At 43.2% G+C, this 54844-nt stretch overlaps 2 protein-coding genes and 1 pseudogene across 8 annotated transcripts; 2 read left to right on the top strand and 1 right to left on the bottom strand.

Moving 5' to 3' along the window:
• Positions 1–251: 251 nt before the first annotated feature.
• PFKM (phosphofructokinase, muscle) lies at positions 252–25392 on the top strand. 2 transcript variants are annotated; one of them, XM_082420957.1, is made up of 23 exons: positions 252–366; positions 3518–3610; positions 10925–10998; positions 11857–11934; positions 13565–13754; positions 13983–14148; positions 14915–14959; positions 15377–15485; positions 15599–15694; positions 15957–16049; positions 16635–16760; positions 17862–17926; positions 18441–18504; positions 19251–19400; positions 20190–20260; positions 20616–20703; positions 20794–20946; positions 21443–21607; positions 22598–22659; positions 22884–22995; positions 24320–24419; positions 24498–24603; positions 24845–25392. In XM_082420957.1, exons 2-23 carry the CDS (start codon positions 3526–3528, stop codon positions 24987–24989), a joined length of 2343 nt encoding a protein of 780 aa, XP_082277083.1. In that variant the 5' UTR covers positions 252–366; positions 3518–3525; the 3' UTR covers positions 24990–25392. The 2 variants fall into 2 exon arrangements, with proteins under 2 accessions (XP_082277083.1, XP_082277084.1); XM_082420958.1 differs by having other exon boundaries at positions 266–371.
• A 1408-nt stretch (positions 25393–26800) lies between these two features.
• ASB8 (ankyrin repeat and SOCS box containing 8) lies at positions 26801–35022 on the bottom strand. 5 transcript variants are annotated; one of them, XM_082420971.1, is made up of 4 exons: positions 34872–35022; positions 32127–32286; positions 30568–30672; positions 26801–28717 (listed from the first exon to the last, which is right to left on the bottom strand). In XM_082420971.1, the coding sequence occupies exons 2-4, from the start codon at positions 32253–32255 to the stop codon at positions 28085–28087; spliced, it is 867 nt and encodes a 288-aa protein (XP_082277097.1). In that variant the 5' UTR covers positions 32256–32286; positions 34872–35022; the 3' UTR covers positions 26801–28084. The 5 variants fall into 5 exon arrangements, with proteins under 5 accessions (XP_082277097.1, XP_082277098.1, XP_082277099.1 ...); XM_082420972.1 differs by having other exon boundaries at positions 32127–32290; positions 34872–35002; XM_082420973.1 differs by lacking the exon at positions 34872–35022 and adding an exon at positions 34523–34540 and having other exon boundaries at positions 32127–32290.
• Positions 35023–43933: 8911 nt separating this feature from the next.
• On the top strand, positions 43934–50463 carry LOC309641196 (ERO1-like protein alpha pseudogene; annotated as a pseudogene). The gene has a single exon. The product of its transcript is annotated as an ERO1-like protein alpha pseudogene (transcript).
• Positions 50464–54844: the final 4381 nt, after the last annotated feature.

The following is a 54844-nucleotide window of genomic DNA, read 5'->3' as shown; positions in this document are numbered from 1 at the left end:
CTCGGAAAAAAAGTGTCTCTGATGACAACAAGGGAAGCAACTAAATAATTCTGATTCCCACTGTACACAGGAGCTGATGGCTCCCGAGATAGATGCAGGGACTCCAGAACCCTCTGCGGAGTGAAGAGACTAAGCTGGTGTCACATTTGAGCTGTGTTCTTAGCGGGAGGGGGAAGAGGAGGAGAAAAGCTACCAGGAGGAGGCGGAGTCTCCGGGCCAGCATCAGCTTAGTGGAGGCTGGAAAGGCTCTCCTCTTTCCCCTCCCCTGTTGCCTCCACCTGGCTCCTCCCCGTGTTCGCCAAGCTCCCCTCCCCCCTTCCCCAAGGACAATCTGCAAGGAAGACCGGGCGGAGGAGAGCTAAGACTGTAAGGCAAGAGGGGCCCTTGGGTAAAGAGCGAGGGGAAAGCTGAGAGCGAGGTGGGAATGAACGTGCTGGGAGGAGGCGGTGGGGAGAACAGAAAGGAGCAGAAGGGAGAAAAAGAGGTGGCATGGCATCAGAAGCAGGAGCTGAGGCGGGGGATGGGTGAAGAATCCTAGCCCCTTCGCTCGGCTTGCACGCACTGCCCCTTTGCCTGGAAATCACGGATGGGTGGGTGGTGTTCGGACCTAGTGGCCCTCGGCTGCCCGACTCCTACCCTGGCACTCATCCAGCTCAAATCAGTGCACCTAGGATGCTGCCTCTCCAGTATTTCTCCCTCCCGCGTGCTTATCTCCGCACCTGTGATTTTATATATAGGTTTTAACATGTCTGTTTCTACGTGTGTGTCACTGTTGATCTGTTTATTCACTAATCTGCTTGCATATCTGTGACTGGTGCCTCTATAACAATTTTAGAGAAGCAGAAGAAGAATTTGAGCTGTATTTTGCCGGTCAGCACTCCTAACCTTCCCCGTTTATGATGAATTCTCTCCCTCACTGAAGCCTCTGTGGGTGGAAGATCCCTGTATGGGTTTCTGCCAGTGATGAGCTCCCAGAGTGACTGAGAAGAAAAAAACTCAGGGAAAAAGGGATCAGCAGAGTACTCATATGTTTTGTTCTTTTCTTTCCAAAATTTTGCCTTCCTATTTGCAACCACTTAGTCTTTCTTTTTTTTGAGAACTGCAGAAATTTGCACAGGAACACTCTGGTTAAATAGGAGAGTGTTTCTATCTCTGTGTGTTTGTATTCCTCTCACTGTCACTATCTGCTTTCTTAAGTCCTATTTGTATCTGTATGTGTTAGAAGTAGAGGGAATATAGAGGTACATCTGTATCCAAGCATATTTTTAAATTTTTCTATATTTGTGTGCATTTCCTGTTGTTTGTCAGTTCACTAATGCTTTTGATAAGACTTTATTGAACTCCTGTTGTTATGTGCATAGACTTCTTTAGACTTTGGTGGGCCATGGGAGAGTTTAAAAAATGAACATGATCCACCCCCCCGAGGAGTTTTCAGTCTAGTTGGGGAAATGACTTTAGCAATCATTAGTCCAGGTGTCTGCAGACTTTTTCTCTTAAAGGCCAGATAGTAAATGTTTTAGGCTTTGCAGGCTATCAGGTCTCTGTCACAATAATCTCTTCTGCACAAAAGCAGCCATAGATAATATGCAAAAGAATGTGAGTGGTATGAGCACTGAAATCTGGATTTCATATCATTTTCACATGTCATGGAATTGTTTTTTCAACCACTTAAAATGTAAAAACTTTTCTTAGAAAAATGTAAAAACTTTTCTTAGTTTGCTGCCATACAAAAACCGTTAGAAGGGCTTGATTTGGCCCGTGGGCTGTAGTTTGCTGACTCCTTATCTAGTCCAACCTTTTCAGTACGTAAGAAGCAATTAAACTATCACATAAAGTAGTAATTAAGTGCTAAGTGAATGATCTGGTTTCAGACAATATGTGATTAGAGGAGGTCCAGTAAGAAGCCCTCCTTGACCTGTGGTAATCAGTGAGGGCTTAATAGGTTTAACAGGGATGTGACTAGGACGGGCCGTAAATAATGGAGTAGGATATTGATCTGTGGAAAGAACCAGGGTGGCCTTCCAGACAAGTGATGCAGTGTGCACAGGCACAAAAGTGGGGAGGAACAAAGAAATGTTCAGGTGATCATGGAGCAGAGAATTCATGGGAGCAAAGGTTGAAACTCTAGGCAAGAGTTAGATCATGGAAGTTTGAATGCCAACCCAAAAAGTTTGGGTTTATCTGTCAGCACTGATTATATGTAGCATGTCTGTGAATCTGTGTTAACAGCACTATGTATGTTTCTGTTTGTTTTTCTTCATGAGTGTCTCATTGCATGTATTTGATTGGCATGTGTGTGGATCTGTATGTGGATGTGACCTATGTCTTTATCAGCAGCTACCCTGATTGCCCTGGGTTCACAGCAGAAACATGAGCTGTATTTAAAGGTCATCAGCTCCTGTTTGTGTGAATGAATCCTCCCTTCAGTGAGGCCTCAGGGGCCTATGACCTTCCCATGGAGGTTTATTCTGTGTCTCAAATAGAGTGGAGAAGGGAAGCACAAGCAGAGGGGGACCAGCTATTGTAGTAAGCAATTCAGGTGGAAAGAGGCAATGAGGACAGAAAGGAAGAGAAGGATAAGGGAAGGTAATAAGAAGGAAGAATAATAGGGTTTGGTAACCGTTTTGATTCTGAGAGTAAAGAGGAGATAAATTTAAAAGATAACAGATTTTAGCCTTATAACTGGGAGAGTGATGATTCCATTGGCATTTTTATGGATACAAAAGTATGTCCTTTGTTTTCCTTTGAGAGAGATAAGCCCTAAAGACAAAAATAGGAAGGTGTTCACATGTCATGTGTACATATCTGTGTATATGTGGCACTGATTTTGTGTTACTCTTCCCATTTGATAGTATTTAGTGTGAGGAGCAAGGCCTGAAGATAAAGGATCAAGAGACGCTCAGGAGGCAGAGACCCTGAGAGGGATGGGAAAAGCCAGAGAAAGTCCCTAACCATTCCTGAGCCTGAACCATTATTTTGCCCGAGCTCCAGTGTGCCTCTATAACCTCAAACTCCTGTTCTAACTTAGCCCAATTCCGTAACACCCAACCCTAATCTTCACCATAACCCAACGTACCCTTGCTTTTCTGCTTCCACTTTGCTAGTTTTCAGTGCCCCAAGCCTCATCTGATTCCTATCCTCGGCAACAGCCCTTCCCTTCATTAAAAGGGAGGAATCTTTGAGGCTAACTTAACTTTTTCCTTTCTCATTTCTGTTCAGTCACCCACCCTTCTCCTTGACCTTAGCTCATTCTCCAAATAGGCTCCAATTGGGATGGGAGGGATTAGAGAGGATTTTTGCAGTCTTGGGCTTGATTTCTGTGACATTTCAGCTTGTCACTCTGTGGGGTGTGGCTTTCTTCTGGAGGAAGTCCAAAGATCCCAGGCTGCAAAGCTCAGACTCAGTGTAGTGGGAGAGCCTGACTGAGGTGGCTCTAGCCAGTCTAACAGAGCCGTCCCCTGAGCTCATAGCACCTTGATCCAGCTGTGTCTTAACCGGCCATTCTCTTGAATTCTAGAGTGGATCATGACCCATGAAGAGCACCATGAAGCCAAAACCCTGGGGGTTGGCAAAGCCATCGCCGTGTTAACCTCCGGTGGCGATGCCCAAGGTAAGGAGGAGGGCCCAGCCTGGGGAGAGACAAAAGCCATGGCTTGGAGGCTGCCTTGAATTTTCTCACTTCCCTAGCCCGTAGAACAGAGCTATCCTCCTTAAGATCCTCCTGCTGTAGATTCACACTGGAATCTTGGGCTTCCCTAAAACTCTGTTAGGTCTAAGTCCACAAGTGCTTTTGGATTTCATTTGCTCTACTTATTCACTTAAGTCTCCATAAATCTTCTTTCCAAGTTTCTCTGAAGATTTGGGACCATTTGGTCCTTTGGTACCTGGAAAACTGGTGTTTTCTCAAGCAACATTGGAAAGAAATAGACTAAAGAGATAAAATTGTTGAGGGGGCAGTAGGTGGATTCACTTCAAGTATGTTGGAAATGATGGGGAAAGGAGGAGATTTGGCATTGGTATTTGGTGGGCCCTAGTGAATCTTCAGGTACCAGTTCTGATGTCTGCAGAGCTCCTGCACTGACCAGGGTCAGGTGCCTCACTCTTACAGCACAGTTCCTTCTACTAGGTGCACTTCTGCGTCATTCTGTCATTCTCTGGCCTCTCCTCCCCTTCCATTCCTTTAACCCTTGAACAAACGGGAACAGCAGCAGTTAATCACTACTTATCCAAGGGAGTGGGGCAGAAAGCAAAGCCAGAGAGAACCGGTCTCTGGGTTGAGTCCAAGAAACCTAGGAGTCAGAAATATCAGGTATATGGAAAGATGAAGTGGCAGATAGGGGATGTGGTGTTTTTTTCTTTTTTTTCAATTTATTATTTATTTATTTTTACTGTTTTCCCTCTTTGATGTACGTTCTTGTATATCGTAATTTGTGATATGTTGAAGAGAGGCAGAATTTCTTTGAAAGGGATACTAGGACATGGAGACTGTGATGAGGAAAAGAGAGAAAGAAGGGGATCTCAGCTAGCCTCCCCTTCCCTCTGCACCACCCTCCCTAGGCTTTCCTAGACTTTGTGTCAAGCACCCACTTTGTATAGTGCCCTGTCCTGTGTGTTGTGGAGAAGTTGATTTCCTTTGGGAACTTTAATGAGGAAAGATATCATACATTACTAGAATTCTTACGTAAGGCACATAAATAAAAATAATCACGTGTGTCTTAACCAAGTAGAATCCACTTACATAATGAAATGATAGGCGTTGGTTGGATTAACCAGGGAAAACTTCATGAAAAAGATAGATTTCAAGAAACTGAACTCTTCATTTAAGTAAAGTGCTTAGAATAGTGCATGATGCAATAAATGCATTACTAATTAAATAAAAAGTGAATTGTTGAGCATCTGCTGTGTGCCAAACAGGATGGTAGGCACTAAGGCTACATCAGTGGAAAAGTCACACATCATCTTTGCTCTTATGATCCTTCTTATTAGTATATTAGTTAAGCTAGACCTTAAGTATATTTTAAACTAATGTTTATAATTGTGATATGTATTATGACCAGGAGAACGCTATAATGAGGAAACAGAGGAAGGAGGGCACAGAGGCCTGAGTTTAGGAAGAGTAGCCAGATTAGGAATGCAGAGCCCTCCTTGAGGCTGTGGAGACTGCTGACTTGGTTTCTGTTGCTTCTCTCTCCTCTCCTGGAAAGAATCCCGTGCCAGTAATGAGTTCTTCAACAGGAACTCTGAATGTTGATCCTAAAACCTTGGTAGGATGGCCTGTGGAATTGGATTGTCAGATTAGGGGAAGTGAGAGCCTGCTAAAAAATCCGGATGAAGCACACAGAGTTATGCATTTATGAAAAAGTAGAGCTTCCTGGAGAGGGAAGGAGGTTAAAAAAAAAAAAAAAGGTCTAAGATTTAACGTGGGTCCAAGAGCAGCAGAGCCCTCCCAGCTTCTGATCCTGAGCAGAGAGACCCTCTTATTCTAGAGATGCCCATCACCCACTTTAAAGGAAGGATCATCTTCTGTGGAGGCAGGGGCTATTGATAAGCTCATTTCTGGAGGGCCCAACTGGACCAATGCCTATGGGATTCTGTGACAGGCACAGTGTACCCAGGGAAACACCCCACTGCGAATCCCCATAACATCACAGGTGCATGTCAGTAGGGACTGAGAGTTGTAGAGGATGGAATTCTAGGGAGGAAGGAAGCAAAACAGAAAACTCCAAGTAGAGCTGAGAGGTCCCAACTGAAAGAGCAGCTCAAATGCAGAAGTGACCTTCCCGGAGATAGGTTTGAGGGGCCCTAGTTCTCACAGGGAAAGGGCACAGAAAGGTTTTTCCCTAGAGGCTGTGGGCCACATGGGAAAGTGAGGTTGGGCTCTGTAAGATCAAGAGGGGCCTCAGCTCTGTCAGTCCCTGAACTTAGCAAGGCTAGTAACCTCTTAAAGTAGAACAGTGGCCAGGAATCAGACATCCTGAACTCAGAAACTGGGCTGATTAGATACCAAATCCTAACTCGCTTTCCAGCCCAGAAGTGGTCCCAGTCCTCTTAAAACCATGCGACATTTGGCCTTGTGAAATCGGCATATTCTGCTGGAGAGGACCTCAGTCATCTACTCTATCCCTCTGTCTTCAGACAGGCAGTCCATTCCAAATGCATGTTTATCCTATTTTTAAAGGTTCATAGGAACAGGATTCTATTCCCTCTCTGGATTGCTGTTGTAGGATTTACAATTTTTAATTGCATATCCATCAGAAAGTATAATTCACATCTAACAAACATTTGCTCCTCATGTCCTTTATTTCTTATTTAATGTTCAGTTAGGGTAGAAAGAAACTTTTCATCAAAAAGGTAGTGACCAAGTCATACATTGTTTCTTCTTCTATCTCATGTCATAGAGACCCATCACCCATAGTTCTCCCTAAAGCCTCTTCCCAACAGGCTGTAATTGGAGACTCCAAAATATGTGCTTCTGATGTTCTCCAGAGCCCCTCCTGGCTGTACCCAGAGTACCCCCCTGGATGGTGCCTGTAATCTTATCCTTCATCTTGCTTCTAATAAGTCAGACAGCTGCTCATAGAGGGTTATTTAGGGCAATATGGAGCAGCCAAGGACTGGCCTGGGACCAGAAGAGGCCAGTGATGAAGAGGCCAGTAGGAGAGCCCAAAGAATTGCTGGGACTTTTTAGTGTAAGCTATCTATACAGCCCAGTCTGTGATTTCTAGGGAACTAGGGGTTTGAGACACAGGCACAGAGGCACAAAAGGGGTCCTAAAACTCTATTTCTAGGGAAACACTCAGATATCCAATTCAGAGGCAGGAAGGAAGACCTCTGGAGGTTGATACGGTTGAAGTGAGAAGGCAGAGGGAGGAGAAAAGAGAATCTTCTTATGGGATTTTTCTTCTGCCCAATGGATTTGGATATTTCCTGTCCACCATCTGTTGTTTGCTTTACACTTAAAACCTTTTAAGTGATTTGTTTTCCTTAAATGTTTTCTCCCCTACCCTTGCTCACCTCTGGGAGCAGGAAACAGCATTCCAGCCTGTATGTTTCAGAAGGTTTTTTCCTTACTTCTTAAGATTACAGATTTATATTCCGGGACTCCAGGTATCCAAAAGAGAATCCCATAGGCCTTGTGAAAGTCTAGAAAATAAATAAACAAACAGTAGTTTCATATCTGTTCTGATCTTTTAAGTTGAGTTTATTCATCTTTCCTAAAGCACTGATGGCTTTGTGTTGACTCTAACCTTGTATTTTTTCATACACACAGGCTTTTCCTAAAGCTTCTGAGAAGCCCCCTTCCTTTACAGATTTTTGTTTTGATTCGTTTGATTCGTTTAAGTCCTTCAATTAGACTTCTAGACTTCATGGGGCTTTGCCTTAGTGATGTCATAAGTAAGTTTTTTTTTTTTTTTAAACATCTTTATTGGAGTATAATTGCTTTACAATGGTGTGTTAGTTTCTGCTTTATAACAAAGTGAATCAGCTATACATATACATATATCCCCATATCTCCTCCCTCTTGCGTCTCCCTCCCACCCTCCCTATCCCACCCCTCTAGGTGGTCACAAAGCACTGAGCTGATCTCCCTGTGCTATGCGGCTGCTTCCCACTAGCTATCTGTTTTACATTTGGTAGTGTATATATGTCCATGCCACTCTCTCACTTCATCCCAGCTAATCCTTCCCCCTCCCCGTGTCCTTAAGTCCATTCTCTACGTCTGTGTCTTTCGTCCTGTCCTGCCCCTAGGTTCTTCAGAACCTTTTTTTTTTCTTTTTTAAGATTCCATATATATGTGTTAGCATACGGTATCTGTTTTTCTCTTTCTGACTTACTTCACTCTGTAGGAGGTGAGTAAGTTTTGACATCAGTGCTCACCAATGACCTCCTGTTGGCAAGCCCAACCTTCTAGTCCTCACCTTAGATCAATTATCAGAAGCATTTGGCAATGTTCCCACTTCTTGAAACTGTCTCCTTTGGCTTCCAAGACATTGCTAAGTCCTGGTTCTCCTCTTGCCTTTCTTGCTAGTTAGTTTTCATCATGGAACCCCTGTTAGTTTTCATCATGTTAGTTTTAGTTTTAGTTTAGTGTTAGTTAGTGTTAGTGTTAGTTTTCATCATGGAACTCCTCTTTCTCTGCCCATTCCTTCAATGTTGGTTTTCCTCAGGGTTCCATTCCTTGCCCTTTTCCCTTCTAATTTTACATATTTTCTTGAAACAGTCTCTTCCAAGTCCACATCGATGTTCCACAAGAACTTCAAACTCAATAGATCCAAATATAAATATATCACCCCAACCCCTACCTTCCCGAACCAAAACCCGCCTCTGCTCAGTTAACTGCACCACCGTTTTCCCCGTGGCCTAAGCCAGTCACAGGACATCTCCTCCTTCCTCTCCAACACCTTGAAATCTAATCACATGGCCGATTAGATGGAAGTCCTGTTGCTTCTGTTTCCTAGGCGTCTCTTGTCCAGTATCTCTGTTTTGTCCTAAATGCCACTCTCCCAGTCTAGGCCCTCATCGTTTTTGTCTAGGCTGCCATCTAACCCTAGTGTCACTTCTTTCAGTCTGTCTTTCACGTTGCTGCCAGAGTGATGTTTCTGATACCTAAATCTCATCATGTCCCACCGCTCTCAAAGTTCTTCAAAGAGTCTCTGTTGCTTGCAACTTTTTTTTTAAGGTTACAGACCCCCTTAAGAATCAAGTGAGGGACTTCCCTGGTGGTCCAGTGGTTAAGACTCCAGGCTTCTACTGCAGGGGCTGCAGGTTTGATCCCAGGTCCGGCGGGGTACTAGGATCCCGCATGCCGTGCGGTGTGGCCAAAAGAAAAAAAAAAGAATCAAATGAAAGTTGTGGACCTTCTCCCAAAAGAAATGCCCGTGCCCACAAAGCTTTTCATATAGTTTCATGGGGTTCATGGATTCCCTGAAACTGTCACCCATGGATCCCCAGTCAAGCCCTGGCCTTCAGAATAAAAGCCAGACTTCCTCACTGGGCACACAGGTGCCTGCCCATCTGTGTAGCTTCATCTCGCCATCATTTTACATTTTATTCTTTATAATACTGAATTTCCTAAGGTTATTTCTTGACCCTCACCTTTATTTGTGCTATTTCTCCTGTCTATAACACTCCCCAAATTCATCCACCTAGCAAAAAGATTTGAAAGGAAATTATCCTTTAGGCCTCAGGACAAATGCTGTCTTTTCTGTATCACCTTCCCTGGCTTCCTCCTGGCAGCGTAGATGTTCCTTTTCCTTGTCCCCCCTGCACTTTGTACAAATCCCCTCCATATGGATCCAATTTAGAATAACACTATAATTCTTCCCAAGTCTTGAGGACCATTCCTGAGTCCTTTATCTTTGTATCCCCAGACTCTCTATCATTCCGTGATGCATCCCCAGTGCCTACATAGTGTCAGGAACATGAGAGGTATTTAATAAATATTTGTTCAGTAAGTGAATGAACCTTCAATTTAATTTGGAGCTTGTCGCCATGTAATACCAACCTTTGTCAGCCTGCAAACAAACAAACCCAATAGAATCTTTTTGATTCTATTCCATTCCAGATAGCTTTGGATAATGCAATAGTTTGTTATGGATTTTAGTCTGCTGCTGCAGATTTTTCCAGTTACTGACTTCTCTAGTGCTCACTGGTGTATGATGTTTCCCCAGGCAGGGTTAAGGACCATATGAATAGATCTGAGATTGAAACAAAAATGTGTAACGTATACAGGGGTGTCTGAGGGATGGTGATTAGAGTGGTTCACGAGAAGCTGACCCATCGCAGCATCACCTCCTCACGTTACAAGGTAAGACAGCGTTACCAGGATCAAGACCCAGGAATGTCTCACCAGTGAGGCTGTGCTGAGCACAGTCAGCAGCGGCATTGTCTCTGCTGCGGAGGTCTTCACAACCATGTGTTGTGTGTTGAGACAGGTCAGCTCCTTCCCATACTCTTGGGAGAGAGTTCTTGTCATTGAGTAGCTACTAGGAGAAGGATAGTACTCACATGGGAAAAGGAGGAAAGGCTCTCCTCTCTGTTTCAGCCCTAATTGTTTCTCCCAGTGGAAACAGAATAATTGGCAGCGTGATTTGTAAGTTCCTCATACACATGTTACACACAGGGTCACAGGAGAAGATCAGCGCGGGAGAAGGAGAGCATAGAGTCTCCACGAATTCTGTCTGCACACTTGGTCACAACCTCTTCTGGTAGTTTGGGAGCCAGAGAATCTCAGTGTGTGGTGCACACTGGAACATACACCAACTCAATGACACTAAAAAGCTGTGTGTGTGTGTAGACTGCGAGAATCCGCCAGCCAGTAATTGTTGTGCTCAAGAACAGCTTGTGAATGGTCAGGTCACTGAGCCCCAGAGAGCCATGTCTTTGTCCTGAAAAGCCTATACAAGCTGGAGACCTAGATTCAATGCAGAAGGCAAGGAAAAGCCTCGTACAGCCATTGGGATTAGCATGGAGGTCAGCAGTGTTGGTTTAGACATTTAGGATTTGGATTAAAAGCTGAGCTCGTCCTAGTTCTGTGACCTCGACCTCTTTGAACTTCAGTTTCCAAATCTGTAAAATGGAGGCAACTCCAGAGCTGTGGATAGGATTAAATGAGTTGGCAGTCGACAAGCATCTAGCAGCATCTAACCCCACAATAAGCATTCAAGATTATTAGTCCCCAGATTGCCCTGGCAAGGAAAGGTCTTAGGAAAGATGGGGTTTTGGGGCGAGGGGAGAGGAATGGAGGTAACTTGTGCTATATTAACATTGAATGAAGTAATTCAGTGTTAGTGGGGAGGCCAGAAGAATTGGATGAGAGGATTCTAGATTCAGAGAAAAGCCTTAGAAAAGGACTGTCTCAGATCTTAGAGTCCAGGGCCACTTTTCTTAGGATAACCTCTCTCTGACTCTTTCCTCCTTGCAGGTATGAATGCTGCTGTCAGGGCTGTGGTTCGAGTTGGCATCTATACTGGTGCCCGTGTCTTCTTTGTCCATGAGGTTGGTTCTCTGCTCTGCTCCCCATTATTCTTTCTCTGGTTTCTGCTCCCCCTCCCCACTCTCTTTCCTTACCTCCCAGTTACGTTGCTGTGTCTGGTTAGTCTTGGTTCCCTGTCTTCACAAGTCACCCCTCCCCACTCGGGGCTCCAATAATGACGGTGGGTCCCAGGGATCTGCAGGCTGGGTCCTCGTGTTGCCTGTTCGATTTAAAGTAAGAAGTAGCTCTGTCTTCCCTTTACCTCCCCCAAGAGAAGAGAAGGTGAAATGAGTTAGTATGTCATAGCAAATTCAATACATCCAGAGACAGAGCCCTAGGAGGGACAGAGCCCTAGAGTCCCACTGTGTTTCTGCAGTTTGCCTTACTTTCTGAGGTTCTAAGTCCTCTTTGGTTCCCTCCTCTCCTTTTCCTCTCATCCTTTGTCCACTCTTCTTTCCATAAGGTCTGTCTGCCTTTCTTCTCTCAAACGTTATAGTCTCTTATCTTTTCAAGTCACATTTATCTCCCTTCCTCCTTCCAACATACCCTTCTTTTTTTCCTCCATTGTTGGTTATCAAAACCATCTGTCATCTAGTTCCCCTGGGAGGAAATGGGATGAACCAAAAATAAGAGGAATCAAGATCAAATATTAGGAAGGGCATTCTGATGTTTAGAGAATGAGAGAAACTAGAAGAGGGTATTGAAAAAGCTGACGTCTCCTTCCTTGGACTGTGTTATTCTCAGGAGCACCCAGGCGTCAGTAATGGGAGGCGGGATGGGTGACTTGATTCTCAGAGAACCTCTTCCCAGGGACTCTGTCTTAATCCTGGGAGTTTGGGGGAAGCCTAGCAGAGGCTGAATGGGTGTAATGTACCCCACAGGGTTATCAAGGCCTGGTGGATGGTGGAGATAACATCAGGGAAGCCACCTGGGAGAGTGTTTCGATGATGCTTCAGCTGGTATGTTCCAGAGGATTCCTGTCCCGTGTTTGTCCTGTCCTTGTCTCACCCCCACTTGGATTGGGGCTCATGGTTTCCTGAATTCCCTGCCATGTGGTTTGATGAGAAGGGATTCTGTGACCAGAGAGGGGCTATGTTTGTCCTTTACTCTTTACATTTGAAAACATCACCCTGGTTTCTTGGGGCGGGATGGAGGATTGGGTGTGTGATCACAGGACACTTTGCTTTTTATAGAAAGGTCATAGGCAAGACTTGAGGAACTGGCACGTAACAGGTCCTGCTCTGGGGTCACAGGGAAGGTCAGGCCCTGAAAATAACCTCACCAGAGGACTGGAGCCAGAGCCAGAGTAGAGCTGAAGTTTGCCAGTCCTCATGTGATGACGATGGGGTGACCTGATACCAGACCTTTTAAGGAAGGAAGGAACCGGGAGAGCGTTTTAGAGTTTAAAGAAAAATCTAAGATGATTTCGATTGTATCCACAGCCCTTTTTGCTACTTTCTCTACGTCATTCTATACTCATCTTCTGATTTACTGAAAAATCTGCACATTACATTTGTATCCTCATTCTTTACCTCAATGCCCTAAAAAAAAAATCCCTGGGAAGAAATGTAATGAGCAGCACTTTGTGAAGGTTTTATACAGGCAATGGCGCCTCCATAAATTGGTCTGAGAATGAGCCATAATTTTCCATCAATATCCCCGAAGTCATGGGTGCCGGGAGTGCATATGATTTGTGAAAACCCTAAGTGTACTTTCCTGTCTTGGGGTATCTACAAGCTCCTGGGGATTTAGGGCTCTCCATATTCAGAGCTGTTTTTCCTGTGAATGCCTGGGTCTTGTGGCTCCTCCCACTAGCACACAGATCCCCAGGCGCAAAGGGGAAAGGATTAGCGGTGCCTTGTCCCTGTTGAAGTCACTGCTGCTGCTTCTTACACGTCTAAGATGAGAAAGATGGAGATTATTTCAGATGCCTACAGATATGTGTGTATTCCTAGTTCTCTTTAGGACAGTCACAGTGACAAAGCCTTCAGTGGAATGGGCCCATCTTAGCAGTCTTCTAAGAAGTGTAGCAGAACATGGGAATGACCCTGTGATACCTCAGCCAGCACCATCTCGCCTTCCTTTAGAAGGGGCCAGAAACAAAACAAAACAAAACAAAAACCAACTCAGTGAACTACAAGGAGGTTAAAAACAGGGAAAGCTATGGGTAGGCCCATGCAAATCAAGCTGAAAATTAAGATAAAGTGAACAATCTTGAATGCAGTCAAAGGATTTAGGCAAATGAAATAGAAACGTGTCTAAGGCAATCAAGACTCGCATGTCTTCTATTAATGGCTAAGCTTGTATAATTATGTACCCTCTGACAACAGAGTTAAACATCAGTATTCGTGACTCTGGAATTTGAAACTCATGTGAACTTCATTAATCCTTTTCATGAAGAATAAAACTTTAAAACCACACACACACACAAAAGAAGGGGCCAGTGACTCTTCAGGATGTCAGGGAACTTCCTAGGGAGCCACGTGGTGATGCCAGCCCATCACAGTGTTGGGATAGGGCAATCTTACCATGTTGAGCCCAAATTTGGCCATGTCACCTGGGGAGCTGACTCCCACCTCTTCCCCAAAGGGAGGCACGGTGATTGGAAGCGCCCGGTGCAAGGACTTTCGGGAACGAGAGGGCCGGCTCCGAGCTGCCCACAACCTGGTGAAGCGCGGGATCACCAACCTGTGCGTCATTGGGGGTGACGGCAGCCTCACCGGGGCTGACACCTTCCGCTCTGAGTGGAGTGACTTGTTGAGCGACCTCCAGAAATCAGGTGAGACGTTGCTCTCGTGAGTGTGGTTTCTGTGTATGTGCACACACACCCGCCTTTCCCTCCCATGGAAGAAAACTGTTGCCCAGACACAGAGGGCCGTCTTTGCCCTCTTTTGTCTGCCATTGTCAACAACTGCCATTGGCTGCAGCCCCTTCCCTCTCCAGTCACCTGCTCCCTAGCATGCCAGGGACCTCACCCAGTGCCTCCTGCTTTGCTTCCCCTTGTCAGGTAAGATCACAGTGGAGGAGGCTGCCAAGTCCAGGTACCTGAACATTGTCGGTCTGGTTGGATCAATTGACAACGACTTTTGCGGCACTGACATGACCATCGGCACTGACTCTGCCCTGCACCGGATCATAGAGATTGTAGATGCCATCACCACTACCGCTCAGAGGTGAGGGCCCAGTGGGAGGAGGCGTGGGAGGACGGCGCTGGGACAGACCAACCAGCTGGGGACTAGAGAAGATGAAAGTGCTTGAGCTATGGTGACTACAGTGACCAGTTTTCTGGGACTAGAACATTGTTTTTAACTAAAAATTATCCCTAGAGCACTGAATTGCACTGCTCTATAAATGCCATAAGACTTGCCTCTGGCCGCTATCTACCCACTGTCCAAATGTGTCGCCCTGAGGTCTTTAATACCTGTGGGGTCTCCTAAATGATTAAAAATGATTGGTCTAAATGATTTGTCTACAGACTGAGACAAATCCAGGGAGCCCCAAACCTCTCCAACCGTGTCCTAGAGATTGTAGCGGCCATTACGCCACTGCTCAGAAGGGCAGGGACTCGGGAAGCAGTGCAGGAGAATGGGAGGGTAGGGGCGGGTGACAGTCTCCTGCAGGTTGATCCTGGAGGATTCGAGGTTAGTGGAATCCTCCCTCCGCTTCTTTTCCCTTCGCTCCTTCCCTTCCCAGGCCCCCTCCTTCCCAGGCACAGAGCCTCAGTACTGACACCTTTTTCTGTGGTGTTTTCTCAGGCCTGGGACACCCTGTGGCTAAAGTGTTTCCCCTGGGTCTTCCAGGTGTCTCAGGAGACCTGCTGGAAAGCCCACAGCATAAATGCATCTCGCCGAGCGCTTCCTTGGCCTCAGTGTGGGTGGGGGCTTGGTCCTGGCCATAGGGCCACTTGGACTGTGTAAGCCCTATATCTGTCTCTTACAGCCACCAGAGGACATTTGTGTTAGAAGTGATGGGCCGGCACTGCGGGTAAGATCCCCCACCTTGCCTCGTTTATGCCTTGGACCAGGCAGTAGCCCTTTCCTCTTCCCCGGGGAGTCCGAGGAGGCCTCCCAGCGGTGGCACCTTGGAGGTGTACACACTTGGGGTGGCTGCCTTTCCCCGTCTCCAGCCAACCTCCCTTACATCCCACACGTGCACGGGTGAAAGAGCAGACGGTGCTCTGAGATGGGGAGCCGCTGTGGCAGGTGAGCGTGGATAGAAGGGGCTCTTCAGGGACAGAATCTCGCTGATTGGCTGAACCAGTGGGGCTTGTCCCCTCGCCCCAAGAATGAAACGGCGGCTCCTCAGACCTTTCACCGGCTGCGGGACTAGGGGTTGTCAGGAACGGGAGAGGCCGTTTGTGGAGTGTAGCTCCTGGCGTGACGCTTCTGGCTCTCGTCTCAGATACCTGGCCCTTGTCACCTCTCTCTCCTGTGGGGCCGACTGGGTTTTTATTCCTGAGTGTCCGCCAGATGATGACTGGGAGGAGCACCTCTGCCGCCGGCTCAGCGAGGTACCGGCGCTTTACTTCGCCCTTTGAAAATCCCTCGCCCTGTTCTGCTGCTGGCCCCTTTCCTGTCCCTCAGTTTCATAACACTGACCATGTTTTCCTTTGTTCTTGACCAGACAAGGAACCGTGGTTCTCGTCTCAACATCATCATTGTGGCTGAGGGTGCGATTGACAGGAATGGGAAACCAATCAGCTCAGAAGACATCAGGAATGTTCGTATGAATGGAGCCAGAGAGGCCTTGACACCTTACCCACCCTGGCCCCATTCCCTGGTGGTTTCTGAGTCTCCCCTTAGTCCTGCACATCTCTCCCCAGGTTTCCTGCCCCCTGGTTTCCTCCCACCTAGGAATCATTACAAGATAAGAGGCTAAGTCATCCTTGGTTTATCTAGGTCCCTGCTTGTTTAGGGACCTTGAGTTTAAGTCTAGGTCCTTGACTCTGTATCTCTCTCTGTCCCTCTCTTGATCCCTTCAGCTGGTGGTCAAGCGTCTGGGATATGACACCCGGGTCACCGTCTTGGGGCATGTGCAGCGGGGTGGGACACCGTCGGCCTTTGACAGAATCCTGGTAAGTCATGGGGCTCTGGGGCCCTCACACCGTGGAACCCTCAACCTGCTGTCCTTTCCCAGCAGGACAGTGCTTCACCAGCACAGGGGCTTCAACTGTTGCTCATGCCACCCTGCCACCAGACTCTGGACTGCAGTGGCCCTTGACCCATTCCCATGTGCTCAAGAGTTCTCTTTTATTGCAGAAAATGATGGGAAACGATATGCTCCCCTAAGGTCTGATATCTTAGAGCTTTGAGCATGAATGAAAGTATTAAGATCTAACCTCAGATACTCAGTTTGTACCCTCTTATCCTACTTTCATCAGGAAGGGAATATTATTCAGCCCCAGTAATCCCCTTGATTACTGTAGTGGATATGTTTCTCTGGAACCAGGTAGAATCCTTGGGGTTCTGGTGGCAAAAGGATGAAGAGTCATCAAGCTTTAGACAACATCTGGGTCGGGAGGTAAAGCCCAGTGAGTTCTTGGCCACAGTCCTTAAATGCGGAACTCAACTCGTGATTTGGAAAGGGCCTTGAATGCCCAGGTTCTCCAGGCCAAGACTAGATGGGGAGGCTTGAACCAGACTGTCTCTGCTCCCTGCAGGGCAGCAGGATGGGTGTGGAGGCAGTGATGGCTCTGTTGGAGGGGACCCCGGACACCCCAGCCTGTGTGGTGAGCCTCTCTGGTAACCAGGCTGTGCGCCTGCCCCTCATGGAGTGTGTCCAGGTGGTGAGTACTGACCCCAGCCTGCCTTCCTGCCAGCCCCAAACCCGTCTCTGAGCTCGAGCTAATGGGGGAAGAGAGCAGCTTCTGAGGCTACCAGGGCGGGAGCAGGCGGAGAGGTGGCGCAGCACAGGAAGGGACGCGTGGGGAAGGCACACGATGGGCTTTGTGCAGGAGCTGTCACCTCTCTAACTAAGCCTCAGTTTTCCCATCCGCCAGATGTTGCTAAAGAAGATGCGAAGCTCTACATCCTACCTAGTAATGAGACCCATGCAATCTCTCTCCAAACTTATTAAAAGCAGGGGAATACTATTAAGGTCTGGCTGGGTAGCTTATCCCTCTCTCTGATTTCTCCCTTGAACATGTTTCTCTGAACCAACATGAGGTTACTAAGAAACGCTCACCTCGAGGGTGAGTATAAGGACTGGAGAGAAGACATGTAAATGGTCTGGAAGATGCTGAGTGCTCAGGGAGTGGTGGCTCTAGTTATGGAGGAATCGCTCCTCTGATACCACAGGGCAGACGCTGAGGCTGGGAGCTCAGGTGTCCAGTTGATTCTCAGGGCTGGCTCTCCGTCTCCTGGCTGCTTCTCTCTGAGACCTGGGAGTCCTGATGACCTACAGCCCAGACAAGCTCCAGCCTTGCCTGGAACCGTATCTCTAAAAGCTCCAAGCTGAAGCCCTGGCTCGCAGAGCAGAAAGCAATAGTTGGGAAGCACATGGCAGGGATCAGCCTTTCCTCCTAACTGGTCACCTGCAGGATCGGCTTCATTTAGTCATTAGTTTAGAGGCTCCTCTGAGGCTGGGGCCCTGGCTGTGGAATGGAGGAGGGTGCTATCTTATCTGGGTGTCCTCCTCCCCTCTGCCCGTCTTTGAATAAATAGAGCATAGAATCAGCCCTGTTCTTTTGCTGCTCATTACTCAGAAAATTAAGGAAAAACAAAGATACCTCTTCTATGAAAGTTTGGGGGGCACAGAAAAGGTGGGGTACAGGATGGGCAGGATCCAATCACAAGCCCAGAGATGGGCAGGGTCTCAGTGTGGGATGGGAATCCAGCGCTGCAGAACCCTGCCCTGGAGTCTGACTGTTGCCGTGCTCCTCCCTCAGACCAAAGACGTGACCAAGGCCATGGATGAGAGGAGATTTGATGAAGCCTTGAAGCTGAGAGGCCGGTGAGGAAATGACCAGGAGCTCACTAGCTACAGAAATCAGATGCCAGAATGAAGCCAAAAATCGACGTAGCTCCAGACCCAAAATAGGAGCTTCTGCTTTTTCCTCTTCTTATTGTCTCTGCAACAGTTTCTTCTGAGAATTAGTTGTGAGGTGACCAGGTGTCTCAGTTCACCCCAGGGATTCTCTCCCTGGCCTTAGCCTTTCATAGTCTGTTATTTCTATATGTGGACCCAGCTAGATCATAAGTTTCTCTAGGCGAGGGGGGAAGAGTGCTCAGGGAGTGTTTGGTGAGTTAGTGGCCTCTTTGCAGCCCCGCCCAGTCCCTGCTTGGGGCCCAGTTATGTCCTTAGAGGTTTGCCCTGTGGAACTTCACGCTGGGAGCAAAACTTCAGACCAGATCCCCTTGGCTGCTGGCCTCGGGGAATGGCCTGGAGACACCGCCCCTCTCTCCCTCCCTCCCTCCCTCCCTCCCTCTCTCTCTCTCTCTCTCTCTCTCTCTCTGTACTTTTTTAGGAGCTTCATGAACAACTGGGAGGTATACAAGCTTCTGGCTCATGTCAGACCCCCAGTATCTAAGGTACTGGCAAGTTGCTCTCTCCCCTTATTCTCCCATTATGAAGTGCTACCCTCAATCCACACAACCTACTTCTTTGCCTGCCTGTAATCTTCAGTGCTGAGTCCTAGACCCCACTAAGATAATTTTCTCTCAGTCACCCCAGATATAAGCCCATGTTCTTAGAGTGCCCTGAAGGTCTCTAAGCCAAGACCCACATCCAGTTTAGGGCTGACAAGATAGCATGCAAGGAATGGGAAAGAAGGCTCATGTATTATTTTCTCTGGGCAACTCTGGAATAATCACATCTAAGTGTATTTGAGCCACCTCTTCCATTGGCGTAGTGGTTCTTAATATTTACCATATACCAGAATTACCTGGGTTGCTTATTAAACATGCATATTCCCCTCCCTCAGAGGGGATTCAGATCGGGGGTAGGGTCAGGAATATGCAGATTTAACAAGCTCCCTGGGTGGATCTGATACAGCAGGTGGTCCAAGGATCCCACATTGGGAAACACTGCTCTGGAGGGTCTCCGATTCATTTTGCAGTGATACCTGGGATCAGGGAGCACAGCTTTATTTATTGATCTGTGATGAAGACATCTGCTTCCCTCCTATGGGGGAGGGGACAGGCTGTGCTGGCGTTCCCTGGGGGAGGGGTGTGCTGTCAGGACCATAAGGGACTCAGAGTGTAGCTCCCCTTACTGACCTGTCCCCCTCCCCCTGCTGTCCCCTCTTTCCCCTTTCCCCCTCTGCTTCCTTCTCCAGAGTGCCTCTTACACAGTGGCCGTGATGAATGTGGGGGCCCCGGCCGCAGGCATGAATGCCGCTGTCCGCTCCACCGTGAGAATCGGTCTCATCCAGGGCAACCGAGTGCTGGTTGTACACGACGGCTTCGAGGGCCTGGCCAAGGGTCAGGTACAGGGATACAAGGAAGGAGGGCACTTACTTTGGGGCCAAGGAGCAGTGCAGTGAGAGCACCGAGTCCTAACCACTGGACCGCCAGGGAAGTCCCCAGAACTTTTCAGTAGCAAATACTGCAGTACTATATGATCCGGGGTTGGTTGGATCCACGAATGCAGAGCGGTGGATGTGAGAGCTGACTGTCAAGTTACACATGTACTTTTGACTGCGCAGAGGGTTGGCACCCGACCTCCATGCTGTTCGGGGTCAGCTGTATACTATGTTGTTTTTTCTGTACTAACGGGCGGGTGGCGTATACATCGTGGACACACCGGGCAAAGGGATGACCCACGTCTTGGGTGGGATGGTGCAAGATTTCATCACGCCACTCAGAAGAGCATGCAATTTAAAAGCTGTGAATTGTTTATTTCTGGAATTTTCCATTTAATATTTTTGGACTGAGATTGACCGCAGGTAACTGAAAGCTTGGAAAGTGGAATCACAGATAAAGGGGGACTACTGTATTTAATTTTAGGGCAGTGGGAACAGGCAGGAGCCACTGAAAGGAACCCTTTGCAAACAACGTGTCTGATTTAATTCTCTGTCCCAGAGTTCAGCACAGGGCCTGGCGTAATCTAAGGCGCTTAAGATTTGTGAACGAGCAGAAAGGGGAGGAAGTTGAGTGAGGTGGGAAAAGCTGGTGCCTGGCGTTCCTCTGTCCGGGCAGGTGGGTGTTGGGGCGGGGTCAGAGCTGACGGAGTTGTGTCAGGCCACGAGGCGGACCTGTGCGACCTTTCCCTGCAGATCGAGGAGGCTGGCTGGAGCTATGTTGGGGGCTGGACTGGCCAAGGTGGTTCTAAACTTGGAACTAAAAGGTCAGTGCATTACAGGAGCACTTCCTCCTAGTTGCCCTGAAAGGTGGGCCTTGGCACGCGGGCGTCAGTTCATCCGGTCAGGGTCTGCCTGACCAGTGCTGTCTCTGGGTCCGCTCCCCCCAGGCTCACAGTTGCCTCATGAGGGCAGACGTGCCAATCCAGACATCTCTTAGCAGCTCTGGCAACTTAGAGCCCCAGCGTGTATCCTCAGACGGGGATGAGAAAGTGGGGTAGGGAAGGGGGCACAAGTTAAGAAACTATAAACAAAGTGCCTTCTAACTCTAGCGTTTCTCTCCTTCAATTTTGCTGTCTCTTCCCCAAATCCTATTCCCCTCCCCCTGCCCCAATCAACTAGAACTCTACCCAAGAAGAGCTTCGAACAGATCAGTGCCAACATCACCAAGTTCAACATTCAGGGCCTTGTCCTCATCGGGGGCTTTGAGGTGAGTGCCCCCCCCTTTCTTCCTACCACCCCCCCCGCCCCCGCCTTCCCTCTCCCCTCATTCCCGCCCCCGCTGCTCTCGTCTTCTCAGGCTTACACGGGGGGCCTAGAGCTGATGGAGGGCAGGAAGCACTATGACGAGCTCTGCATCCCGTTTGTGGTCATCCCTGCCACGGTCTCCAACAACGTGCCCGGCTCGGACTTCAGCGTGGGGACCGACACGGCTCTCAACACCATCTGCATGGTGAGGGCCACCACTGCTTCCCAGCCTCTGGCCAGGACTGTAATCCCTGGACCGAGTCTGGGCGTAGAAAGTGAGCCACTTGTTTTGTACCAACCAAGTGGCAGTGTTAGAAGAATGCTTCTTCAAGCCCCGGCATTTATACACACTGCCTTTAACTGTACATATGGTGTCCATCCTCCACGCCTTGTGAGTCCTCTCACCTAGAAAGGCGTCTGTACTCTGCATATCAAATGATTTTTCCTTTCTGAGGTCCTACAGCCTAGTTCCCCTACTCCGAGCAACAGGAGGGGTAGGGACAGCTTCCTTCCAGAGGAGGAGCTCCACACTCTGCTTAGCAGACGTGCCTGCCGTCCCGGAAGGCAAGCGCTCGATGAGGCGTAGGGGCCCCGCTGGCCTGGGGAGGATGTCGCTCCAGAGTTGGGTGACGGCAGGGGCCAGCGAAGTGACAAGAATCACACCCCTGACCGTGTCTTTCTATGACCTGTTGCCTTTGCAGACCTGTGACCGCATCAAGCAGTCAGCGGCAGGCACCAAGCGCCGGGTGTTTATCATTGAAACTATGGGTGGCTATTGCGGGTACCTGGCCACCATGGCGGGCCTGGCAGCCGGGGCCGATGCTGCCTATATTTTTGAGGAGCCCTTCACCATTCGAGACCTGCAGGTAGACGGCTACTGAGAGCCCCTCTCCCCGCCCCAGTCTCTCCCCACTGTCCCCACAGCGACCTAAGCTGTGAGAGCCCAAGGCGAGGACAGAGCTGATGTGTGGTCTGTGTGCGGAGTCCTAGAAGGAGCACCGGGCGGGCATTCTCTGGTGTAACCTCCTGTACGTGGCCGCCGCTCCTGTTGCTGGAGCATTTGTTTGAAGGGTGGTATGCAGCTAAGCACTTTACGTGCGGTTTTGCATTTTATTTTCATAACAGACATGCAAGGGAGCTATTATCTCCATATTACAGATCAGAAAGGTTTAGTGAGGTTACAAAACCTTTCTAAACTTTGAGTAGGCGGTTTAACTGATTGAGAAAGTCACACGCCCACCCCCCTACCCCCCACCAGCTTTCCCTTGCTACCAAACCGGGGTCCTCTTTCCATTTTTTGAGGGCATACCTTTATGATCCTCGTTTTCCAAGATCCCCGTTCACTGGAGGGAAAAAGAGCCACAAAGTGGAGGGCCGCAGGCTGAGGGAACTCCCTAATCCAAGGGCCCAGCCAACCCCTGCCTGCAGTGGAGGGTGACCTTTTCCCTCCTTCACCCCCAACTCAAAGCCCAATGAAGGGACTGCTTCTGGGTGAATCACTGCTGTACACGGACGGATGCAACCCGGACGCAACCCGTTTAGAGACCTACACGGAGAGCAGGGTCAGCCCTCGAGGGAGGGAGAACTGGAAACCCCTGAAGGGGCCGAAAACTGACAGTTGCCACACTTTGTCCAACTTTCCCTCTGCCTGTTCTGCCTGTCGCATCTGGAGTCTTAATTTCAGTCTGCACTGACCTTCTTAAAGGGCTTAGGCACGGTTCAGGCCCTGGGCTGTAAATAGCCCTCTTCATGTCCCTCTCCCTCCTGCAGACGCCTGGCGGGGAAGAAGGGATCTATGAGCCTGCCCAGCCGGATCCACTCTCAGCCGGGCTTTGGATTTTCTGTTTCATTTTCAGCTGAACGTGGAACATCTGGTACATAAGATGAAAACAACTGTGAAGAGGGGACTGGTGTTAAGGTACCTCATCCCCGGTTTGCTCCTAAGTGAAGAGAAGCAATAGTCAGGCTTTGGCCCTAGTCAGACTGCATCCGTGGCTGGGACACCCTGAGGAGTCTGGATACAAATGGAGAGCGCCTGGACCGCGGGGGGAGATGGAACCGGGAGGGGCAAAGCTGACCAAGGCAGAAGGCGAGTGGAGGGAGGGGGACAATGCCCGGCACAGGCTTCGGTCTCTCCTGCAGGAATGAGAAGTGCAATGAGAACTATACCACTGAATTCATCTTCAACTTGTACTCTGAGGAGGGGAAGGGCATCTTCGACAGCAGGAAGAATGTGCTTGGCCACATGCAGCAGGTGCGGAAGACACGCCATGCCCGTCACCAGACAGCCATAAATAACCCCCAACAGTCACTGAATCTCCCAGTAGCCTCCGACCCGCTGGAGGCTACTGGGGCTGCCACAGAGCGTGGGCCTGCAGGCTTTTACAGCCACAGAATCAGAAATCTTTACCTTGGAAATGGCCTTAGACATTCTGTGGTTCATCCTCTTTATTTAGGGCAGGGTTTCTCAACCGTGGCACTCTTGCCATTTTGAGCTGGAGAATTCTTTGTGGTGGTTCTGTGTGGTGTAGGATTGCTTACTTAGCGGCATCCCTCTGCTCTTACTCACTAGATGCCAGTAGCACAGCCTCCCCACTTGTACGACTGAAAAAATGTCTCTAGACATTACCATATGTCCCCTGGGGGGCCGAATCGTCTCCAGTTGAGAACCACTGCTTCAGATGAAGAAAATGAGGCTCACAGAGGAGAAATGCTTTTTCCAGGGCCACTAGTCAAGCTAGAATGAGGTCAAAATGAGCTGGTCCAGTGCTTTCGCCACCACAGCGTGCTGCCTTTTGTGGGGAACCTGTGAGACGAGTACAGGCACCTTGCTAGGGTTGGGCTCCGTCTCTACTAACTGGAGTTTCAAGGAGAAAGGAATCCCTTTCTATCACCCACATTCAATCCCCACCCAAGGCAGGCCTCACTCACAGATGATACTAGTGGTCTGAGGCCTATCCCATCCCAAATGTCCCCGCAGATGCCTCTTAAGCATTGACCTTTGACCTTTCTGTATCCACAGATGAATTCACATTATCTCAGTTTGAATGGGCTTAGCAGCTCCTGCAGGAATGGGGTACTATTGCATAAAGTATGAAGACCTATTTTCTGTTTTTCCTTCCTTCCCATTTTCCCACTTCTGCTTTGTTCAGAGAAACTGTGCACCATGTTTTATATTATTCTGAGGTGCTACCAAGAGCATCCAAATTGGGTCACAAGGAACACGTGTCATTGATGATGGTGACTGACAGAAGCTGCTAAGCTAATGAGGGGCAGGGAATTGACTGAATGGCCAGTAAGACTAGACGGAAATGAACAGGGTCATGCAGCTATGGAGCTGGAAGAGGCGACTGTGAGACCAGTCATCCGCCTGTACTAATTAGTTACTCTGAAGTCTGATAAACGGCCAAATACACTAGGCCAGCTTGCCCTGGTTCCCGGCCCTGTTTCAGGATTTCCTTTCATAGATAGACTTCTGGATTCCTATTTCTGGTTATAAACTTTTCTCTGTGTATTCCCATATCTTTGCCACTTCATTAGAGCCCTTCCCCGTGTAATTTTTATGATTCTTTTTCCAGGGTGGGAGCCCAACTCCATTTGACAGGAATTTTGCCACTAAGATGGGTGCAAAGGCTATGAACTGGATGTCTGGGAAAATCAAAGAGAGTTACCGTAATGGTAGGTGGGGTAACAGGGTTGCCCTCTTCCTAGAAGCTGGTTCCCAGTATAGAAGCTGACTGACCATCCCTGTTGCAGGGCGGATCTTTGCCAATACCCCAGACTCGGGCTGTGTTCTGGGGATGCGTAAGAGGGCCCTGGTCTTTCAACCCGTGACTGAGCTGAAGGAACAGACAGATTTTGAGTGAGTACCTCTACTTCCTGCGGTGGTTCCCTCCCCGGTAATTTCGAGATCTACCCTTCCCAAGCTGCTCACTCTCCTCAGTCCTTTTCTTTTACGAGTAACACCTGTAGTCGTACCTACTTCAGATCTGATGCTCAGGCCCCAAATCCAGCCTCTTCTGCTCAACTTCTTCCCATAGCCTTTGACAGAAGTTGATTGGGATGCTAAAGATTAAATCATCATCTACCTCGTTCCTCTGTAGGCACCGCATCCCCAAGGAACAGTGGTGGCTGAAGCTGAGGCCCATCCTCAAAATCCTAGCCAAGTATGAGATTGACTTGGATACCTCAGAGCACGCCCACTTTGAGCACGTCAGTCGGAAGCGGTCCGGGGAAGCTAACGTCTAAACCTCTTTGCAGTGAGAGGAACGGATCGTCTGATCATGGTCAGCTCACCCTGATAGATCCAAGTCCATGCATTCTCAAGTGTTTCAGCTCAGCTCATTTTCAATTAGGTTTCCTTTTATTCTGTAACTGCAGCCATGGTCAGCTCTGGCCAGGGAGCTGGGGCAGGGGGCAGTAAGCGTAAGCTCCTTGTAGGTAGAATTTATCCTGACTTCTGCCCCGGCTTCATGTGTCACACGAGGCTGGGCTCCTCTAGTGCTACTGCTCGATTTCAGTTACTCGGTTAGAATTTTCCTAAAAATAAGCTTTATTTATTTCTTTGTGATAACAAAGTCTTGGTTCCTCTACTACATTTACGACAGTGACAAACCATAACTACACTAATAAATGCCAACTGGTCACTGTGCTTTTGGTTCTCCTGTTATCATCTTCACAAATGCATTCCTATCAGCCTCAAGCACCAGACTCTGCCCAGCGGACACCTAGGAAAATGCAGCCCATGCACTAACCCCATGTACTTCTCTGTGTTCTTGGACATCTCTTGACTCTGTACACAGGGTCCTACAACATAGGACACTGTCCTTATCCTCATCCCGCAACTTGTCCTCCTGCATCCTCTGCAGCCAACAGGATGCTCCCATCTTCCTTAAGCATGAAGTTGTGTTTCACCTCTTGATCATCTACCCATTACCCAGCGTTGCTATTTTCCAGCCATCCCCCAATCTCTACTCTTCCTCTGACAATCCAGGGTTCTTCCTTCTCAACTTTTCCCCTGTGCTCCTTCCTCGATGAAAGCCAGACACCATCGGTGGGGAGACATGTACATCTTGAATGCCTGGGAAATAGAGACACCCAGTCCCGGACCTAGTTTGGTGGACTGGTTGAAATACTGCTTAGGAAAATTGTCAGTTCTTATTCAGCTCAATTTGTTTTCTGTCCCATACTTCCTCATTAGCAAGTATCCATGTAATACAGTTGGTTCTTAGGATTGGGACTACAGACTGTTCCCCCAGTTGATAGGATGCTGCCCTGTCAATGCCAGGCTTGAGATTAGTCTCCAATAATCAGATCCTGGCTCTTGGCACAAGCATACATATTCCTCCCAACCTACACAGTTTCCTCGCTTGCTTGCTGAAGCAGGAAGGAGGTTTGAGGTTTTACAAGGGATGGAGGAAAGGATTATCTGTAGTACTTCACTTTTGCTGGCTGTCCAAAGTATAACTGCTATACACTAAAAACAGTTCTAAAAAATGACCGAGGGCTTCCCTGGTGGCGCAGTGGTTTAGAACCCGCCTGCCAATGCAGGGGACATGGGTTCGAGCCCTGGGCCAGGAAGATCCCATATGCCACGGAGCAACTAAGCCCGTGGGCCACAACTACTGAGCCCGCGTGCCACAACTACTAAAGCCCGCGTGCCTAGAGCCCGTGCTCCACAACAAGAGAAACTACCGCAATGAGAAGCCTGCACACCGCAACGAAGAGTAGCCCCCGCTCGCCACAACTAGAGAAAGCCCGCGCGCAGCAACAAGGACCCAACGCAGCGAAAAATAAATAAAATAAAATAAATAAATTTATAAAACAAAAAAAAAATGACCGAGAAGTCTCGTCAGAGCCCAGCATTAAAGCAGCCAAATGCTCTTTGTACAATTCTTTAAGGGGAAGAAAAATTAATAAATATCAAGCACTGTTATCACTGATTCTTCAGAACAGCCAATGCAGGTGGTGGTGACAGACCCATTTCAGAGATGAGGACACTGGGGCTCATGGTAATTAAATAATGTACAGAAAAGTAGGAACAGTAGAAATTGCCAAACTTGCTTTTAGAACTGTTTATTTCTTTTTTTTTTTTAAGTGAGCAAAAAACACCAACAGCAAAAGGACAAGAGCAGACAAACTTTCAAATTAGCTGTGTCAGCAGATTCTGTTCAATTTTATTTATAGTTCCCAATCAGTTAAAAAAAAAAGTTTTTCACATTTGCATAAGGTCATCTAGGATCAATAACAACTTGATCTAGTTTAGGAACATGAAAAGGGAGAGTACTGTAAACTAAGTATTGTTCACTAAAACAGATCTTTTTTGGGTAGGTGGGTCATCTCAGAGGAAGCTCTTATAATGCTCCTCCCCCACTCCTCAACTCTCCACCCCCTCCACCAATGTCTAGCATAGATCAGTAAAAAGTAAAGTTTCCAAAACACCTGAAAACAAAACAAAACAAATTCCAAACTCTTAGCAGAGTGAATGAAGAAGACCAGAGAGAAAAGGCAGCCCAGCCCATGTCCTCCTGTGCTCGAGCAAACACCTTTGCCTACGGTGCGGCAAGTGCCTGTCAAGCCCACTAGAGCAAACTGGCTGTCAGGAGGAGAAAGAACTGCATTAGAAGAAAAGTTCTGAGGACTGTTAGTTCTTAGGACTGCTTAGAACCTCCTACCCCTTCTACTGTATGGAAAGCAGCAAGACAGTCTTTCTAAAATAATATTGCTGAACCACTGTAACCCTTGGGCACACCCATGGAAAAGGAGCAAAGGCTGCCCTTCCCTTCGATGGTGAGAAAGGGGGCCAGTCCCTTCTGAATGCCCCAGGATGATTCTAGGGATATCATCCAGCCCAATTCTGAACCTGCACACCATTTGAGGCTGTAGTATCTTCATTTTGGGGCTGCAATTGTTAGCTGGAATTTTCTTAAACTTCTTCACAGATCAATTAAAATGTTGCTAAGAGGGATTCTTCTGAAAACGTTAATCAGGTCCCCAAAGGAAAACCAAACACATGTTCTATAAATACGCTTCATCTTCCGAGAGAAATTTAGTCTCACTGTTGACTTTTTCCCTAAAGGGAGGGTCGGGGAGACCTCTTCCTTTCCAGGGTGCAATATGAAAGGCCAGGTAAGCAAGAAACAGAAACAAAAGTGAGGGACGTTTTGGTTGCTTGGTTCGGGGAGGGGAGGTGATGTGGACGTTACTGCTGTGACATGTTGCCTCGAAACAGAAACCACAGAGCAGGAGCAACTGCTTCTCCTGTTTTCCAAGACAGAGACGGTGCTGCGGGGCAAAACCTCACCCAGGGCTGCCTGCCTGACGGCGCACTCGTCTCCTCTGGGCTATTCTACGAGTAACACGTATTCCTTCAGAGAAGCTGGCAGCGGAAGGCCCTTCACCGCATCCGGCAGATACTGGAGTCCCAGGCTCCGGCGCACAGCATAGCGAGAGAGGGTTTTGAGGGTCCCTGGGGCTGAGCACAGAACAGTCAGTTTTTCACATAGCTGCTGGTCTTTGGCCACTTCTCGTGGCATGGTGCCATTTTTCCTTAATTCAAAGTGTCCCACAGCTCTGTGGAGGAGCTCAAAGCAAGAGTCCTCTTTCTCTGTTCCAAGTCCCCTGACTAGCAGAGCCACCAGGCGGGAGATGGGCGTCTGGCCTTTTAGGTTGATGACTCTGACCTCTGCACCATAATCAAGAAGGATGCTGACGCTCTCAAGATTTCCCTTCATGGCAGCCCAGCTGAGCGGGGTGTCATTGTTGTAATCCAGGGCGTTGACAGAGGCCCCGCTCTCTAGGAGGGCCCGCACACACTCGGCATTGTTCTTAAAGGCTGCCCAGTGAAGTGGGGTGTCTCGATTGCCGTCCAGTGCATTGGGGTTTGCACCATATTCCAACAGGACCTCCACACAAGCCTCATCTTTCTCGGCTGCATAGTGGAGGGCTGTTCGGTTATAACCATCCAGGGCATTCACCTGTAAAGGGGAAGCAACTACATTACAGTGTACAGACGACTGAGAGGACGACAGGCGGGCAAAGACGCTTGCATGTGTCTATCCACTACCTTTGCTATGTAACGTTCTGAACATGAGGGTCAACAAGCAATTCCCAGGGAGTCATGGTGATCAGGATGGAGCTATGACAGGAGCTGAGGAGCAAATAGGAAAACAACTGTCCCCAGACAACCGACACTATTATGTCCGCTGATTAGCTGGCCTGCATTATCTAGGATTTTGCTTCCACATTCTTATTTACTATTCACTAGGACCTCTACCACAGAGTAAGGGGAAGGAAAGAGAAGATGAAGTCTAAGTCCTCGTAACTACTCTGAAAGACGTTTATTGGAAAGCGGTTTGAATATACTGGCCAGAGAAAAGGTTTTGGATTATTTTACTTATCCTGACTCACTCTGTATCCTGTGGCTAACGGCAACCAGACTGAAAAGTAATGAGGTCAAGATTCTGCCCATGTAGCTCTGCTGTGTTCTTTAACCATACGGAGAAGCTCAGATTGTTCATCCAAGTCAGCCCCCTGCAAACATATGCTGTGAGTTCACAAGAGAGCCTGGAGGAAAGCATGTGGAGGAAAGAACACAGATCTTCCAGTGCTGGAAGAGCAGCTGGCTTGCTAAAACTCAGCATCACCTATAATTTTTGAAGGCTACGAAGACTTCAGATCCCAGGTTTAAATAGCAAATTATCTTCTCCCATGAAAGGCACTAAAAAAAAAAACCCCTGCGATATTTAACTGAGTTCAACCTTCTACTTAGCTAAAAACTGCCTCCCCCACTGCCCCCCGGGGTAGTTTCACTTTTATCATTGACACTAATCCCTGGCTTTCACTTCAGGGTCACTCATAATAGTTACGGGATAGTTAATGACAAGTAGAGAACAACATGGCGGTGTGGAGGTGAGGACGCTGGGGGCTGCAGCAGGCTTACCGAGCAGTGTGTCTGGGGCCCGCACACCAGCTTCATGGCGTGTCCGATTCAAATGAGTGCCGCAGCGTGTGCACCTTGAAGATGCCTCAAAAGCTGTCGAAACTGCTGATTGATTTATTTGATAGGCACTTACTTAGTAATTACTACATGCCAGTGCTCTAAACAGTTTACAACCTTATGAAGAAGACACCACTATCATCCTCATTTTACAGATGGGGAAACTGAGGCAAAGAAAGGTTAAGTAACTTGTTCAAGGTCACACAGCTGAAAGTGACAGAGCTGGAATTCAAATTCATGAAGTATGGCTCCAGACTCTGTTCTTTTAATCATTCATTATACTATGCTGCTTCTTGCTACTGCCAATAAAAAGTAATCTATGTTTTTTTATGTTAAGATACATTTGAAAGAAAATAGGAACAAGATATGCTAAGACAGAAAAAAATCAGTGGGCAGAAAGAGCACAGGTAGCTCAATCCTGGGGAAGGGACTGCCTAGTGATCTGTTCTCCAGTGACAGAGGTATTAGAAGTGTACATCCAGTAGCAGGTCTCAAGTGGTTTACATTGAATCAGGGTTGAGGGGCCTGGAGAGTCAACAGGCAATGAGAGGATTAAATGGAAATATAAACAACCCTAGAAGGAAGGCTGAGAGATTAAGGGGAGATAAAAATTCCCTCTTCCTGGAGTCATGGACAGTGTAAGAAAGAAAGGCAAAGGAATGAAATACTTCGGATGATTTACCATTACATTTTGTTTTAATATTGGCCACGCCAGTGTTACCAGGAGCTAGAAGGTGGGAAGAAATGGGAGAAGAGACAAGAAATTTTAAGAAAGTGTGACGCTCAAGTTTTAGTGAATCACTGATGTGACAGTGTTAAAAACGTTACCTCAGCTCCCTTCTCCAGCAGTAACTCCACGCAGTCCGCATCGGACACCATGCAGGCACAGTGCAGGGGCTTCAGCGTGCCATGGGTACAGTTCACATCTGCTCCCTATGGGCAGAAGGAAACTTCAATCAGTGTGCTCAGCTCTGGCTCACCACGCAGGACAAGACTCAGAACAAGGGCCGGGGGGAAAAGGGTTCTAACTCTGTACTGTAAACATACTACCAGCCCCAGTTTCTATTCCTATTCATTAAATGATATTATAATGCCAATATCCAAACCAAGAGAATACACTGAAGATGAACGAAAGGAACTGTCAATTCCTTAGATCAAGGCATTAAGTTTCTCCACAAGCTAGACTGCCAGATGGTCACTTGCACATCACTGAGGACATAACCTTATATGTAAAAGCAGTGGAATCTTATCATCAGGCAAGAAGGGTGGAAAAGCAATCAACTTTCTATGGCTACCACGCTCTGAAAAAGTCAGGAAAGGGAGTCTTTCAGACTGAAGCCAGGAGAACTGGCATGCTCTTTTGCCACCTGACAGATGACCATCACTAATATTAAGGTCATCTTAATGTTGTCTCTTTGGTTATAAACATCTTCAAAGTAGCCTATTAGTATCAGCATTCTCTGCCACCTAGTGCCCACTGGTACTTCTATTTCAAATCTGGTAAAGAAGATGGAGATAGCACAGCAGACCAAAGTCACAGAATGACTCAGCAGCAGAGCTAGAATTAGAACGTGACAAACTTTCTACTGCTGAGTCTTCTGATACCACTTTTGCTGAGAACAAGCTAATGCTGTATGACTTTTTCTTCTCACAGCTGTGCCACACAACTCTGAAGCAGCTACAGGGCTCTAGACTGTAAATAAGGACACTAAAGTTGTTAAAAAGAATGTACAGAAGTAACCATCTAGATGCATTCTCTAGTGACCAGAAAAATTACCCTGTAACTTCTCTTCAACAGGAATAATACACAGACAAAGGCATCAAAGCCTTTCTAGGATACTAGTCATTCAGCAGAATTACTGAATAGTAGTGGCTAGACATCAGATAGTTAAGGAGTTTTCTTAAGTCAAAAATTACCATGCATTTTAGGGGTTGATCTTCTCTGTGGAACTGTAAGTGGTGGCTGTTGGTAAGACAGAAGGCCAATGATATCACTCCATGTAATTATTACAAAACACAAGGATTTGAAAGCCGCTTATGCTTTGCTTGCCTCCTTCCTCCCTTAGTACAGCATGTGTTGAAGACTTTGAGCTTGCTGGGTCCCATATGCACCATATGCAGACGGAGATTTTATAGAGAACAAGGGACTAGGTTTATCTAGAACATAATTCCTGAAGAAAAATATCATAGGCGCAAAGTGAAAGGCAGAAGGGAAGAGAAGCAAAACATAGGCTAAATATATTTTAATGGTCAAGTTAATACATTTTAGACGACTCCCTGTGATCTTGTGCTGAGTCAGAGCTGCAAATCTGTCATCCATTAGGATTCCCCGGGAGCTTTCCCACTTCACCTCCCCAAGGACTCTTGCATCAACACAGCACACTCACCCCTCTGATGAGGTCCTCTACATTGTCATGTGGGAAGGAACGAATGGCAGCGATTGTTCGGATTAAGCGCTCTGAGAGAGAGTATTTGCTCTGAATGCTCTGCATAATATACCACATACTGGAACTCATCAAGGCTCAGAGTACGTTCACATGCTCCAAACTGCCTGAAACAAAGATGTTTTAGGCATACACAGTCTCACTGAGCACACCTGTCCTTAGGGTTAGAGGTTCTCTGAGGCCTTCCCACTACTAAAACCAGATTTCAAATAGATCAATGATTCATTCATTAATATCATTTTTTCTTAATCATAAGAAATAGATTGTAATAGTTGCTGAAGGAGCTGGGTAAACCTGGATGCAAATGTTCTGACCCTTGAAACCTCAGTTCTACTCTCTGACCTAGTCTAGCACAAGATTTCCCCAAGAGGCTCCAAGCTCCCCATGGAGCTCTGCGTGGTTTAAAAAAGACTAGGCAAGGAAGGAGATTCTTCTAAAGGCTAAAGATGCCATAAAACATTCTTTTCCTCCTCTGAATTACGTGGTCTTTATTATCAGCACCCCCTTTAGGTTACTTGTTACATTTGGCCTTGCAGTATAGTTACGGTCATATTGTCTTTCCATCTAAACTGTAATCAATTGGAAGGCAAGGTCCTTGTCTTCTACTTTTTCGGCCCATATAAGGCCAGCCACAGAGTCTTACAAAAAGTAGGTATTTAATAAATACTGGTTGATTGACTGACTAAAGGGTATGGGAGTGATTGCTACTTGTGAGAAGAGATGGAACAAATACAAATGACAAGGCATCTGTGAAACAGTTGAAAATGTCTTCAGCAAAGAAAAAAATAGGAAGTTTTTGAGGTAATATTCTAAAATAAGGAAGGAACGCCAAAGTATAATTACTCTGGGGTCATCTATATAAAATTAGAAAAAAAATTCTAAGTTCACACCAATGACATATGCTTGCAGTTGTATGAAAACAAGCATAGTGAAAAATGAATTTAAAAATTTAAAAATTGGCCATTTGTGACAACTGAGAAGCAGACTTGAATTCGGCGTTGGAAGAAGAAAATAATGCAATATACTTAAATTCAACTATGATAAGTTTTGGCTGTATAAGAGCCATGTATCAGTTGGGGAACATTTAAGATTACAGCAAAGAATGTGGAGTATTTCTATGAAAAAGCATATATCAAACTGTAGAGATAACATGGTATGCTGTACGGCTCTCTAGGTATAACTGTTTAGGAATCCATGTTCTTATCAAACTATAAGCTCCTTGGTGGTAAATATAGTGTTATTTTTAATAGTGCCTGGCACATGGCAGGTTCTCAATAAATATCTGTTGAACCAGTGTAAAGCTTATTACTTTGGATCCTAAAAAAATCCAAGACTTGCAGTAATTAAACATCTTATGCATATGATGACTACTAAGGGAAAAATCCAAAAATTATTTTGGTCATTTCATACTATGTAATTTTTGCCTTTTGTGAAGGACTATCCCCTTATACATTATGTAATATACTATAAACTCTAATAGTTTCCATTTTGCTACTCAGTAGCCATTTATCTGTTTAAAATACATACAGTACTAATTAATGGAATGCAAGTTCAAAATATTCAATTCATAGGTATCAATGATTCAAATTGGGTATTCTCCCCTACTTTATTAAGAATAAGTAAGCTTACACACTTGTTTATATGCCTCCCTGAAATTTTCTAGATAGTTTAGACTTGGCATACGTTTTAATCTCTCCAACAGCCACGAAACTCCTCAGAGACAAAGGGTCTGTATCTTACACTTCTTTGTTGCAAGGAAAAAGGGGAAAAAGGGGAAAAAGGGGAAAAAGGGGAAAAAGGCATAGCTGCATTTGAGTCATTGATTTCAAGAACGGGGGCAGAAAACAGAGCGTCCAAAGTGGAAGGCTTACACCGAAGTGGTTCTGTTAACCATTTCTGGGTCGTGATAATCTGAAAAAACTAGACCCTGCAATCATTTTCGGAGCGCCCTTGGGCTCCACGCTAAGATCTCCTAACTCAGAATATGACCACTGGTCCTCTGCTGCTGCCGCCTCGAAGCTCGTGCTGAAGAGTGAAACTTCGGGGCACACAGACAACACTGTCACTGTCACGGAGGGTCAACGAAATCTAAACTCGACGTATCCCCGGGCAGCAGCCTATACACGGTTTGACCCCAAGTCTCCCCTTTCCTCTCCTGGTGCTGAAAGTCCTCTCTCTCCCGTTTTCTTTCACTTCGGATCCAGAGACAACCCCAAGGTTTTTGTTTTTTGTTTTTATTGCGAAGCTAGAAGCAAAGTAGGAGAGAGGTGACGTTCCAGAGCTCTGGTGCTAGTGAGGCCAGGCTTCCGCCCACCAAGGCGGGCCCCGCCCCACCGCACCTGCTTGGGGGAGGACTCGCGGCAGCTTGGTCTCGCCGAATCTAGGGGGGCGGTGGACAACTGCACGAAATGCGAAGACACGTGGTGTCACTTTCCGCACGGGCTCCTCAGAGACCGCAGCAATTCCAGCAGGTCTCCCGGGGCCGGTATTGAAACGGGGTCGCGAAATCTGGCAGGGGAGCCCCTGAGGCGGACCAACCCCTGCCCCGTTCTCCGCAAGGCCCGGAACGAGGTCCCAGCCTCGAGGGCTGGCGGACCCCGAGCTGGGAGTGGAGGAAGCGTTACTGGGCGTGCTGCCCCGGATTAGGGAAGCAGGCTGCAGACATTTCTGCAGCGGGGCAACACTCACCGAACTGCGGGGCTGACCTGGGTGGTGAAAGCCGCTGTCAAGACGTGACCCGGAAGCAGAAGTTGTCTCCCGGGGGCCCCTCTGTTTACAGGATGGGTGACTAGAATGGGCGCCTGCGCAGCGACCGGTGTCCGAAGGCGGAACGCGCCTGCGCAGACTTGTGAGGCCGCCTTGGTCCAACCAAGGCTTAGTTAACCGCTTTGCTATCTAGCCCCGCCACAGGGTTTGCGCAGGCGCAATGTGGCGCTATCGGTTGCTGGCCCGGCGCTAGGTCCGTGGCGGTGGTGGGCAAAGAGCTCACTCCCCGCTGGCTGTTCGACCAACTCCGTGGGGCTGTGCCTGCGTGAAGCAATGAGTTCATCCGAGCCCTCCGCTGCCTCCCACTGTCTCCATCTGATACCGGACCTGAACAGCCAATTCCCAGATTATTCCCAAACTCGCGACACTGATGCGGTTAGTTGGGAGAATAAACTGTTAGTAAGAAGTGTCTTTGGCAAATAAAAGAGACTTCCAGCATTTTTCATAACATTGGAACGCATCGATGCTCCTCGGAACCCTTCTGGATATTGTCCACCCTCCCTCAAAGGAACCTTGATATATCAAAGATAAACAAGCACTCACGAGGAGTACTAGCCCAAATGTTGAGGGCTGAAAAAATATGTACATGCTGACATTAACCTTTCCCAACCAGAGAGATGCTGACACCTGGGAGTGATGATTTTTCCATGCAAAGCATAAACATTTCAAAGCCAGCAGCACGTAGTGGTGCATGCAAAGAGTAAAGCAGCCCACACAGGCAGACTGTTAAGAGCCGTGATCTACCCCGCACGCAGCCCGTTTAACCAAGAGTTTCCCAGCACCCCCTCCGCAAAGCTTGCTCTGAGCAACAGAATTTAACCAGTCTGAGAGTAAAGCAGGGCCCAGACAGTTCTTGTATGTCGGTGAGGGAATGGCGAACTGGAAAAGTTCACTGAGCCTCCTCCCAGCATCTTGTAAATTAAGGATGCTTAGTACATTTCCTTATTATTAAGGATTGGGAGACAGATTTGCAGTCAATTGCAGTTAAAGATCACTATTTCAACAAAATTTTACTGTACAAAGCTGATGTTGAAGAACAGTTCTACTTCATGGTGAGATCAAGAGAGTGTAGAGAGAGAGGGTCTGTGAAGAGGTTTCTTGTGGAGAAATGTGTTTTGTTGAGATCCCGCTCCCTTCCCACCCAGAGGGAGAGGCAGTGCTGGTGCTGCATCCTTCTCAAGCCTAAAGAGGGGCTCTGTGGGACCAGAGGGCTTGGAAATTTTTTCCCATAGTTGTAAAACACAGAGGATTGCACTGACTCTTGCATATAAATAAAAGAAGGCAGTGACCATAAAGCAGAGGTGGCTGCACTGGGATCCACCAGCACACCCAGATTCGGTAGGGATGACAAATGTGAAACGTTTTCCTGGACCCAACGTGGGCCACGTAGAGGACAGTCAGCATGAGGTTGCTTTTGGTCTATTCAAAAGACTTGTCTAGAGGTGTAGAGGGACCCAGTGACCAGAAGCTAGAGATGAACGCAGGAATCCTAGATCCCACAGAGGCTGTTGCAGGCAACCACCTGTGTCTGTCTAGGCCAAAGGGACTCAAGTGAGAGGTCTCTGATGATGGGAATCTCCAAAGAACCTCTAAAAGCACCTTACAAGAAAAAGAGTAACCATCTACCAGACCCAGGTAGTACGGACCCATCCTATCAAAACAGAACCGTCCTATCCCCTTGGCTGTCCTGCCTCCTCCCACTTTTACACAGCAGATCAAACAGCAGTTAGCTAGTGGTAAGCCGAGGAGAAAGCTGAAGGCAGCAGCCACCAGCCACAGGAGGCAGCTACCAACCCTCCCCTTGTGGGGGAGGGGAGGAGAGGGCTTAGACTGGCACCTTAGAATGAAGCCTGAAGTATTTGATTACCATCTTGGACTGGAAACATTCTAATTACTAAATCAAGACTCTTTTTTTGACTTAAAATGACTGTTACTTAAAATACTGTCCATTATCAAAGAATAAACCAAAAAGTCAGAGAATCTGCCCAATTTTCCATTCAGGGGCATGAATTATCCCCTCTTAATAAATATTTTTAAAAGACGGTAAAAGCCAAAAAGTAAAGTGGTATTTTGATCATATCCCATGAATCTTCCATTCAACATCCCAACACCATCTCTATATATTTCAGCTTATTTATGATCTTCATGCTTTGATTACAAGTTATTCCCTGAGTTTGACTTTTTTTTTTAATATGTTGTGTCTCTCATAAGACTTTTATTTTTTCTTCTCTCCCTTGCCAGTTCTAGTTCTGTTTTGAAGAACTGTTCATGAGATGGTGTTGATTGACAGTACAACTAGTGTTCTTATTTTCACACCTTGGCATAAACTGGAACTAGAAATTTGATAATAATGTTTTGCTTGTAATGAACGCTACTATCACTGTTCAACATATATCAGTATCCAGTCTCCATGGATAGATGCCAGCGAGCTGTCCCAGTTTACAGATCTGGGTGTCTTTCTTCTTGAGCGCTGCAGCAACCTAACAGCCGTGGGCTTTTGTACAACTCCTTTTTGGAGTGAAAAACTCCTTTTTTCACCAGTTAGCTCCAAACCGTTTCCTGATTTTGAATGCAGTCCTCTAGAATGACAATTCCTGGAGGAGAGGAATTCTGCCCTGCAACCTCTCTTAAGTGGTAACACGAAGCACAAGTTTTCTGGCTTCTGTCTAGAACTCATCAGTTACTCTTCTGACTAAACAGCCTCGTCCTTCTTCAGGGGCTGCTTGACTAATGTTGATGAAAAAGTTTTCCTCACACCTTTCCTAGAGAAAGGTGACTTAAGTAAGAAGTGATTCCTTCCAAAGAAGCTCTTCCCCCATCACCAAAGAAAATGAAAAGAACCAAAAGGAAGTTTGAGATACCCTAAGAGTGAAGGAAAGCTGTCAAAATTAACAACGTAGAGTGAAAATATAATATCCAAGTGTCAGACTGGTTGGGAAAAATAACTTTCTTTCATTAGTGTAATGGTGCATTTTCTCTTTCTATTTTGAATTTCTTTAATTTTTAGGATTATCACTTGTAGTGTATTCCTTAATTTAGAATCAATGAAATATCCATGAAAACACCATAGGGACCAAGGTTCCAGTTCTGATAGTTGTTCTAGTTACCTTACTTGTAGCAACACCTACCCCCAACAGTTAATTTCACAAAACTTAGATCATATTTGTGAAAAGTGGTTTTCTAAACTATATAAATGTTGGTTCTTATCTGTGTCATCTATGTATTTGTTCAAGGAGGTTACCAAATGTCTGGGCCTCTCAGTTACACTGCAAGCTAAGGCAGGCACTTAGATTTCCTTCACTCACCTCTCCCCATAGCACAGTCCCAAACACACAGTAGGTATTGGATAAATGCGAACTGAATTGAACTATGGTGAACTGACTTCTCAAAGACAGGGATAGCAGAATGCCTCTATGTACTGGTCCCTGATATTGAGAAAAAAGTCAGTGGCACATTTACAAGGAAAGTTGAAAGAGGGCTTTGGAAATAGAGCAAAGGAAAAGAAAAAAAAAGTTCAGGGAAATATAATGCAAACCTCATGAAACTTTTTATACACTTAAAACTTGTCCTAGAGAAAGTAGTTCAGTGAATAAAAGAACAGTATTAATGTGCAGCAGGGGTAGTCTCCCAAGACATGTTATCAAGATTAAACAAGCATTTCTTTCAGAATTGCTCAGAGGCAGACATGCTCTCAGTATTCAAACTCTGCTCTTTTTCCCTTTAAATTTCCCCAAGGCTTGGGGAAATTTATGAATCGTTTTTTTTCAGTTAGCTTTTCATCAGTATTTTATTATTTTTTGGCCCTACAGGTTACCAGTATTTTCTACTATCAGAATAATTTTGCTAATCTTGAGACTTTATAAAGAAAGACTATCTGAGGGAGTTTGAAAAAAAGTTACAGTAAAAATACAAATAACAATGTTAATGATAATATTTAAATTACATATACATGATACTATTTTTTTCAAAACTGTGGGCAGTTATTTGCTAGCAAACCAAGACTGGAGTAGACAAACTCTAGCAGGAGAGTTTTTAAGATTGTTCAGGGGAGGGAAATTAACAGAGGAAATGCCCACTTGCCTGGTTCCAGTGGGTGGTTCAGACTGATCTGAAGAGTCCTACTAGCAAGGAAATGATTGGATTCTTTGGATCAATTTTAGGGACTTGAGAAGCAAGTTTTGGTTGATCTCATAATTTTGTGCTCTCCTAGGCCTGTGCTACTTCTAGTAGGAGTATGTCTCCCCCTGGAGGGGAAATAGAGCATTTGTTCCTTCAGGTTTCTTGCTCAGAGTTCAATAATTAGGGTTTTTTCCCTTCCTTCCTTCATTCATCCATTCATTCAACAAATACTTATTTAATCCTATTATTTTGCTGTTTGTTATGATCCAGCTGAAAATAAGATCAGCACGGTCCCTGTCTCCAGGGAAATTATAGGTTAGTGTGAGAAATGAACATTAAAGAATCACCTGAATGCCTAAATAATCACAATAGTGATAAGTTACATAAAGGAAAAGTGTGGAGGATAATATGACCTTCCAAAGAAGATCCCAATAGGACTGGGAGTTCAGGGAAAACTTCCCTGAGACCTGGAAGACACATGGATATAGCCAGATCAAAGGTGTGGAGGAAGTGAAGGGAGTGGGTCTTCAAGCAAATGGAAAAGAGTATTGAAAGACTTCAAGAAGGAAACAGCTTAGGAAGTTGGAAGAAGAGAAAGAGGTCAGAATAAGGAGGCTGGGACACAAGTTGAGGCCAGAAAGGTAAGGATGCTTCAGATCAGGCAGTGTCTTGGGGGCCATGTGAAGGATTCTAAACTTTATCCCAAAAGAATAGGAAGCTATCGATAGGTTTTATGCAAGTGACATGATCACAACTGTGTTTTTAAAGGATTACTTTGACTTTCTGTTGAAGAATGGATTATAGAAGGGGCAGAGTAAGGATACCATTAATAGATTACTTCAATATAATGTAGCTATGCAAGAATGAACAATGGCCAGAAGGAGCCCAGAAAAGAGGCAGCTTAGCACAACCTGGGGGTTTCAGAGACTTTTCAGAGGAGATGATAACTGAACAAAGTCTTGAAAGATTAGAAGGAGTAAATAAGGTAAAGAAAGGTGGGAGTTTTTCCTCAGGAAAAGAAGTAATAACTTATTTAGACCAGTCATTCTTCTGAAAACAATTAAAATACTGGATAGAATATTTTTTAAAAATCTCCCTAAAAATACCCAAGGTGGTTTCAAATGGGATTCTTTAAAGACCTATAATCTATTTTATTTTATTTCAAATTGAAGAATAGTTGATTTACAATATTATATGAGTTTCAGGTGTACAACACAGTGATTCAGTATTTTCATAGATTATACTCCATTTAAAGTGATTATAAAATATTGGCTATATTCCCTGTGCTGTACAATATATCCTTGTAGCTTATTTATTTTATGCATAGTAGTTTATGCCTCTTGATCTCTTACCCCTATTTGTCTCTACCCCCTTCCCTCTCCTCACTGATCTGTTTTCTGTATCTTTGAGTTAAAGACTTATAATCTCAATTCTATTCCAAAACACAGAAGAAAGACAACTTCAAAAATTCTTTAAAGAAATAAATATAACACTGAAACCGGAATCGGATAAAGATTGCACAAAAGGGAACACTACAGACCAATCTCATGTATGAATATCAATGCAAATATCTTAAATAAAACATTAGTAAATGGAATCAAACAGCATGAAATGTCATGACCAAGTGTCAACTGCTTCAGGTATACAAAAATGGTTCAATGTTAGAATATACATTAATATATTTAATAATGTTATTATATATAAGAAGAAAAGATCTTGCAATTATCTCCATAGTGCTGGAAAAATATTTGAGAAAATTCAAGATGTATTCCTAGTAAAAATAACTTTCAAAAGAGGAATAAAAGACTATTTTCTTAATGTCACAAAGTATCTTGCTTACCAACATCTATCTTACTATTTTCATGGGAAAGCACCAGCGGCATCCCTACTAATATCTAAAACAAAACGAGGCTATCCACTACTACTGTAACATCTAACATGTTGTTGGACGTATTTGCCACAGCATTGTTACAAAGAAAGAATTAAATGTATGAGAATTGTAGATAATCTGATGGTGAATCTAGAAAATGAAAGTAAGTCAATGGAAAAACTACTGCATACAAAAAGATGATTCAGTAAGGCAGCAGGATATAAAAGCAATTTGCAGAAGTCAGTAGGCTTCATAGAAACAAGGAAGAACCAGTGAGAAGATAACATAGAGAACACCCACATCCCATTTAATAGCAACCATAATTATAAAACTCCTAGGATTAAGAAGAAATATGTAAAAATCTATGAGAAAAATTTTATAATATTACCCAAAGACACAAAAGTGGACTTGAACAAATGAAAGACATACCTTAAGTGAATTTGTAAATTTAATATAATTCTAATAAAAAATTCAACAAGATTTTTGTTTGTTTTTTAGTTAGACAAGTTGATTCTTATGCTCATATGGAAAAAATAAACAAGAACTTCCAGGGAAACCCCAAATAGAAGAGCAATGAGGAGGGGCCAGTCTTACTAGACATTTAAAGTACTATAAAGCCTTCATAATTAAAATGGTGTAGAATTGGTACATGAACAGACAGACACTAGTGGAACATAATATAAAGTCAATCCAATACATGAAGAAATTTATTAATGATAAGGACGTTTCAAAATAATGAAAAAATGGACTCAAATAAATGCTGTTGAGACAACTAGGCATCATTTGGAAAAAGATAAACTTGTATCTATAGCTTATACTGCACACCTAGATAAACTCCAAATGGATCAGTTAATTAAACATAACAAAAATGGAAACCATACAAGTTATAGAAAAAAACATGTGTAGATTTCTGTATAGTATTCCCATGGGGGTAGTGGGGAAAGCATTTATATGATTCAAAATCTAGAATCAATAAAAGACTGATAAATTCTATTACATATAATTTTTTAAAATTACATGGCCCAAATACTGTAAGACCAAAGACAAAGAATTCACTGGACAAAATATTAACAACTCTATCACAGGAAAAAGTTAATCTCCCTAATATATAAAGATCTTCTAGAAATAAAAAGACGTAAGCCCAGTAGAAAAATGAGCACAAGACATGGACAGATAGTTTTAAAAGATTCATGCAAGTGGCCCTTAAAATAGTGAAACACACTTAACTCACTCAAGAAAGAAAAGCAAATTACATTACACTGAGATAGAATTCCTTGCTGTGTTGGCAAAAATCCAGTAGTTTGAGAGAACAATTTGTTGCCAAAGCTCTAGGGAAAGAGACATTGATATGCTACTGGTGGAAATGTAGAATGATACAGCCCTTAAGGAGAGGAATTTTGTATTTTTTGAATTAATTTTTTATTGGAGTATAGCTGAGTTACAATGTTGTGTTAGTTTCTGCTATATAGCAAAGTGAATCATTTCTACATATACATATGTCCACTCTTTTTTTGTTCAAATTCTTTTCCATATAGGTCATTACAGAGTATTGAGTAGAGTTCCCTGTACTATACAGTAGATCCTTATTAGTTACCTATTTTATAGGGAATTTTGTATTATCTAGCAAAATTACAAATAGATGCATTCACCCTTTAACCCAGCAATCACATTTTCTAGAAATCTATACTCAAAATACACTGCACAAACTTGAAATAATATGTGCACAAGGTTAGTCATCATGGCATTATTTTTTTTTAACATCTTTATTGGAGTATAATTGCTTCACAATGGTGCGCCAGCTTCCGCTCTACAACAAAGTGAATCAGTTATACATATATATATATGTCCCCATATCTCTTCCCTCTTGCGTCTCCCTCCCTCCCACCGTCCCTATCCCACCCTTCTAGGTAGTCACAAAGCACAGAGCTGATCTCCCTGTGCTATGCGGCGGCTTCCCACTAGCTATCTATTTTACGTTTGGTAGTGTATATATGTCCATGCCACTCTCTCACGTTGTCCCAGCTTACCCTTCCCCCTCCCCGTATCCTCAAGTCCATTCTCTAGTAGGTCTGTGTCTTTATTCCCGTCTTGCCCCTAGGTTCTTCATGACCTTTTTTTTTTTTTTCAGATTCCATATATATGTGTTAGCATACGATATTTGTTTTTCTCTTTCTGATTTACTTCACTCTGTATGACAGACTCTAGGTCTATCCACCTCACTACAAATAACTCAGTTACGTTTCTTTTTATGGCTGAGTAATATTCCATTGTATATATGTGTGTGGCATTATTTTTAATGGCAAAAAACCTAGAAATGTCCCAAATACTATCAACAGTGGGGAGTTGAATAGTTAAACTATGACACATAATGGAATACTATGAAGCTATAAACATAACGAAGAATATTTTTATATGTTGCTATAGAATAATTGTCACATTGTGTGAGGAAAGGTGCAGAACAAGTTATATGATAGTTACCCTTTGAACAAAATGAAGCATTAGAAAGATAATCCAGAAACTAATGAAAATAGTTATTTATAGAAGGCGAGGAGGGGGAACTGGGATCGGGGTTAGGAGTGGAAGGGAGACTCCTCTGAGTTTATTTTTGACTTTAGAATCAAGTAATTATTTTACATATTCAAAAAATAAATTAAACCAAAAAGAAAAAAAGGACAAGCCCTAAAATTGAAAACAAACAAAATAAACCTAAATGTGTATGATATCGGTAACATAACCAAAAAGAAAGATTTATTTCAAATGACTTCTGAACACAGGACTTTGTCCTTCTTTAGTGGGATATATTGTAAGAACAAAACAAACTGCAAAGAACTCTTAAAACTTCATTTTGTAGTTTTATTGTTAGTACTAATACTGGTATTGTGAAACTGTTCTGTGTATGTTATAGGATAAAGCAAATAAGTTCAGTGTAAGAAGTAATAAAAATGTAAAATTAAATATGTTAAAAATTTAGTGTTTTAATTAAATTTAAATCAAATCCACAAGATACAGGTATTCGGAAGAAGCCAATAAGCTCACTGAAGAATATGAACAAGCTCAGTGACATGGAGTTTGGAAAGACTCTCTAAATGAGGAAACACAGAAGACTGTTCTTCAGTGGGCCAAGTATGATGATTCCTTAGACAACCTCTGTGAAGGTGAGGACATATAGTACCCTGGCAATGAATATGTAGATTGTTCTTAATCCTAAGCATTACATAGTTAGAATGGACCAGATGCTTGGAAGATAGGGAATATCATTATCTATGAAGAAAATTATTTCAAGTCACAGACAATAAAAGACATTTAAATATTTTGGCTTCTAGTCAAGGGAAATGTGAAGAGAACACTTTTCACAGATGGCTAGAAGGTCTCTGTGTAAAAGAAGTGACATACTACAGACATATCTGGATTACATGCAAGCAATAATGTGTGTTTGAGTGTGAGAGAGCTTTTACAAGATACCTGTTTGGAAAAGAAAGGGGACACACATTACAGAATTTCACCAGTGGTTTGATGGAATTTTGACTGAAGGGGAATATCCAAGAAGGCCTAAGAACACGTATTTTCTCTACTTAAAAGAATTAAGGACTTTATCTAAAGTGCTACCATTCTCTGGGCACCCAGATTTCCAGCTATTCACTGAAAATGAAGTTTAAGGTTCATAAAACAAGATTCAAAAATTACTCTTGGAAATGTTTCATAAAGTCAAATTTTTTTCTTTTGCATCTTTATGGAATTCATTTTTTCCCCTTAGGATTAAAAAAAAAACAGGCACACTTTAGGCTGCATTATAGAAATGTTCCCGAAATTATGGATTACGTTGTTTGTTTTAAATGTCGACTGTGGAAAATATTCAGACTCAGGGTTTGGGCACTGCTTTGAAGGTCTTGTTTTCAGAGAAATTGATAGCAAATAAACCAGAAAGTGGGTCCACATATGAAATCCATCCAAACAGGCAAGAAATAGTATCACTGTTTAATGTATTTGAAAGAATTTATACAAATATGAAAGAATTGGAAAAATTCAGAAACTTGTTGCAAAATATCCATTAAAGAAATGAGTTGAAATGTGCCTGTTTCTGGACAATGGAGGCCAAAGAGTGAAATAGCAATGAAAGTTTGAAGTCAGACCTTTTATTTAAAGCTATTTTTATTAGAGGAGAACTATATTGTTTAAGTAAACAACTTTATTTTGTAATTGTGCTGAGTTTACATATGTATAATATTATTGTGAGTCAAAGTAAGACTTTGACAATTTGGCACAAATTTTAAAGTTTAATATTGAAAAAAATGAGGATTATGAAAATTTAAAAATGAATTAAATTTAAAATTTTCACAGGAGAAATATAGCAAATTATAGACTATAGAAGAAAAGATTAGAGAGCTTGAAGACAGAGATAGAAACTATTCAAAATGAAGCAGAGGAAAAAAAAGACTGAAAAAGAAAGGATCAGAGTAAAAGTGATCTGTGAGACATATCAAGCAGTTTAACATACATGTAACTGAAGTTTCAGAAGAACTGGGGGCTATACGAATATTTAAAGAAATAATGGCTAAAAATTCCAAGTTTGAAAGCTCAATGAAATCCAGGCATAATAAGCTTAAAGAAAACCATGCCAAGGCACATAATAATCAAACTTCTAAAAACCAAGGATAAAGAAAATATTCTAAAAGCAGCTAGATAAAAAAGACAAGTTACATATAGAGCGGGGATTGGCAAACTATGGTTATGGGTCAAATCTGGCTCACCTCTTGTTTCTGTAACTAAAGTTTAGTTGGAATACAGCACATGCATTCATTTATGTATTTGCTATGGCTGCTTCTGTGCCACCTTGGCAGAGTTGAGTAGTTTCAATGGAGACTATATGCCTTGCAAAACCTAAAAGACTACCTGAACCTTTACAGGAAAGTTTGCCATCCCCCACTACAGAAAAACAAAGAAAATAATGACAGCTGATTTCTTATAACGGCTAAGCAAGGCAGAAGACAAGGTTGACCTAGAATTTTTTACGCAGCAAAAATACCTGTCACACATAAATATGAAATAAAGACCATTTTTTTTCCTGTACAAAGTGTAAAGGGTTTTTTATTCTATTTTGTGTAACATAGGCAAAATTATCTGTCAATAAATTTTTAAGGAATTTCACATGTTCTGATTCTTTCCACTGCCAATCACCTTAGTTCCTCCAAACTCATAATCTTCAAGATAAAATAGCCTTTTCAAAAAGAAGTTGTCATGTGAGTCAGCCCACAATTCTTTTAGTTGGGCTTCTTTGATCTCTAGTGGAATATGGACATACTTCAAAATTCCCCACTTGTAATCTTTGGGATCCAATTTCCTCAAGCAATTTACTTTAGGACCATGTTTAGGGTCAGGAGATGGATCTGCCTGTTTCTGAATTTGACACCTTCTAAAAATGTATTAGGTTCAAATCGTATTCACTCCTAAACCATCACACCCTAGAATAGTACATAGAGATCGTTGGGATATGCAAATACTGAAGATAAAAAAAAGTTTGACTGTTAGGTTTTTCATAGTTTAGTTGGCAGCTCTGTCTTGTAGTTCTTCCCCACTGATCTAACAGGTAGTTCTATGAGTAAAGGAAACCACAGTTACTCCGTGAGGCGTTTCCAATGATGTAGGTTTACAGAAAAAGCCTCATTGGGATAGACCTCAACTAAAGACCATTTTAAACAAACAAAAGATGAAATGTTAAAGGAAGTTCTTCAGGCAGAAAAAAACAACATGAAAAATTTGGATCAACACAAAGGAATAGAGAGTACAAAAAATGATAAATACTTGGTAAAATATTTTTCTCAAATTTTATCTCTTAAAAAGATAAATGATTAAAGTAAAAATAATTAAAGTGCATTTGGGATTTTAGCTTATGTAGAAGTAATAAGTGTGACAACAAAACCACAAAGGACATAAGGGAGGAAATGAAAGTATGTCTTTGTAAGTTTCTTGCACTGTGACAAGATAAGGGTGTATATTGTAAACTCTTGAACTGCACTGTCCAATACAGTAGCCACTCACCATATGTGGCTATTAAAATTTAAATTAGAAAAAAATTAAAAATTCAGTTCCTCAGTCATACTAGCTATATTTCAAGTCTTAAATAGTCATATGTGGCTAGTGGTTACCATACTGGACAATGCAGACATAGAACTCCATCTTCACAGAAAATTCTGTTGGAAAGAACGGCTCTAAAGCAATAAAAACAAAACAAAACAAAGAGAAAAGAGGAAGAAGAACTAAAATGCCAAAAGCCAAGGTAAAAAAATCATTTTAAAATTCACTTAGTCTAAACATTGGAATGGAAATAAGAAAAAAGAAACAAAGAACAGATGAGACATATAGAAACAAAATAGCAAGATGATAGATGGAAATCCAATCTTATTAATAATTATAATAAGTATAAATGACATCCCAATTAAAGGGTAGAGATGGTCAGGTTACATAAAAAGTAAGACTCAAGTACATTCTGTCTATAGGAAACCTACTTGAAATGTAAAGGCACAGATATGACAAAAGAAAAAAATAGAAAATATATACCATGCAAACACTTAAGAAAGCTGAAATGGCTCCATGAATATCAGACTAAGTAAATATTACAGCAATGGATATTACTAGGAATAAAGAAAGGTCATTTCATAATGATAAAGTGGTCAATTCAGCAAAAGGACATAACAATCCTAAATTGTAAAATATATAATAAAAGATCCTCCAAAATATAGGAGGCAAAACCTAATAGAAATGAGAAATAGATAAGTCCACAAATTTGGTTTAAATACAAATTATTAATATTAAATATAACTGCATTAAATGCACTAGATAAAAGACAAAGGCTGCCAAAATGGAAAAAAAGCAAAACAAAACAAAATGTGACTATATGCTATCTGTCAGAAATACACTTAAAACTTAGGAAGTTGAAAGTAGAGAAATGGAAAAGGAGATATGCACCCCATTCAAAAGAAAGCTGGTGTAGCTATATTAACATCAGTCAAAATTGACTTTAAGGCAAAAAGCATTATCAGTGAACAAAAACACTGCCCAATAATGAAAACCATTCAATTCACCAGGAAAATATGTCAATTCAAAAATTTAAATTATACTTATAACATAGCACTAGAATATATAAAGCAAAAATTATCAGAACTACAAAAAATTTATCAGAAGAATAAATTCACAAACATAGTGGAAGATTATAAAAACCTCTTCTTAGTAATTTGTAATACGTATAGAAAAAAATCACTTAGGATATAAAAATTTTTAATAAACAATTTATAAATTTGTTTTAAATTTTGTGCTAATGGGTGTCTCTAAACCTTGCATCCAACAAAAGCAAAACACATATTCTTCCATGATGCATATACATAACAATTGCAAACACCTTGTCTATTAGAAAAATTTCAACAAATTTCCAAAGGTTGATATTGAACAGGAAGTGTTCTTCAACTACAATGGATTTAAGTTTTAATAACAAAAAGATAATTAGAAAACTCCCACGTTTGGAAATTAAGAAATATTAGTTTATTCAACAAATATTTAATGCATGCATACTATAAGCCAGGCACAGTCTAGACACTTGGGATTACTACATCAGAGAGAAATTTATAATTAAAAGTCTGACTATACCAAATGTTGGAGAGAATGTGGAGTCATGAGAACTTTTACCCTGCTGGTGGAGTGTAAATCATTACAACCACTTTTGAAAATAAGTTGATCTTTTCTAATAGAGCTGAAGCTCATACCTTATGATTCAGCAAGTCCATCTGTATGTATAAACTTTAGAAAAACTCATTATGTGCAACAAAAGATATGTACTAGAGCATTAGTAACAATAGTAATATCTTAAATTTTAAAACAACTGAAAGGTCCATCAACAGTAGAATACAGCAGTAGAATACAGACAAATATGTTGCAGTATATTCATGCAATGGAATACAGTAGAAAAATAAATATAAACAACACACAGGTATCCTCAAAACACTGATGACTTTTACAAATATAATGTTGTGAAAAAGAAGCAAGACACAAAATGATAAATTGTATGGTTCCATTCATATAAAGTTCAAATGAACGAATTCATTGTGATTCTATCCATATAATGCTCAAAAACAGGCAAAATAACACTACATTTTTAGCACTGTATAAATATATGATAAAATATAAAGAAAAGCAAGACAATTATCATCATGGCAATCAAGGCAGTGGTTACCCACAGGAGGGAGGGAGTTTTGACTCCAGCATAGCAGTGAGGGACATTGGGGAGGGGAGGAAAGATGATTGCAGTACTCTGTTTCTTGATCTGGGTAGAGTGATTATTCATTAAATTGTACATGTATGTTTATTTACTTTTATGTATTTGTCCTCTATTTCACAGTTAACAAAGGTCCAAGAAAAGGAAAGGGAGAGAGGGCAGACAGCAGAAGCAAGAAGAACTACAATCCTGCAGCCCGTGGAATAAAAACCACATTCACAGAAAGATAGACAAAATGAAAAGGCAGAGGGCTATGTACCAGATGAAGGAACAAGATAAAAGCCCAGAAAAAAAAAATAAATGAAGTGGAGATAGGCAATCTTCCAAAAAAAGAATTCAGAATAATGATAGTGAAGATGATCCAGGACCTCGGAAAAAGAATGGACGCAAAGATTGAGAAGATGTAAGAAATGTTTAAAAGAGACCTAGAAGAATTAAAGAACAAACAAACAGAGATGAACAATACAATAACTGAAATGAAAACTACACCAGAAGGAAGCAATAGCAGAATAACTGAGGCAAAAGAAAAGATAAGTGACCTGGAAGACAGGATGGTGGAATTCACTGCTGCGGAACAGACTAAAGAAAAAAGAATGAAAAGAAATGGAGACAGCCTAAGAGACCTCTGGGACAACATTAAACGCAACAACATTCACATTATAGGGGTCCCAGAAGGAGAAGAGAGAGAGAAAGGACCAGAGAAAATATTTGAAGAGATTATAGTCGAAAACTTCCCTAACACGGGAAAGGAAATAGCCACCCAAGTCCAGGAAGTGCAGCAAGTCCCATACAGGATAAACCCAAGGAGAAACACGCTGAGACACATAGTAATCAAATTGGTAAAAATTAAAGACAAAGAAAAATTATTGAAAGTAGCAAAGGAAAAATGACAAATAACAACATACAAGGGAACTCCCATAAGGTTAACAGCTGATTTCTCAGCAGAAACTCTGCAAGCCAGAAGGGAGTGGCATGATATACTTAAAGTGATGAAAGGGAAGAACCTACAACCAAGATTACTCTACCCGGCAAGGATCTCGTTTAGATTTGATGGAGAAATCAAAAGCTTTACAGACAAGCAAAAGCTAAGAGAATTCAGCACCACCAAACCACCTTTACAACAAATGCTAAAGGAACTTCTCTAAGTGGGAAACACAAGAGAAGAAAAGGACCTACAAAAAAAAAAAAAACCCCAAAATGATTAAGAAAATGGTCGTAGGAACATACATATCGATTATTACCTTAAACGTGAATGGATTAAATGCTCCAACCAAAAGACACAGGCTTGCTGAATGGATACAAAAACAAGACCCATATATATGCTGTCTACAAGAGACCCACTGCAGACCTAGGGACACACAGAGACTGAAAGTGAGGGGATGGAAAAAGATATTCCATGCAAATGGAAACCAAAAGAAAGCTGGAGTAGCAATACTCATATCAGATAAAATAGACTTTAAAATAAAGAATGTTACAAGAGACAAGGAAGGACACTACATAATGATCAAGGGATCAATCCAAGAAGAAGATATAACAATTATAAATATATATGCACCCAACATAGGAGCACCTCAATACATAAGGCAACTGCAAACAGCTATAAAAGAGGAAATTGACAGTAACACAATAATAGTGGGGGACTCTTACACCAATGGACAGATCATCCAAAATGAAAATAAATAAGGAAACAGAAGCTTTAAAAGACACAATAGACCAGATAGATTTAATTGATATTTATAGGACATTCCATCCAAAAACAGCAGATTACACTTTCTTCTCAAGTGCGCATGGAACATTCTCCAGGATAGATCACATCTTGGGTCACAAATCAAGCCTCAGTAAATTTAAGAAAATTGAAATCATATCAAGCATCTTTTCTGACCACAACACTATGAGATTAGAAATGAATTACAGGGAAAAAACACAAACACATGGAGGCTAAACAATACGTTACTAAATAACCAAGAGATCACTGAAGAAATCAAAGAGGAAATCAAAAAATACCTAGAGACAAATGACAATGAAAACACGACGATCCAAAACCTATGGGATGCAACAAAAGCAGTTCTAAGAGGGAAGTTTATAGCTATACAAGCCTACCTCAAGAAACAGCAAAAATCTCAAATAAACAATCTAACCTTACACCTAAAGCAACTAGAGAAAGAAGAACAAACAAAACCCAAAGTTAGCAGAAGGAAAGAAATCATAAAGATCAGAGCGGAAATAAATGAAATAGAAACAAAGAAAACAATAGCAAAGATCAATAAAACTAAAAGCTGGTTCTTTGAGAAGATAAACAAAATTGATAAACCATTAGCCAGATTCATCAAGAAAAAGAGGGAGAGGACTCAAATCAATAAAATTAGAAATGAAAAAGATAAGTTACAACAGACACCGCAGAAATACAAAGCATACTAAGAGACTACTACTAGCAACTCTATGCCATTAAATGGACAACCTGGAAGAAATGGACAAAGTTTTAGAAAGGTATAACCTTCCAAGACTGAACCAGGAAGAAATAGAAAATATGAACAGACCAATCACAAGTAATGAAATTGAAACTGTGATTAAAAATCTTCCAACAAACAAAAGTCCAGGACCGGATGGCTTCACAGGTGAATTCTATCAAACATTTAGAGAAAAGCTAACACCCATCCTTCTCAAACTCTTCCAAAAAATTGCAGAGGAAGGAACACTCCCAAACTCATTCTATGAGGCCACCATCACCCTGATACCAAAACCAGACAAAAATGTCACAAAGAAAGAAAACTACAGGCCAATATCACTGATGAACAGAGATGCAAAAATCCTCAACAAAATACTAGCCAACAGAATCCAACAACACATTGAAAGGATCATACACCATGATCAAGTGGAATTTATCCCAGGGATGCAAGGATTCTTCAATATACGCAAATCAATCAATGTGATACACCATATTAACAAATTGAAGAATAAAAACCATATGATCATCTCAATAGATGCAGAAAAAGCTTTTGACAAAATTCAACACCCATTTATGATAAAAACTCTCCAGAAAGTGGGCATAGAGGGAACCTACCTCAACATAATAAAGGCCATATACAACAAACCCGCAGCAAACATCATTCTCAATGGTGAAAAACTGAAAACATTTCCTCTAAGATCAGGAACAAGACAAGGATGTCCACTCTCACCACTATTATTCAACATAGTTTTGGAAGTCCTAGCCACGGCAATCAGAGAAGAAAAAGAAATAAAAGGAATACAAATTGGAAAAGAAGAAGTAAAACTGTCACTGTTTGCAGATGACATGATACTATACATAGAGAATCCTAAAGATGCTACCAGAAAACTACTAGAGCTAATCAATGAACTTGGTAAAGTTGCAGGATACAAAATTAATGCACAGAAGTCTCTCGCATTCCTATACACTAATGATGAAAAATGTGACAGAGAAATTACGGAAACACTCCCATTTACCATTGCAACAAAAAGAATAAAATACCTAGGAATAAACCTACCTAGGGAGACAAAAGACCTGTATGCAGAAAACTATAAGACACTGATGAAAGAAATTAAAGATGATACCAACAGATGGAGAGATACACCATGTTCTTGGATTGGAAGAATTAATATTGTGAAAATGACTATACTACTCAAAGCAATCTACAGATTCAATGCAATCCCTATCAAATTACCAATGGCATTTTTCAGACAACTAGAACAAAAAAATCTTAAAATTTGTATGGAGACACAAAAGACCGCGAATAGCCAAAGCAGTCTTGAGGCAAAAAAATGGAGCTGGAGGAATCAGACTCCCTGACTTCAGACTATACTACAAAGCTACAGTAATCAAGACAATATGGTACTGGCACAAAAACAGAAACATAGATCAATGGAACAAGATAGAAAGCCCAGAGATAAACCCACGCACCTATGGTCAACTAATCTATGACAAAGGAGACAAGGATATACAATGGAGAAAAGACAGTCTCTTCAATAAGTGATGCTGGGAAAATTGGACAGCTACATGTAAAAGAATGAAATTAGAACACTCCCTAACACCATACACAAAAATAAACTCAAAATGGATTTGAGACCTAAATGTAAGACCAGACACTATAAAACTCTTAGAGGAAAACATAGGCAGAACACTCTTTGACGTAAATCACAGCAAGATCTTTTTTGATCCTCCTCCTAGAGTAATGGAAATAAAAGCAAAAATAAACAAATGGGACCTAATGAAACTTAAAAGCTTTTGCACAGCAAAGGAAACCATAAACAAGACGAAAAGACAACCCTCAGAATGGGAGAAAATATTTGCAAATGAATCAACGGACAAAGGATTAATATCCAAAATATATAAACAGCTCATGCAGCTCAATATTAAAAGAACAAACAACCCAATCAAAAAATGGGCAGAAGACCTAAATAGACATTTCTCCCAAGAAGACATACAGATAGCCAAGAAGCACATGAAAAGCTGCTCAACATCACTAATTATTAGAGAAATGCAAGTCAAAACTACAATGAGGTATCACCTCACACAAGTTAGAATGGGCATCATCAGAAAATCTACAAACAACAAATGCTGGAGAGGGTGTGGAGAAAAGGGAACCCTCTTGCACTGTTGGTGGGAATGTAAATTGATACAGCCACTATGGAGGACAGTATCGAGGTTCCTTAAAAAACTGAAAATAGAATTACCATATAATCCAGTAATCCCACTACTGGGTATATACCCAGAGAAAACCATAATTCAAAAAGACACATGCACCCCAATGTTCATTGCAGCACTATTTACAATAGCCAGGTCATGGAAGCAATCTAAATGCCCATGAACAGACAAATGGATAAAGAAGATGTGGTACATATATGCAATGGAATATTACTCAGCCATAAAAAGGAACGAAATTGGGTCATTTGTTGAGACGTGGATGGATCTAGAGACTGTCATACAGAGTGAAGTAAGTCAGAAAGAGAAAAACAAATATTGTATATTAACACATATATGTGAAACCTAGAAAAATGGTACAGATGAACCGGTTTGCAGGGCAGAAATTGAGACACAGATGCAGAGAACAAACGTATGGACACCAAGGGGGGAAAGCTGCGAGGGGGTGGGGGTGGTGGTGTGATGAGCTGGGCGATTGGGATTGACATGTATACACTGATGTGTATAAAATTGGTGACTAATAAGAACCTGCTGTATAAAAAAATCAATAAAATAAAATTTAAAAATTAAAAAAAAGAAAAGAAGCATTATTCATATTTATTTTGTTATGCAGTTATTGAAACTTTTATAAATAAATATATTTTTAAAAAAGAAAAGAGAGAAAAAGGTGAGAAAACTTAGAGAACAGCATGACTAAAGGTGGGGAGGCATGAAAGTGTGCTGGGTGTATGTGCATCTAGAAGGCAAACAGTGAGGCAGAAAGAGGTGGGAAAAAATGAAGCTGGAAGCTATGGGAAGCCTTTGGAATATTTTAAGCTGGTTTGTGAGAAGGCTCAAATGTGAGTTTTAAGTAGATTCTTCTAAATGCTGTGAGGAGAGGGATTTACAGGGAGGAGACAGGGGAGGGGCAGAGGAAAGGCTGAAAGTGGAACTGTCCCAATCCTCCAGGCATGAGATAACCAGGGCCTGAAGGATGGCATTGCCTA

The sequence above is a fragment of the Balaenoptera physalus genome, assembly GCF_965194825.1.
Source record: "Balaenoptera physalus genome assembly, chromosome: 13".
Lineage (NCBI taxonomy): Eukaryota > Metazoa > Chordata > Mammalia > Artiodactyla > Balaenopteridae > Balaenoptera > Balaenoptera physalus.
Note: the sequence above shows the minus strand (reverse complement) of the source record. Positions and strands in the feature narration are given on the sequence as shown.

Coding starts and splice junctions, on each gene's coding strand:
- PFKM (XM_082420957.1), top strand. CDS start 3,526: ATGACCCATGAAGAGCACCATGAAGCCAAAACCCTGGGGGTTGGCAAA. Junction 15,486..15,598: donor TCTGCCGCCGGCTCAGCGAG/GTACCGGCGCTT, acceptor GTTCTTGACCAG/ACAAGGAACCGTGGTTCTCG. Junction 24,604..24,844: donor AAGGAACAGACAGATTTTGA/GTGAGTACCTCT, acceptor GTTCCTCTGTAG/GCACCGCATCCCCAAGGAAC.
- ASB8 (XM_082420971.1), bottom strand. CDS start 32,255: ATGAGTTCCAGTATGTGGTATATTATGCAGAGCATTCAGAGCAAATAC. Junction 30,673..32,126: donor TAGAGGACCTCATCAGAGGG/GTGAGTGTGCTG, acceptor TTCTGCCCATAG/GGAGCAGATGTGAACTGTAC. Junction 28,718..30,567: donor TGCTGGAGAAGGGAGCTGAG/GTAACGTTTTTA, acceptor TCCCCTTTACAG/GTGAATGCCCTGGATGGTTA.